Raw genomic sequence first — 72089 nt, 5'->3', positions numbered from 1 at the left:
GCGATGGCTGCTAGTCAAAGAAAAGAGACAGAAAGTAGCTGAGTGAAATGTACAAGATTTGGACAAGAAGAATTTACCGACCAAATGCCTGCCCCATTCCCCAGAGAAGGTCCCTACAAAGGCTGATAGGAGAAAGGTTAATCTGAGAGAAAGGAATGGCATCAATGGGAGATGAGCAACTGCTGTCCTCTTGAGAGCAACTGTCCTCATATCCAGACATGTAAAAGCATGTAAAAAGCAAAGCAAGCGACTATGGGAAGAGAGGAAGAATAGTGATAGATGGTAGTGAAAATAATAAAAATTTAAGTGTTAAGTTGTAAAACAATAAAAGAATCAAGAAAGTGATAGTCAAGGGAGACTGATCACAAGAGAGCTGAATTGAAGAACTTAGTATTCTGGCAGAGAAAGATGTTGACATGTATAGAGAATGATCAAGTTTCAAGGTTAAAAACTGAAGTCTAACTATAGGAAATAAAGTTAGAGTGAGATAAGAAAGATACAGTGCCTTGGGAATGGAGAGAAAGGAGGTTTAAAAGGGACACAAATATGAAATCACTGTGCTTACTATTGTAGAAAGAAAAATCTTCATCAGGGTCCTGTCCAAGCCAGGAATAAACAACATGGAGGCTGCTTTAGAAAGAAGGTTGTAGGTTATTGAAGAGGAGAGCCAGTCAGAAAAATGGCTCTGGAAAAAACCGATTACATGTAGTAGAGAGTGGTGGATTTTTATACCTTCTTGAACTTTTGTTTGGAGTTGTTCCTGTGGCATGAACTTTGACCTCAGTCTCAGTGTGCCTTTCTGGTATTCTGATGGTGGTGGGCTAATCCTATTATGTCCCAAAGGTCATATCCTGCTTCCCTGGGACTGTGGCTGATGACTGTTGGATTTTTGGTGTGAGGGATTGTTGATTCTAGGGATCTTTTTTTTTAATCCCAGCTTCCTGGCTCCAGTCTTTCTGACAAGATTATCACATCTGCATTTCTGCAGACCTGGTTTCTGTCTGGGGCAGAGAGACTGGGGGGGGGTGGTTTCTGCCTTTAGAATCTTTTGGGAAAAATATTCTGCCTTTTTAATATTTCCCAAAATATTTCTTTCTCTGGATTCTTCCCACACCATATAAACTTTTTATTTTATTAGTAATTGTCCTGACTGCTACCTTCCTTTATAATAGATCTTAGAAACTAAACCCCAATTTTCTAACTTCCCACTTTCAGATGATGTCGTTTTTGAGGACAAAGTAGAGGAGGACCCTGATCTAGGTCAAGGTCTGCTGGGTTCAGGGCAGAGTAGTGCCTATTGCTGGCTTTGCAAAAATTACTAGAGCCCAGAAGTCCTAGACCAGGTTCTTGGTAGGCCTCCCATCCTCCTTGTCTGAATCCTGATACTAAATGAAGCAGGACTGAGGATGATGATCTGTAAATGCTGTTACTCATTTTCTCAGTCTGTGTTAAATATCATGCTCTAATATCATTGGTAACTTGGGAATTCTGGAAATTTTAGTCCAAATACATCTGATGGGCACTAGGTTGGGGAAAGCTACTCTATAGCAATACCAATAGCACTAAAACTTATATACTGCTTCATAGCACTTTACAGCCCTCTCTAAGCATTTTACAGAGTCAGCCTATTGCTCCTCATTTTACCTATCTTGGAAGGATGGGTCACCCTTGAGCCGGACAGGATCAAACTTCTGGCAGTCAGCAGAATTAGCCTGCAATACTGCATTCTAAGCACTGTGCCTCCATGGCAGTGGTGACATGTTAATACCAATAACTCTTTCCTCTTCACTTCAGGAACTATTTAAAGATTGTTTGCCCTAAGGCCAAGTCAAGGAAGAAGCCTCGCCCAGTCCTGAAATGACAAACAACTCAAGAAAATTTGAATGCTTTTTTTGTATATCAACCTGTAATCCACCTTGAGAGCAGTTAATTAATTCATACTGCAGCTCTTTTGAGTATGTGCAAATCTTCTTTCCTTCACTCTAAAATCTTACTGTAAATTAGACAGAAGACTCAACCTGTTTTTCTTCAACAGTTTGAGCTAATAATCTAAAGTAATTAATTTGTATAAGTAACAGAATATTCAAAGTCATTGCAATTTTACAACTCAGCTATTCCTTCTATAATTGACTTGCTACAAATTTGCCTTCTTAATTAGATTAAACAGAATTATGACACTTGCCTCTTGTCTTTTTCCAGGAAATTCAGACGTGGTCTCTGACTGATATTAGATAAAATGAAATAAATTTCAGAACTGTGTAATCTTTCCCATTCATACTCCCAACATACAATTTTAATGTGCAAAGTGCACATTTCATTGTAATAGTTTCATGGAACATTATAATGACATCATATTTTAGACATGAATCTGTCACTTTTTTGTTTTCTCTTTTTGGCCTATTTTTTTCCTTTGAATAGGCATGATCTGTTTTAAGAAAAGAGTCAGACGTATGTATCTGCATTCTTTCATTAGCCTCACTCAGTGGGAAGGTGTATGCCCCAGGCTGGATCCCTTTCCCAAACTGAGCAGCACTGGTTTAAGAATTCTAAATCATTATTATACTGTATATACAAGGCCTCTAGGCAGTGGCGTAGCGTGGGGGGTGCAGGGGGGGCCGGCCGCACCGGGCGCAACATCTGGGGGGGCGCGACCGGCGGGCTAGGGCAAGGCTGCTCGCGAGCGAGGGGTATCTGTGCCTGCGCCGACACAGAAACGCTTCTCTCTCCGGGTGGGGGAAGGCTCGGCGGCTCCCTCGGTCTATATACGCCTCTGTATGCGCACGCCGCCGCGCGCTCCCGCGAACGAGAAAGAAAGAATGGCAGCGGCGGCGTCTGCGAGCCTCGCCAGCGGCGGCGTTCCTCGGTGTGGGCGTGCCTGCGTCTTTGGGTGTGAGGCTTTCGGAGAGGCTGCCTTTGGCTCCTGGTACTTGCAGCCAGTGTAAAAGAACAAGTCTGTGAAAGCGGGCGAGAATTTCAGGGGGGTGGGGGGGGACGGGAGATCGCGGGAGGTTCGATTCTTCTTATGCCAGGGGAGTGCCAGGCGTGTGGTGCGGTGCGAGAGCGAGGGGGTGCAAATTACTTGCCTTGCCCCGGGTGCTGACAACCCACGCTACGCCACTGCCTCTAGGGGTACCCAACAAGTTTGGTTAAAAAAACTCAAAATGGTATGATCAAAGCTCCACTTGTATTCGGGATTCAACCCGCCAAACTGCCGACCTTCTGTTCGACAAGCTCAGTGTCCTAACCCACTGAGCCACCGCGTCCCTTACATGCATTGTACATTATATTTAAAAATAGGCAAAGCTCTGATGGCACTACAGGTAGTCCTCAACTTACGACCACAATTTCTGTTGCTACACTTAGACAGTCTCACTAGACAGTTGTTAAATGAATCACTGCAGTTGTTAAGTTAGTACTAGCGTTCTTAAGTGACTCTGGCTTCCCTATTGACTTTGCTTGTCAGAAGGTCGCAAAAGCTGATCTCATGACTCCGGGACACTGCAACCATCATAAATATGAGTCAGTTGCCAAGCATCTGAATTTTGATCATGTGACAGTGGGGATGCTCCAGTGGTCATAAATCACTTTTTTCAGGGCCATTGTAGCTTTGAACTGTCACTAAATGAATTGTTGTAAGTTGAGGACTATATCTGTTTTTCAACAGGAGATAGTTAATTCTCAGACTTCTGCTCATTCTTTGAAACAACAGTTCTGCTCACTTTTCTCGAACCTGTTCTATATCTGGACTTCTTGAAATGGAGTTGCCCTAGATTCATTACAACAGTCTCCTGAACACATCCTCTTTAGGGATTTTGCTCACATAATCAAGAATAAATTGGTGTTGTTTTTCTTCAAATTCTGGAATTTCTAATGATTAAGGAGGAAAGAACTCCACAGGAGCACTTTAGTTATCTATGATAATCTGACTATCCTAACTAGGTGACATTTATACAACTACTGATACATCAAAGCCATTTAAACTAAGAATTAAATTATAAGCCATATCTCAGATTGTAGTTAATTTGGGGCTGGGAATACAAAGTGTGCGAGCCAGCAGTGTCCAGCTTTTCACCTGCTTATTCTCCTTTCTCCCCTTAGCATATCAAGAGTCGAAGACTCTCCCGTCAGTGAATTCTGCATACAGGCTGACTCTGCTGCTCCGTCTCTCAGAGCTATGTAAGTGGGAAAATGCCTTCTGCATTTAAATGCTCCTCTGATTCTCTTCCTTCCAAAGGAAGCTTATTTTTCCTTTCTGAAACATCCTTGAGAGGGATTAGGCCACCTCAGCCATGGTGAACCAAGAGATAAATGATACTTGTCACTTTTTTTTGGTCACCCCTGTTATATTTGCGTAAGAATCTTTCAGCAGGATGGCAAGCCTTGGGGTAATAGGTCTGAACGGTCCAGCTGGTGAGCCAGCAGTCTCATGGAAAAGATGACATGCAGCATATGTGGAAGGAAGCCGATTTTTCCGAAATTATCACATATGCTGTACCTAGGAAGGATAGCCATAATATGAGGTTTATAATACTGTTTATCCATGTCATCTCCCTAGGATACCACTCCTCAAATAGGAAACTGCAGTAATCAGCTCTAAAGACACAGATGCACTGCTTGACTTTAAGTGGCAAGCAGATAGACTGAGAATTATCCAATGGCTTCTAGATGGTCTGTCCAGTTCCTCTGGTTGTAAATTCAATAATGGCAACTGAATTGGATCAATGCTGCAGGATGGAACTTCATAAATCTGCTTCCTATGGCCAGTAAAGCTGTGTGTGTGTACATGAAAGAGGGATAAATATCTCTTCTTTCCTGTTGTGCTTTCTCAATATTGTCATGTGGGAAGCGGGTGGATTGGGTGCAAGGCTGAGAATGCTTTCTAAAGAAAACTCCATTCTGGCATTAAAAAGACATCCTTCTCATGCAGTCATATCTCAGTCTCCACACTTTCTTACAATCTGGAGTTAAACAGCTAAGGACCACTATAACAGCCCAAGGAACTCATGGCTAGTTAGCAAGCTGTCCATTTTACAAGAGAGGATTTGTTTACAGGCACCTCAGACAGGGCTGCAGGAAATGACGGAAGGATTATCTCTACTTGAAATACCAGCAAGAGCAAATAACATTAAGAAGAAAGTACACAATAAGGATTAATCTATCTGTGTGAATGGGGAAATTAATGGAATTAGAGGAGATGGCAAAGCTGATTGCTTCTTTAGAGAAAAAGACTTTCTCTAGCTTCACCTCTACCTGGAAACCACTCTTAGACATTTGCATGAAACAGAAGATTTGGGATTTGATGACTAGATATGTTTACTGATTTCAAAAGTATTGCACGTTATGGTTTAAATTTGTTCAAAAAGTTACTGCATTTTTGTTTGTATCTGTACCAAAGGAAGTCAAAAGTTATTTTCTTTTGTAATTCTTTCATTTATTGAATGCACTCCCAATTTTGTTTTTCCCTTTTCCCTTTCCCCCCTTTCCTTAGTTTCTTTTGCTTTAATTTTCCTAATTTTTATACCTTCTTTGAAAGGCAATATTTTTAAAAAGAATTAATTTACCTTTAGACCCTCAAAATGTAAAAGCCAGGGTTAATCAGGAAGGTGAATGATGCAGGTGTTAAACAGTTGAGCCTCATGTTTGAAATATTTTGTCCTGAAACATACAGTAAGGGGACAAATCAGAAGTGTAAGAAATGATTCTGTCCTTCTTCTTGTTGCTTTGGTATCCCTGCCAGTGCAAAGTATGCGTGCTTTCTCATCACAGGCTAATTCACCAGGGAATGGGCTGAAAACAATTGTTTGCAATAGCAACAGCTGGCAAGTTATTTTTAGGTCTGCTATTAATTCAGCTTACAGCATTGTTTCAAAACATGAAGTCTGTGCAGTAGGGTTTAACAGAAAAGGCACATGAATTGTTGTTCCTTTTTCATTTTTTTCAGCCATACTCTTTGTTAGGAAAAATTTGTTAGAAAAAAAATGAGATAAAACTTTATTAAGAAAAATCAAAGGAGAACAGAACTGTGTGAGGCATCTTCATTCACAAAGTGACCGAGGGTTGTGAATGAGCAGCTGTTTCTTTGATGATCTGCAACCTCTCTGGTTTCCTGCTCCTTAATTAAAACCCAAAGGATGACATAATGAGGTAAGTCCTCCAATGGATTTTTTAAGATCAGGAAGTGTGGACAGTGGGAGCAATGGAGAGTGCTGATATCAAAAGAAACAAGGACACATACACCATTTCACAATTATAAGATTAGTTGAGAAACGTGTTCACAATAAAATCTTAACCATGTGGAAAGGGGAAGGAAGGAAGGAAGGAAGGAAGGAAGGAAGGAAGGAAGGAAGGAAGGAAGGAAGGAAGGAAAAGAAAGAAAGAAAGAAAAAAAGAAAGAAAGAAAGAAAGAAAGAAAGAAAGATAGAAAGATAGAAAGAAAGAAAGAAGAGAGGAAATTGGAAAATTGAAAGACAGATTTCATCTTGTTTCTTCTGTTAAAGAAAACCTGGAATGAAAAAGGACCAGGATAATTGGAATCAGTGTTTGGGGTAAACTTGATTTTAAAAAACTGAGCGTCTTCTTTTGATGCTGTCTGAGTGACAAACAATTTATATAATCAAGTTTATTCAATCAAGAGCCCAGTGACTTTTAGGTTCATTTTCTTCTTCCTCTGCTTACAAAGTGAAGAAAGCATAAATTGCACTGCAATAGCTGTTTAACAAAACTCATTTAAATCAACTTGTATTATATTTTAAAGACAAGTGTAAAGGAAACATTCTTTGATGAAATAAGGCTTAACATAATTATTATTTGTTGAATTTGAATATTCCCAAATTAATTCAAACTCATGGTAGTAAGAGAAAAGAATCAGGTACATTAGGCTACATTGCCCTCTTTGGGAGAGACCTGTCAGACAGGCAGTCTATGTCCTTAGAGAGACCAGCAGCATCCCTGCTCTATTCTTAGGAAGTGACTCACAAAGGAAGTCCCAAATCATAAGAATTTTTTTCTTGATGGATATATGTGCATGAATACAAAATATCAGCGTGTGTATAAAAGGCTATTTGAAATGCTATGCTTTATCTGAGCCTTTGATCTAAATAGATTCCTCGTCTCGCAAACACGGAGTGTTCCAGTTCTGTTTTGTAATTCCTACTGCAGCTGTTCTGCTGAATATTTCTTTATGACAGGTCAAGGAACACTGAATGTGCGAACACATCATATACATTATAGGCTTCAGTGGGTTTGGACTTGTCTTTCACAGTGATAGTTCAGACTTCAGAGGAAAACATTAGGGTTTTGGTTTTTTCCTTCTCCCATGGAGGTTTGGTTTTGTACATTTTCCCCCCTTTGGATCATAGTTATTAATCATGATAGAAGTCTTAGTTCAATTTTGATTCCAAGAAGTGGCTTTAGTATATAGTGAGTATCAGAGGAAAAGGCTTAGAGGGTTGGGTGATGAGTTTATTTGCCCACTTTACAGTCCTTCTACCTTGGCTCCATTTGAAGATTGGCAACTTCAAAATGGAAGTTACCTGCAAACACAAAAAATAGAAATAATGTCTGAACAATTCTTCCGCACAAAGAGGGAGAAGGAAGCACACTATCTGACCATGATTTTATCTCCTAATCCTTCACATCAGTTTGAAGAAAATCTGTGATTGCCTTCTCTTCCATTGACTTTAGGACAGCCAGAACAAAGAATTACAGTCTTTCCTCAGGAAATTGAGGAGAAGCAGGAATCATGTAAAGGGGGAAAGGGAAATAATGTAAAAAGAAAGGGCAAATATAATAAAACTGTAAAAGTGAACTAAAATAAATTGCTCTCCTCATCCATGTCTTTACTTCCTGTTGTCTATGGTCATATGCAAAAAGAAATAAGTGTGATTCCTATGATAAATTCCTACAGAAGAGGAAACAAGACCAGCCACAGCAACATGGAACTAGAACCTTTCAAATACAAGATTATTTTGAGTGTGATGTTTTGCATTCAATCCTGAAACCGTTTATCATAATTTCTTTTTCCGGTGGAAGACAGAAATATATGCTTAAGAATGTTTGTATTTCTCTGTTCTCCTTTTATGGTTTATGACTTTCAATTACTTGTTCTTGTTGAAAGAAAAGTCTTCATCAGGGTCCAGTCCAAGCCAGGAATAAACAACATGGCGACTGCTTTAGAAAGAAGGTTGTAGTTTATTGAAGAGGACAGCTAGATAGAAAGATGGCTCTGGAAGAAAAGAGAGAGCACATGTAGTAGGGAGTGGGGTTTTACACCCTCTTGGACTTTTGTTTGGAGTTGTCTCCTGTTCCTGTTTGAGGCTTTGTATTTCCTGTGTCATGTACTTTGACCTAAGTCTGAGTGTGCCCCTTTGGCATCTGTGGGTTAATCCTATTATGTCCTGTCCTAGAGTTTGGGTGGGGTATGTAGATTTTAGGTGTCTTTGTATTTCTAAGCTTCTAGCTGGAGGGCTCCAACCTTCCTGAATGGATTATTACATCTGCATTTCTACACAGCTGGTTTCTGCTTGTGGGAGGGAGACTTGGGGCTATTAAGAAAAACTGGGCATGCTTTTCTGCCTCTTTAAGATCTTTTGAGGAAATTCTGCCCTTTTAATTTACTTCTGGGGGGGGGCTGACTTCCCACACTCTTGAAGTGAGCAAAGTAGCTTAAATTTTCCTTGTCAGCTTTATCCTGCTGCTTCCAGTTCTCCTAGGTTTTGGGGAAGTTGGGGAACCTGCTTGTTCAGTCTCTCAAGATTTACAGCTATGTCAGAGAGTGGGAGGGGGAGGGGAGGAAACTTCTAGTTCTTTTTCTCAACCTAAATCCCACTTTCTGACTCTCCCTGGAAAAAGGCAGAAATGTAGTTTCAAGAGTTATGTGACAGAGATGCCAGTCAGCCTGCAGATCCCTAAATCTATAGCACATGTGTATCAAAGCATGTTTGTGCTTGTGACTGTGGGCTGCCACCACGTGGCTGTTTTGGAGAAATTACAATGTGGGCAGTCAGACCCTCCTACCTTATGATGTATTTCCTCTTTCCTCCCCTCTCTGGGATGGACTTCCTGCTCCTTTGTCTCTGGAGAGAATCCCATCCTCCATTATTGTCCAGCTAACATGTGACAACAGCAGATGTGCAGTCGCTGGGAATATTACCATTTTCTGACCTTGGAGATACCTTGGAAATATCTTGGAAATGCTGTACAAACGTCATCTTAATCTACATGCAATAAAGGTATTTCTATATGATAAAAGGTGTTTTCCATGAGTTCAAACTATCTGAAGATAGCTGTTAATGTTAAGGAAATCTGCTTATCTAGACCATAGAGGTCTTATCAAGAGAGTAATTAATACACAATGGCTTGGATTCAGAATAGTCAGAAAATGGTAATATTCCCAGCGACTGCACATCTGCTGTTGTCACATGTTAGCTGAACAATAATGGAGGATGGGATTCTCTCCAGAGACAAAGGAGGAGGAAGTCCATCCCAGAAAGGGGAGGGAAGAGGAAATACATCATAAGGTAGGAGGGTCTGACTGCCCACATTGTAATTTCTCCAAAACAGCCACGTGGTGGCAGCACAGACTGGAAGAAGCCCTACAATCAAGGCTACCTGATCTGGGCTGCAAAGCCTACACAATGGCTAAACAGCAGCAAAGAGTCCAAGTTTTATCTCTTTCCTAGTGATTGTCTGAAGATTTGTTCACTTGCCAAATCACTGCCATAGCTCATTGTTTGTTTTAATATATTTCATAAAACTTGCTGATTTGACACCTGATGAAAGGAATGTGTTTGAGGCCCTTTTGGTAATTAGTAGGGCTGTGCAAACCATGTCAAAGATAAGGTTTGCAAAGAGTATTCACATGAACCAAACACTCTTCCTCAAAACATTAAAATATGTTTCCTCTGGAAGGTTTATGTCATACCTTTGAAGGTCTCCACAGTTATATGCGCACGTGCAGACAACACTTCTGGTGAAACCATCAGTGAAGCTGCTGAACATTGACACCAATGACAACTTTAGAAGCAGCTGCTTGAGCTTGCTCAAAAGCGTGGCTGTTTTAATGCTTTGAGAAGCTAATTGTTTTGTAAAACATCTCTTTCAAATGTGTTGTTCGGCCACAGTAATTAATCAGATAAGAGAACCATTTTCTACCATCTGCCTTTTAGCAACCCATCAGAAGGAATGCTTATACAAACAGCTGGACAAATGCACAGAAATACATGGGCAAATACCAGGCTGTGTTACATGTTTAATTGGGAGAAAAGGCTCTTGTTATTTCAGGAAACACAAGAATCTCAAGAAGCCCATGAATCCCGAGATCAGCAAATGGAAGAGAGAAAACAACCAATTTGCCTGGCATTCCCAGGTTGAGCTGACTAGTAATTGCCTGTGAAGTTCCAGACACACAAGCATCTAGAAAACACCATGCTAAATACATCTTCAGTCTCCAGATGGTGAAGACATGGGGATGGGGGGAACATGCAGGCTTGACTGCCAGTGTGTTGGGGATGAGTTGCAGGTAGAAAGGATGCTGGCATGGCACAGTTACATTTTGTCAGTGTAAATTAATTTGTCCTGAGAAACCTGTTGTGATGTAAATTAAGTCAAAAGCTATCTGGGAATATGTTTACACAAAAGAAGACTGTTGGCTGCAAGGCTTTTAGCAAGGAGGTAAGCATTGACCTGTTATATTTAGAAGGACAGCTGTGCAGAGTGCTTAAGTATGAACTGGTGCCAAATGACTTTGATAACCTTCAGGCATTTTTATTGTTAGAGCTTCTGCCTGTTAGGAATTTACTGTGGTTGTTGTTGTTGTTGTTTTAAAAAAAATCCATTTATATCCCGCCCTTCTCCGAAGACTCAGGGCGGCTTACAAGCTTAGCAGTATTCCTGTTTGTGCATAATTTTCATTAAATTGAAATGTAAATGAAATGAAATGAAATTTAATTCTGTCCCTTCCTTTCTGAAGTGCAGCACTAGTGGGAGATCACTCAAAAGTGAAGTGCAGCACTTAACCTTGAAAGAACTGACCTCTCTTCCTGCAGAATAATTCCTGGTAAATCTCTCGGTCTTGCCCATACCCAGATTTCTTATACTGTACAAACTGTTGGAAACAATGAGGGGAATAGTTTTAAGAATCCATCACTGAATAGCTCCATAAAAGTGGAGTGGAGTATTAAACACAGCGAGTCAGGATTCTGCTGTATTCAAAGCATATTTGTATTAAACTCATATTGTAATGTGAAAGCAAGGATACTTTTTGCTTATTATGTAAGGCAGTGTACAATGAAATGCCACCACCTCTCTCCTGCCCGCTTCAACTAGCAGTGACTTATTGGGAGGAATATCCAGCATATAGCAATGGCTTTTCTGGACTTTCTTCTACTGTTAGGGTTGCTTTCATAACCAATGCATTTTATTCTCCTTCTCTGTCAAATAATTAGAAGAGATGAGGAATACAATCTACACGTTTTGGGGGTTACTTTTCTATGACAGTTCCTCTGCCTTATTTCCCTACCTTTTCCTCAAGGTCCCTTGCAGACATTATTGCAGGTTTGTGCTTTGGGAAATAAGTGCTTCTGTCTCTCTCCACAACTCCCATCAAATTGATAATTGCCTCTGGATAGTCAGCAGACAAGAATTTTGGGAAAAAAAGGAAAATAATAAGAACAGTGACTGAAAGAAGATGAAATTGAAAGTTTGAAGAAAATGAGGGAGGGAGAGAGGGAGGGAGAGAGAGAGAGAGTGATGGAGAGACAGAAGCTTTAAATTGCATGAAGTTCAATCATTTGCCAAGGCTAAAGAAAATAAATTGGATGAAAAGGTAGCCACAGCCACAGCATATTATGAAGGGGCATAAAAGTGTGGATGCATTCTACAACGACAAACAAAGCTGCCTGCTAAGCAATGATGCATTTCATCTCCATGGAAGAGTTTCCATGTGTCAAGCCCAAAAGATGCTTTGTGTGCGCTTTGTATTCGCTTTGTGTTGAAATGTGGATGGATAATGTTTCAGCTGGCAGAGCACCATGTTTGGTCTGAAACTCCTGAAATTAGGATACATTGTTGTGCAGTAACAGCCATTGTCCCATGTTGGATTTTAAAGTGTCAGACTCCTGGTCCTAACTGGAAAGCAACACATTAATAAAGATAATCAACAGCCCGGCTCTAGAATGCATACTGTACATCAGGGGTCTTCAAACCTGGCCCTTTTATGACTTGTGAACTTCAACTCCCAGAATTCCTCCGTCAGCGTGCTTGTGCTAGGAACAGGGAATAATTTTGCTTTCTTACAGTTCATTGTGAACTGATCCAAAGCCAGACCACTTCTAATTGTATGATGAGATATGGTACTCAAATTAAAAGTGCACTTTGAAATATGAATATGAAAGAGAATGCATCCTAAAATACGGTAACTGTGTGAGTGAAGATAACATAGAATAATTGAGGGGAACTACATACAAATAAGCATATGTGTATAACCTGAATGTCAGACCTGCCGGTCCCTCAAGAAAGTAAGACTTTTAAAAAAAATTTATTGGTTTTATAGGGTTAACAAAGAAGGTAGGGAAAGGGGGACTTGGAATACAGTAGAGGAAAGGTTAAGGGTAGGGGTTGGGGTATATACATGTATTTGTGAAGCAATATGGTGGTTGGGTAGTCCAAAGTAGCAAATAACAAGTTGTTTGTAGATAGTTCAGGTTGCATCAATAAAAATTCCCTCTCTGATTCCCTTAGTTTTCACATAGTCAAAGTAATTAAGCAAGTTAATACAATTCTAGTTATTAGCTAGTCAATTAACAAAGTTTTCAATATTGTTAGACTAATACATATCAAAATCCTGTTTTTAAGTTTTACCTAATTGCAATAAAAATACTCTAAAGTACCCTATAATATGCAGAAAAAAGCTTACTTTTGGGGTAACCTACAATTCCCTATTTCAGTACAGAATAAATCTCTTGTCTACAAAACTTATGTTGTTCATTACATATCATTCTTATGATTTAACAGCAAAATCTAATTTTCATCTTAACACATCATCAATTTATTAAAAAAAATTGTCTTAACCATTCAACACTTAATAAAATACTATCTTCTATTATAAAATTCTAAATTCTATTGCATAATTCAAAGTTGTGTGTGTGTGTGTGTGTGTGTAGTATTTGTCAAGGCTTTTTTTTTAATACACCTTGCTAATTAACTCTTTCTTTCCTGTTTTTGCCTAACCCAAGGCTATCCACAGGATATAGTCAACTTATGACAGCTCATTATTTGTGTAAATTATTCAAATTGCTAATAAAGAATTAGGGAGGCTGAGATAGCCATTTCGAACTTATTTTGTTCTCATCAGTCAGTCATACCCTTTATCTGAGATTCGAACCTGGGCTGATTATATATTAGGCAGTTGTTTTAACTCCCTGAGCCACAGCTTCTTTCTCTCTTTATTAGCAGGAAGCAAGGGAGATATGTGTTAAGTATTTGTCAAGGCTTTTTTTTAATACACCTTGCTAATTAACTCTTTCTTTCCTGTTTTTGCCTAACCCAAGGCTATCCACAGGATATAGTCAACTTATGACAGCTCATTATTTGTGTAAATTATTCAAATTGCTAATAAATATATATATATATATATATATAAAGGTAAAGGTTCCCCTGCACATGTGTGCTAGTCGTTTCCGACTCTAGGGGCCGGTGCTCATCTCCGTTTCAAAGCCGAAGAGCCAGCGCTTGTCCGAGGATGTCACCGTGGTCATGTGGCCAGCATGACTAGATGCCAAAGGCGCACGGAATGCTGTTACCTTCCCACCATAGCAGTCCCTATTTTTCTACTTGCATTTTTACGTGCTTTCGAACTGCTAGGTTGGCAGAAGCTGGGATGAGTAACAGGCGCTCACTCTTATACGCGGCACTCGGGATTCGACCTGCCAAACTGCCAACATTCTGATCGACAAGCTCAGCGTCCTAACCCACTAAGCCACCGTGTCCCTTAGGTACATATAGATTAGGTGAAATCTGGCTCAAAGACAATAATTGTGAGAGGGATCTTGAAGTTCTAGTGAACAATCACTTAAACCTGAGCCAGCAGTAAGAAGTAGCAGCCAAAAAAGTTAATACAATCCTTGGTTGTATAAACAGAGGCATAGAATGAAAATCATGTGAAGTATTAATGTTGCTTTATAAAGCCTTAATAAGACCACACGTAGAACACTGCATTCAGTTTTGGTCACCACATTACAAAAAAGATGTTGAGACTTTGGAAAAAGTGCAAAGAAGAGCAACTAAGATGATTAAAGGCCTGGAGACTAAAACATGTGAAAAACAGTTGTAGGATTTGGGTTTGGCTAGTCTAGAAAAAAGAAGGACTAGGAGTGACATGATAACAGTATTCCAGTTTTTGAGAGGGGTCAGCATATTTACCAAAACACCTGTGGGCAGGATAAACAATGGATGAAAACTAATCAAGAAGAGAAGAAAGCTGGAATTAAGGAGAAACTTCCTAAAAGTGAGGACATTTAACCAGTGGAACATTGTGGGTGCTCCATCACTGGAGATTTTTAAGAAGAGACTGGACAGTCACTTGTCTGAGATGGTATAAAGTCTTCTGCTTGAGCAAGGGGTTGGACTAAAAAACCTCCAAGGTCCCTTCCAGCTCTATTCTGACTGAAATCAGTTGTAATCCATATAACCATATTTCCTGAGCTTTCTGGGAGTTCCACTATGAAATCCATGGGGATTTCTTTCCAGGGTGCCATTGGCTCAGCCACCTGTTGGAGGAGCCCTGGGTTTTTTTTACTGCAGAGGCACAAGTCGGGCAACTTGCCACATTGCTTCTTTCTTTAGGGATGGCCACCAAAACTGCCTTTTAATTAAATGAAAAGTTTTCACAAAACCAAAATGCCCAGCAGTTTTTGAATCATGGCTTTTATCCAGAACTAGTACATTCTCACTTTCTGGTATGTACAATTTAGCCTCCACCCAGGCTAGACCGTTCTATACAGAACATTCATTTTTGTGGTTTTGAAACCACTTGTCTTCCTGTAGTGAGGCTTTAAGAGCTGCTGTGATGTTGTTGTCTATCTGAGGCTTCTCCCTCACTTGCGCTCTGATCATAACCAAAGTTTAGTGATTAGTGATGGGGAATGTGCTCTGGGCAAAAGATGGGATGAATTGGCTGTAAAAATTGGCAAAGCCCAGGAAGCTTTGCAATTGCTTTCTGGTGCAGGGTGGGGCCCAACCCAATACTGCATGGAACTTTGGGGTCCATCTTGATTCCTTCGTGTGATATGTGATAACCTAAATAGTCTATTTTGCTCTGGTGGAACTTGCACTTGGAGAGCTTGGTGTACAATCTAGCAGCTTTTAATTTCTTGAGCACTGCTCTCACCAAATATACATGCTCAGCTTTCATCTCAGGGTAAATCAGTATGTTGTCTAAGTACACCAGCACCCCTTTATATAAATGCTTGTGCAGCACCTCATTAATTAGCTGGATGAAGATGGCCAAAGAACCCTGGAGGCCAAAGGGGAGTACTTTAAACTGGAAACAGCCTAATGGACCGTTAAAAGCGGTTTTCCCTTCTTCCCCCTCTTTGATCCTCACATGACAGTACACCTCCCTTAAGTCCAACTTAGTAAAGATTTTGCCCTTTGCTAAATGTCCTTTAAGGGACGCGGTGGCTCAGTGGGTTAGGACGCTGAGCTTGTCGATCAGAAGATCGGCAGTTTGGCAGGTCGAATCCCGAGTGCCGCATAACAGAGTGAGCACCTGTTACTCGTCCCAGCTTCTGCCAACCTAGCAGTTCGAAAGCACGTAAAAATGCAAGTAGAAAAATAGGGACCACTCCGGTGGGAAGGTAACAGCGTTCCGTGCGCCTTTGGCGTCTAGTCATGCCGGCCACATGACCATGGAGACATCCTCAGACAAGCGCTGGCTCTTCGGCTTTGAAACGGAGATGAGCACCGGCCCCTAGAGTTGGAAACAACTAGCACGCAAGTGCGGGGGAACCTTTACCTTTACCTTTTTAAATGTCCTTTGTTGGGGCACGGAAATGTTTTGTACGCACACCCCATTTAGCCCTCTATAGTCCATATACAGATGAAGCAACCCATCTTTTTTCTCCCAAAACAAAATGGGGCAGCTCCCTGGGGTCATGCTGGCTGGATAAATCCACAGGCAAGGTTCTTATCAATGAAATAACTCAATTCCTCTAGCTCTCTTGGGGTCATTGAGTAGAGTTTTGGCTTAGGTAGTTTAGCCCCTGGTAAAATCTCGATAGCACAATCTGTCAGTCGGTGAGAGGGGAGCCCATCCAACCCCTTTTCATTGAACACCTCCATAAGGTTCCAGTATTCTTTCAGGATAGAGCCAAGGTCTTTTCCCTGCTCTTACACTGTGGCCCCTGCCTTGCATCTTGCTAGAACAATTTCCTGAACTTGCTCTGGGACACACACTGGGCAGGTTCGTCAGATTTTCAGCAGCTCCTTCCTCCAATTTACATAAGGGTTCCACTTCTTGAGCCAGCCCAGCCCCAGCACCAAGGGGCGCTCCATTCCAAGAGCCACTATAAAGCTTAGAGCCTCAGTATGTCCCCCCATCCACATTTCTAAGGCGTCAGTGATAAACATCGCCAGGATACCCCCTGCTATGAATCCATTTCGCTGGCAGAATGCCACTGGAATCTTCATCTGTATTTAACTGTATTCCCAAATTTTCCACTAGGGCTCAGTTGACCAGGAATCTGGTGCAACTTAAGTCCAGGAAGGCTGGCTGGTTGACTTTTAGCCCTGACAACTGGATAATTAACTCTATGGGGACAGACGACCTTGGAGGTCTTCTAGTCCAGCCCCCTGCTCAACAGAAGAACCTATACCAGCATCATTGGACCACTTTTCAAGGGGTTGTCATCAGTGTCAGTGTTGCTCAACGCCTGGCCTTCAATCAGCTGGATCAGAGTTCCCTCACCACTTTTGGGAGACAGGGTGAACTCGACAACCTCCACTCCTTTCAGTGCCATTTCTTGGGATCGCTATGGCGGTTTAGCAACTTTCCCCATGGGTCCAGGGTGGTCTGTTTGGTGGGTCATCTGCTCTTGCACCCTGCTGCCTGATGCCCCTCCTGACCACATTTGAAGCAAGCGGTTGATCACAGCTGGGAGTTCTGCAGCTTTGCTGACCCCTCCTCTCTGAAGGCAACTTCTTCCACCCCTGAGCAATCCCTGTTGCGTGCCTGGTCAATCTCCACTTCTTCGGCCAAAATGTACCAGCTGTGGGGAACCCCCCTTTAAAACACAGACATTGTAGAGGTCATTTTTCAGCCAATCCTTGAAACAGCTGATGAGGATGTCTTCCGAACTGTTGGTGAGTCAACACGCCAGATCCCGGAATACGAATGGTGGACTTCACACTGAGGTGAATTTCATATAAATATGCATATACAGTATGAGGAAATTTATATATGAAAATATGTTCAGGTTTTTTTTTAAAGGCATTCAGGATGGACTGAACTGGAAAAATAAGACAATCAGAAAAAAACAAAAACTGTGAATTTGGGGGGGAGTTACTTAGACTGAGCATCAAACTCAGGATTCTATAAGATGCAAAAAGAAAAAAGAATCGAACTGGTAGGACCACATGTTAGCTTATACTAACTAATTGTTTTGTGCTGGTTTATGACTGTAATAACAGTTTGATTTAATTTGACTTGATTTGACTTGATTTGACTACTTGCTTGATCTTGATCACAAATTGAATTATATCACCATATGGTTGAATTACTTGTATGGAAGGAGCAGATTTTTCAGAAAGCCTTCAAAAGTATTTCTGATGGGATACAATAGAAGCCTTAAGTATAACAACATCATTTGATTATAAATAGTTAGAGTTACAGTTAGGGTTAAGTTTGGAACAATGTAAAATAAGAATAAGGTCAGGTCCAACCTCTCTTGCTTTGATAGAATAGAATAGAATAGAATAGAATAGAATAGAATAGAATAGAATAGAATAGAATAGAATAGAATAGAATAGAATAGAATAGAATAGAATAGAATAGAATAGAATAGAATAGAATAGAATAGGAAGGGACCTTGGAGGTCTTCTAGTCCAGCCCCCTGCTCAACAGAAGAACCTATACCATCTCAATCAGGTAATTGTCCAGTCTCTTTTTTAAAATCTCCAGTGATGGAGCGCCCACGATTTCTGGGGGTAAAGCTGTTTCACTGGTTGATTGTCCTCACTGTCAGGAAGTTTCTCCTTAATTCCAAGTTGCTTCTCTCCTTGATCAGCTTCCAACCATTGTTTCTTGTCCTTCCCTTTGGTGCTCTGGTGAACAGCCTGGCCCCCTCTGCCTTGTGGCAGCCTCTCAGATACTGGAACACTGCTATCATGTCTTCCCTATTTCTTCTTTTATTTAGACTGGCCAAACCCACGTTGCTCAGCCGTTCTTCGCGTGTTTTGGTCTCCAGGCCTTAGATCATCTTAGTTGCTCTTCTCTGGATTTTTTCCAGTCTCTCAACATCTTTTTTGTGATATGGTGATTAAAATTGGCTGCAGTATTCGAGGTGTGGTCTTACTAGGGCTTTATAGAGTGGTACTAATACTTCACGTGATCTTGATTCTATGCCTCTGTTTATACAACCCAGGATTGTATTAGCTTTTTTGGTTGCTGCTGCACACTGCTGGCTCATAATCAAGTGATCATCCACTAGGACTCCAAGGTCCCTCTCACAGTTACTGCCTCTAAGCTAGGTCTTGCCCAATCTCTATTTGCTCCTTAGGTTTTTCCTGCCTAAATGTAGGAGTTTGTTTTTCTCCACATTGAAACTTGTTTTGTTGGATAGGGTCCATTGTTCAGTTTCCCCAAACTGAATTTTCTAAAAAAAAACAACCTTCAGAGTTAATAATTCAAACAGATTGCAAGATATATATTTTTCATTAAAAAATAAAACAGTCTCCTTTGAATGGTCAGCCAGCTAGTTAACTTTGGGCCAGTCATGCTCTCTCAGCCCAACACACCTCACAGGGTGGTTGTGGAAAAAATAGAAGGAGGAAGGTGTGTTGAGTATGTTCACCACCTTGAGTTATTTGTAAAAATAGTAAAGAAGGGATAGAAATAATAAAATGTAAGAAAATAGTTCAAATAGATACTACAAAAGATGGAATCTTTACAGATTTGAGGAAATTGAAATACATATAACATGAAACTTAGAATATCTGGGAAGACTGATATATAAGTATGAATTCAAATAAGATGCAAAATTTAAACAGGAGAATTGATATATAACAATGGGACTGTCAAATTTGGAGACCCCTACTATAGACCACAGCTGCCATCTAATCCAGTTTGGAGAAGTCAGATTTATTACATTCAGTGGTGGGATTCAAATATATGAACAACCGGTTCTCTATGTAGATGCCACTTCCAGAAGTCCGTTCTGGGTGTGAGCAACAAAAAATTACCTACCAGTTCTGCCAAAGTGGCTGAATCCCACCACTGATTACATTGCTCACCAGGAACTGATACTATTGCCCTGTGAGTTTGCAGCAGTTTCAAACGGAAACAAGCAGTCCTCAGAGTATAAGCTGCAGGTGAGGAACCTTTTACAAGTCAATGAACAGGCAAATTGAACCTTCTGCCCTTGTGGAACTAGAACTGCAAAAGGCAGCTGGATAAGAATTGGCCTGCCTATGCCTAATCTGAGCGCATTAAGAGAAACATCCAGCTTCCATGTCATTTCTTTAATAATTCCAGAGGAACAAGGAAGAGCTCTGATCCCAGTTGCTCTCACAGGACACAGGAATCAGCTGAAAAGGATATCTGCTTAACACTACATCAATAAATCAGGCAATTCTGTGGCAAGCTTCTAAAACACCATATTTAGAATTTCTTCAAATGGCAAAGGTGCTTGAGGCTACAGGAAATGAATTCTTGCAAATTGTATAAGCTTTTAGTCAAAAATTTGAGTGCAACGTGGATGCTTTGGAGAGATACGCTGGTTGCCCAAGCTAAAAAGAGGATTCTCTCCAAAGCAAACAAAACCAAATTAATAATTTCATGAAACTTTATAAGTGATTAGGCGCTTTGCAGAGCTGCCTAAGGACAAATAAGGTACTGTATCAGCAAACAAAGTGAAATGTCTCTAGTTATTACATTAGATTTTAATTTTATTTTCTCCAATTTGTTCACTGGAACATAAAGTTTGTAAGGTCTTAAACAAGATGCTGCACTAAGTATGTTAGTAGAAGTCTCCTAACTTCACATCATGCTAAGCTAAAGTTTGTGTACCCATAGTTTCCTGAATGAGCTAGTAGTTGGTTGTGTGCATGCGATACATTCAGCCACCTATCCTCCTTAAAAACAGTATATTATATCTTAATTAGACAATAAACCTATCCCTAGGGTATACAAGCATTTCCACTGCTAATAAAGTATGCATTTTGTATTTTATTAGTTTTAACTCAGCTGAGATGGCTGAATCCTTCCCTTCTCTAAAACTCAGATAACCCATGTTTGCTAGAAGCTGCTGGTAGCTGAACTCAGCCCACAGTCACTGCAAAAAGGCTTGTTTTGTAGAAAACAGGCAGAGACAGCATCAGGGATGGCAGCGGGAGGGAAGGAATGAAAGTTTGTCTAGTCTAGATAGACTCCTTGGAAGTGAAAGAGTTACTCCCAGGCTGACTAAGGTACTGCAGATTGTTGTGTGAACAGCCAGTTTGGGCATAACCTTCCTTGTTCTTAATGAAGAGACCCACCTCCCCACTTGATTATAAGAAGATTGTTAGAAAGACCCTGACCCTAGGAATAGATTGACTTCAAAAGGAAAATAATTCAGTTGCTGGAGTTCTACTAACTCAATCTCTTTCAATTCAATCAATCTTGCTAAAGAGAATCCTCTGAGAATCTTGCCTGGGAGGAATTCGCTTTTCTAGTTTGGCAGCTGTCAAAGTGCCTCACATTTAATTTTTCTTGCAGCCCTACTTGTTTCTCCAGAGAAGGTAACCAGAAGGTGCCACCTATAGTGGGCTCCATACATCTGGTGATGGTAGTAATGGTAATAAAGTTTAGCAAACAATAGATCACGTCTATGAGAGACCCTTTCATACAGATAGCGAGTCCTGATTTTGCAAGCTGTGTTGTGAATTGGGAAACAAGTCAAGTACGGTGATATCCTATGTTTGCTTTTGCACTTGAGAAGGCAGCAGATGCTGATCCTAGTAGAGGTAGCAAGGACAAGCAGTAAGGGATAAGGGCAAATTGACACAGCAGAGCAAACAGCATGGAAAATCCTCCACTAAGATCTAGAACAGGGGTGTCAAATTGCCGGCCCGTGGGCCAGATGTGTCACACGGAAACCATCCCCACCCCATTGCCGGAAATGGCAAAACAGTCCCGATAAGTTGCGCAACATCACGTGATGTCATGCGTTTGACATGTCTGATCTAGAAGCTTAGGCAAATTGCTTTGGAGGACAATCACTTTGTTTCTGTTTTTATTTTTTTAAATATAATTTTATTGAAATTTTAAACAAGATAAAAACAATATAAATATTAGAAAAGAAACAAAAAATGAAGAAATAGTGAATAAGAAAGAAAAGTGGCTTCCAATCTTTTTGACATTTTATCCTCTTTAAAGTTACATCATAATTTCCTTCTTCTATAAGCTACCTTTTGTCATCAAACCCATACATCACAAACTCATTTTTTATTTTTTTAACAGAAAGTCCATAAGGAATTTCCAGTCACTGATGAATGTAATCAGTGCTTTTTTTGTAAAAGAAAAAGGTGCCGGAACTCACACATGTCATACAACCCGCCTTGCCTACCCTACAAGGTTCCATCCAAAAAAGGTGCCGGAACTCCGTTCTGGGCGTTCTATGAGAAAAAAAGCCCTGAATGTAATAGTTGATCTTTATTTCTTTAATTCTTCTATTTCAAAACCCTGATTTCACAGCCCTTGCGTGAAAGTCTCCTATATGACAGATTGCTGAAAGTCACAGAGCTTCTCCAACCAATGGACAACATACTTTTTATGCATAATCATGTATTATGCAATAAACATTTTGCCCAAGTATTTAGTCCATTACTTTAGCAATAAATAATAAATCCTTCCCAATATACATGCACACGTAGCAGCCAATGCAAGTTATGAACTATTTTATGAGTTAAAGGAATCTGATTCAATAAACATTCAAGAAGAAAACTTCAAGTGCTTTGTATGCCATTTACATTTTCTTAAAGCTCTTGTAATGTGGTAATTTAGGTGAAAATTAGATTTTTGTTTAACTTCTCATACTTATTACTTCGTTAATTTTTTCATTAATCCAGTTCTGTGGGATATTATTATGTATATTTACACGTAATGTCCCGTGTGCTTTGAAGGGAAATGAGACATATTTTTGTGCCCGGCTAATGTTCTTTTACCACCACTGCTAGTAATTTCTTGTCATCATCAGTACATCTTTCCAACTGAAATTCCACAGGCATCTGTTGTTTACTCAGAATAAACAGATTTGAATTGTAGTTTCAACCTTCATATGTGACTTTTTTTCTGTAACATGCTCCATGTACTATCACTGAAGCAAACACTACTATAGACCTATGTTGATCTATACTGTTATTCTGTTATTTGTTGCATGATTTTTATTATTTTATTATCTGTCAGCACTGATGCCTGATGACTGTCTGGACAAGTCCATGCAATTCTCTTGGCAAGATTTTCAGAAGTTGCTTGCCACTGCCTGCTTCCTAGGGCTGAGACAGAGTCACTGGATCAAAGTCACTGGTTTTGTGCTTAAGGCAGAACTAGAACTCAGTCTCTTGGAATCTAGTCTGGTGCCTTAAACCATTACACTGAACTGGTGCTCACATTAATATTGCTCAGTACTAATACAAATATTGGTACTGTAAGGATCTGCCTCAATCCCTCTTCCCAAGAAAGCAGAACTCCTGGAACAGCTTCATTCCAAAAGGAACTTTTATTAGGAGAAGTTGACAGCAGGCATGAAAGGCAGGATCTGAGGGTTTCCCACATGAGAGCAACTGTCAAACCCCACCCCAATAGTCCATCTGATCAGTTCAAACAGGCCAATCCCCAGGTGTGAACCCACCATGGGAACGGGGTTGATAAGACACCGTTCTCAGGGTTCTCAGGCTGTTAGGTCTTCATGCCTGTTCTTCCGTAGCTAGAGATAAGGCAGATGGTTGGATACACATTCCATTCCCACCACAGGCTGGCAGTAAGGGAAATAGATCAAAGAGTAGGCAGATAGAGGAAAGCGGAGAGAATACATTGTAGCAGCTATAGCAAAATGGAGAAGATTATTGTAGCACTCATTGCTTCCTCCCCTCCCCCCCAGGAGTATGGCAGAATGCGCAGGAACACAGAATAAAGAAACACACCCACCCAATAACCAGGTTCTGACAGTTACTCTGTATTACTTTCTGAATAGATCTTTTGATGCCTCTCAGGCATCATTCTAGTTATTAAGTTATAGTTAAAAAATTTCAGCTGGAATTTTTTTTTATTGAAAAGTTTTAAAATACATTTTTGAAACATATACCCCATCTACCCCACCCTTCTCCTCATCCCTCCCATCCCAACACCCACCCACCCCCGACTTCCCAGAGCCGAATACAGGGTATTACATCATACAATCTTACTCTAAAATATTCTAATTACTATAATTACTCTTTAAACCCTATCGCTGGAATTTTAAATGCAAAGGCCAACAGTTACTTGACTCTCCCATTGGCATAAGAGTAAAACAGTTCTTTACAAGTCTAGCCATGTTACATTGCTAAAGTGGGTTGAGTTCTGCTGTAATTTCCTTAATAAGTTACTAAAAATAACCTACACAGTTGTATGCCTCTATGCAAAACACCTGCAAAATTTCAAAGGCATACCTGCAGGGGCAAAGAAAATAATGATGTAATTCAAGTGAAAGAGTTGATACCCTTGAAAATTCAATAAAGAGCCGATGGGTGTGAACAAGCTGAAATTACATTTCAGTAACCCAGAAAGGTTTTGTCCAGCAGAAGACCATATTCAGGGGAATGTGCATCAAAACCACTGTGCTCCCCTGAAAAAGCAGGTAAGCATGTGGGAGTCCTCCTTGGTCTTCAGTTATCTCTGTATTCCTATGAAATGACTATGGCAAAGAACATTTTTGCACAATTGCATGCATTAGCTGTGATGGTTCTTCAGCTAATAGAATATTTTGCAATTAGAATGTGGCAATCTGCTCCAACAGCTTATCCACCAGGTCAGGTAGCCTCATCCCCAATGTGGAACAGAAACTATTCTTGGAGAACAGCAACAGACATTGTCCTGTATTCACACAGAGAGACCAACCTTTGATGGTGACCATTGGGCATGTTTTCTTTTCAAAGTCATGTTTTCCTTCTTTGTTTGGTTTACCTGTTGTTATTTACTTTCTTCCACGTTGATTGGCCACTTCCCAAAGGCAGGAACACTCCTTGGCTCTTTCCAAGCTTTTTTGCTATAAGAGGTCTTTCTCACTGGCTTAACAGCTCTAATAATTGGCTAGTTTGCAACCTGAGAGCATTTTTTAATTACTGTTTTTCTTTCCTTGGCTACTTGGTTTTCTGTCAGGAAAATGAAACAGCAGGGAACTAAATAAACCACTTGTATGAATGAATGGATGAATGAATGAATGAATGAATGAATGAATGAATGAATGAATGAATGAATGAATGAATGGTCTTTATTGCAGTTACCAAACAGTACTATATATAGTGTTACAATCAAAATTATAAAGTCCTAATAACTCTTCTGGGCAAACTTGCCTCCCTGCAGTGCGCTGCATTGGGTATACAGGTAATCCTTGTTTAGCAATTATTTTAATAGTTCCTTTTTCTCCCTGAACAGAAGGGATATTTTTCTCATTGGACAGAAAAATTTGAATTTTACTTATATCTGCTTAGGGGAGATTTAAGAACAGCTAGTTGGTTGGATAAATTTATAAAGGCTACTTACAAAAAATAAAATGGATGTTCCAGACTTAGCTCTAAATAGTAAAAAAAAACCATCCTTAACATCTGTCTCCAGAAGACTCAGTTTGCCATATCACCAAGAAAATACTGATGAACCACAGAAAGAAATTCTCTCCATGTTGAAATTAATACAAGAAACAATCGCTTTAGCTCATGATGAGATTAAAAATAACACAAAGAATAGTATAATATACATTGAGTAGTCACTTCCAAGTTATTCACCTGGTAATATAAGAATGGCAGGCACTTATAAATCTCTCTTAGCCTTGAATGAGTGCTAACCAAACCAGGCAATTTTGTTAGGGACAGACTGTTTATTTCTTCCTTTTATTAAATTACCAAATAAGCTTTGAAGGTATTAAATTAAAGCATAATATTTATTTATTCATCATATTTACATAGCCACCCATCTCACCAATCACTCATCAAGTGATTCCGCATGGCATACAGCAAAGATTAAACAATATACACAAATTAATATCATTATTAATATTAAAAACTTTAGAATTATAAAAAGCACAAAACTAAAACACAATAACAAAGAGACTGACTGAACAGCAGGTGTTAATTACATGGGAGCCATATGTCGTTGTATTTGCCCTGAGAGTTTATTTATAATAAGTGATCAAGATGAGTTCTTCTGAATTAAAGCTCCCTCTCACAGAAGTGTTAGTTTTCTTGATCCTTATGCTTGGACATAAAGACATAATTTAAATCAGATAAATAAAGAAATCCTCATCGTCATCCTTACTAGAATAAATACTGTAAATAGTTCGCTTTCTACTCAAGTTGACGCCACAGTCACAAAAAGTGCTACAAGAGGGCAGGATAGTTTATTGGCACAGCAGAAGGACCTGGACAGTCAACATTTTCCAAATAAGTATCCCTTTACGCAAAGCCACCAAAGCTCCACAAAGGCTTTTTATATTTCTGTTTTGTAGCACTGAATATTCCTTCCTCAGCAAACTGTGTTTTGAAGGGCTTGTAATTAGAAGTACTTTCTTCTAAAGTAATTATACAGTAGGATTGCACAATTAATGGCACAAATGCAGCATCATTTACTCAGAAGTATGTCTCCTTGTACTTAGTGCTAATTCCCAGAGTTGTACCTACTTGAAGACTGGCAGAAAGCTCTGAAACAGTTATTGACCGTTGCTATAGTAACAACATTTGTATAATCAACAATTAAATGCATTCTCTGTAATGAGATCAGATATTTTCTAGCAGGAGAAGCTAACCCGAGGATTAAAAGGAAAGTACAGTAGTCATTTTCTTTCATATAAGTACAACGGTTATATTTTAATTTGCTTTAATTGCTTTTCTGTAATTCAAATATATACATCATTAGCTGTATGGCAGATGGAATATGAAGTTTAAATTATCTCAAAATCAAATTATCTAGATAGGCAAAGGCAAATTGCTTTTAAGGACAAGGAAGATATATTTCATAAGGTCACTCATAAATAAGACAGAAGTTACTATAATCTTTGGTCAGTCTTGAGGCCTGCAAAATGCTAATCTTTCTCTCACATTAAAAAACTCGACTCCATAGTTTTTTGATCTATTAATCTAAAATGTTGCACATTTCTTTTTCTTAGGGATATGACTATGATATATGTCATTTCCACATAAATTCCCCCCCCCTTAACAGAGAAGGGGAAGGGAAAATTAATTACAGGAAGTCCTCAACTTACTATCACAACTGGGACTCAACTTCTTTTGCTAAGTGAGATGATTGGTAAGTGAATCATGCCAATTTTGCCACCTTTTTCCTGTGGTTGTTAAGTGAATCACACGGTTTTAAGCAAATCTAGCTTCTGTCCTTGACTTTGTTGGCCGGACAGGCTGACTGGGAAAGTCGTAAACGGCAATCACAAGACCCCAAGAGACAATGCAACCATCACAAATACATGTTAGTTTAGCACCTGGATTTTGATCATGTGATAGTGGGGACACCACATCAATAGTAAGTGCAAGGACTGGTTGTGAGTCACTTATTCCAGTGGGGTTGTAACTTTGAACTGCCACTAAATGAATGGTTGTAAGCCAAGGGCTACCTGTCACACACATACAGTACACACTCAAAACCACTACTGCATGTTGGTCAAACTCAACAAATTTAAGAAGTACATATTTCAACTCCCAGAATTCCCCAGCCAGGTCCACACATCTTGAAGTTGCTGAGTTTGATAAACACTATAATAGTTCTAGGTTTCTCAAAATGTATGGTCTTCTCAGCTATGGCCTTCTATTTGCTTGCTAATCAAACCAATGGGAATTGCGATACCCTAGTCCATGAGTCATAAAAGAGCCGAGGTTGCCTACCCCTGCCCTAGAACATCTGTTGTAGCCTCCTTAGAAATGTCAGCCTCACATACAGCATTTCATCTCCTTTTCCTAGATTTATAAAGGAAGGACCTTTCACTGTCTCCTGATCCCATATCGCTAACATGCTGAAGCCAGCTTTCCTGTCACCAGCCTTCCCTCCATAGTCATTCAGGGGTGCTGGATAGTTGGAGCAGGCTGAGAAAGGCCCCCATCTCCTATTGCAGCTGGGTTGAAAGCAAGAGCTACATCAGGATTTAGTCCCTGAGAGGGCCCCAAGAGAATATGCATTGGCCAGCCAGTGAAAACATAAACTATAATAGCATTTAATAGCTCGCATTCTGGGCAATCTCAAGGTCACTTGGTTACACACACTGAGGAACTGCAGAAATTAATCCTGCATCAACATCTATTTTGCAATGGATGACAGAAATCAATTGAGGGTTAATTCACTGGATATGAGTGATGAAGTGCCTCTGAGGAAAAAACCAGGAGCAGCAACAATGCCTAGAGGGAGGCTATTGTTATAATTCATCTTCCCTCCAATGAAGCAGATTATGTTGGAGGTGTTTTCCAGTGGTAGCCCAAGCAGGAGTGACTGCACCAAAATGTTACGCTAAACTGACAAGTGTCACCTTTATCATTCTTTCCTACCAAAGCAAAGATGCCTCATTAGGCAAACAAGGACAGAAGGGAAAAGAAAAGGCAGATACACTCCTTCCTTGGACCTGCCTGCCACGTCGAAATAAGCCAAGCAGGGCTGTGGCTGGCCTTAGGAATTCCCATGCAAATGTTCTGAGAACATTGCCTTGCTGCGTTCCCCTCGCCTCCTGCCAACATAGAGAAGTGGACGTGCAGCCCAGGAGAACACCAACTGTAAGCCAAAAGGGATTTTGGCACAGAATTAAATTCTAGTTATAATACTGTAGATAGGTCCATAAGGAAACTTTGCTTGCCAAATGTGAAATAAGATGCTTCAGAAGAACAAATTACACTGTAGCTTTCTAGGATGAACGCTCAAGGACATTAAACCATCTAAGTCCATAAATGGGATCACTTCTTCCCATTTTGAGAAAATAAAATCAGTTTATTTCCAAAACAGAAAATCTGACTTTTTAAAATTACATTATGTGCTTCATGACCTCAAATTTAACATCTGAAAATGTGAATGAGAGTTTATTGTTATTCATAGCATACAGGATGGGTTTATTTGAGGGACAATACGGGAGTCATGTAAAAGAGAGGGTATCATCAATACAAAATGGTAGGAAAATTAAAAAAATACCCATATTCTAGTTCCAGATATGTGCTTATTGGAAGTTGCAGGGGAACATTGATGGAGACCAGGAGACAAAAGATATGTCTTGTTTTAAACTTTAAGCCATCATACGTATACATCTGGCAGCCAAACTACGGTAAGTGAAATCATGGACTACCATTAGGTGCATAGTGTTGGCAAAGATGTTCAGCCATATCAGCAATACACACACACACACACACACACACACACACACACACACACACGAGACAGAGAGGTAGTCTTTGGCTTATGACCAGTCATTTAATCACCCTTTGAAGTCTGGCTGTTGTAAAATGTCACGTCCACCCCCTGCAGTCACATGACCATATTTTGCGCACTTAGCAACTGGCTCATATTTATGACCATTTGCAGCATCCCATAGTCAAATAACTGTGATTTGGATATTTTGCCGGTTTCTGGCTAAAACTGAAACAGAATCAGAATGTAAGGACCTACCTCAGCTAAGCCACCCAAAAAAGCAAAACTCTTGAAACAGACATTGTCTCAAAAGGAACTTTTATTAGGAGTTAGTGACAGCAGGGAATCAAGGCAAGGTCTGAGGAAAAAAGCTGCGAAGCATTATATTAAAAGCAACATTCAGTACTCCCCCCACCCCCAGTCTCAGTGTTCATTTGACTCCCAGCCAATCCACAGGTGGCATAGTGTTTTGGTTAAAATACATTTCTTTGGGGACCTGACATAGAATCAGAATAACAGAGTTGGAAAGGACCTTGTAGGTCATCTATAGTAGTCCACCACCACCCTACCCAAGCGGGAGACCCTGCACCATTTCTGACAGATGGCAGTCCAGTCTCTTCTTGAATGCTTCCAGTGATGAAATTCCACAACATCTGAAGGCAAACTGTTCCACTGGTTGTTCTCACTGTCAGAAAATTTCTCCTTATCTCTAGGTTGAAAACTGCCCATTTGTGAGAATGGATACACTTAACGACTGTATGATTTGCTTAACAGCTATGTAATTTGGACTCATGACTACATGACCACTGTAAAAGTGATAGAAAAGTGGATCCAGTCACGTGGATGCCTTGACTTATTACCACAACTACTTATGATTGAAATTCCAGTCCTAATTGCCTGTGGGTGCTCCAACATTGGAGATTGTTAAGAAGAGATTGGGCAACCATTTGTCTGAAATGGTATAATGTTTCTTGCTTAAGCAGGGAGTTGGACTAGAAGACCTCCAAGGTCCCTTCCAACTCTCTTATTCTGTTATGTGTAGATAGAACTATGATTTGGAACTGTCTACAGACTCTGACCACTGACTTATTTATTTTATTTATTTTATTTTATTGAGATTTCTATACCGCCCTTCTCCCTAAGGGACTCAGGGAGGTTCACAGGGCATATATAAATAACAGTACAAAAATTAAAAGAAAATTAAACTAATGCCCAATTAAAATACAAGAATGATAAAATAATAAAAACCAATAAAAAACCCATATACCCCTATCAGGCCAGACCAGCTAATTCAAATAAATGGGTCTTCAACCCGCGACGGAAGGATCGAAGGTCCGATGCCGTCCGGAGCTCAACCGGCAGTTGGTTCCATAATGCCGGAGCACCCACAGAGAAGGCCCTCCCCCTGGGGGCCACCAGTTGACATTCCCTGACCGGAGGCACCCTGAGGAGGCCCTCTCTGTGGGCACGCACAGGGCGGAGGGGAGTTGACGCCGGCAGCAGGTGGTCCTCGAGGTATCGCGGACCCATGCCATGTAAGGACTTAAAGATCATAACCAAGACCTTGAACCTTACCCGGAAGACAACTGGTAACCAATGCAGCTCGTGGAGCAAAGGTGTAACATGGGAGTACCGGGAAACTCCCAAGACAACTCTCGCGGCTGCATTCTGTACCAGTTGGAGCCTCCGAGTAGTCTTCAAGGGAAGCCCCATGTAGAGAGCATTACAATAGTCTAGGCGAGAGGTCACGAGCGCATGAGTGACTGCACACAAGGCATCCCAGTCCAGATAGGGCCGCAACTGGCGCACCAGGCGAACCTGGGCAAAAGCCCCCCTAGTCACGGCCACTATATGATCTTCCAGAGTAAGTCGTGAATCTAGGAGGACTCCCAAGTTGCGAGCCCTATCCACAGGGGGTAAAAGCTCACCCCCCCATAGAAAGCGATGGAACATTTTGAATGTCCCGGGATGCCGGAATGTACAGCCACTCAGTCTTGTCAGGGTTGAGTTGAAGTCTGTTCCTCCCCATCCAGACCTGAACCGCCTCCAGGCAACGGGACATCACAGCGAGGGCATCACTGGGGTGGTTTGGGGTCGAAATGAAAAGTTGGGTATCATCGGCATATTGATGATACCCAACTCCAAAATCACGAATGATCTCACCCAGCAGTTTCATGTAGATGTTGAACAGGAGAGGCGAGAGGACCGATCCCTGAGGAACTCCACAAGCGAGAGTCCTAGGGGTCGACCTCTGCCCCCCTGCCAACACCGACTGCGAGCGTCCCAGGAGATAGGAGGAGAACCACTGAAAAACTGTGCCTCCCACTCCCAATCCCCTGAGATGCTGCAGCAGGATACCATGGTCGATGGTATCGAAAGCCGCCGAGAGGTCTAATAGGACTAGGACAGAGGAATATCCCCTATCCCGAGCCCTCCAGAGATCATTCACCAGAGCAACCAATGCCGTCTCCGTGCTGTACCCGGGCCTGAAACCCGATTGGTAAGGGTCCAGATAATCCGCTTCATCCAGGACCAGAGGGAGCTGATGCGCCACCACACTCTCAACAACCTTCGCAAGAAAGCGAAGGTTGGAGACTGGACGAAAGTTGTTCAATACAGCTGGGTCCAAGGCAGGCTTCTTGAGGAGAGGTCTCACCACTGCCTCCTTCAAGACGGTGGGGAAATAACCCTCACTCAAAGAAGCAGATATAACCGCCTGGAGCCAGCCTCGTGTCCTCTCCCTAGCTGCATAAACCAGCCAAGAAGGGCACGGATCCAATAAACATGTGGTGGAGCTCAGCCTCCCCATAATCCTGTCCACTTCATCAGGGGTCACAGAATCAAACTCCTCCCAGATAACATTGACAGGACCGCCCGTGTCCTGATCGCCAGACTCTGCCCAGCTGGAGTCCAAACCGGTCCGAATCCGAGTGATTTTATCAGGGATCCTCCCTCACCTCCTGATTAAGAAGGGAGCGAGTCACCCTAAACAAGGCGGCCGGGCGGTTATCTGCGGACGCGATGAGGGTAGAGAAGTAATTACACCTCGCCGCCCTCATCGCTGTGAGATAAGACCTAATGTAGGTTCTTAACCGCAACTGGTCGGATTCAGATCGGCTGGACCTCCAGCAGCTCTCTAGGCCCCGTTTCCAACGCTTCATCTCCCGGAGCTCCGCGGAGAACCATGGAGCTCGCTGGGATCTGCACCGGGTCAGGGGCCACAAGGGTACAACCCGGTCAAGTGCCTCAGTGGCTGCCCTTTCCCAGGCTTCCACTAAGGCATCCGCCGAGTTGTGAGCAATGGAGGCAGGTGGGGACCCCAGTGCCGCTTGGAATCTATCAGGATCCATTAAGCGTCTGGGGCGGTACCATCTAATTGGCTCCGTACCCCCACGGCGGGGGGTGGCAAAATGGAAGACGAGCCGCAGGAGGTGATGATCGGTCCATGACAGGGGCATGATAAATGGAAAGCCCCCACCAAGATCATCCAACCACCGTCCAGATAAAAAAATCAGGTCAAGGGTGTGGCCTCCCTCATGAGTTGGTTCAGAAATTACTTGCGTCAGGTCCATGGCCGTCATGGAAGCCATGAACTCCCGAGCTAGCTCAGATGAGCCTCCCAGGGATGGTAGATTGAAGTCTCCCAAAACTATAAGTTTGGGGAACTCAACCACCAACCCCGAGAGGATATCGAGCAGCTCGGGCAGGGCTGCTGCTGCGCAACTAGGCGAAATGTACACCAGCAGCAAGCCCAACTGCGCCCCAGAACCAAATCTCACAAAGAGAGACTCACACCCGACTATCTGAAGAACGGTGGTCTCCCGCAGACATAAGGTCTCCCTAATGATCACCGCCACACCCCCACCCCTACCTTGAGCTCGTGGCCGGTGTAGCACCCGGAAGCCTGGTGGGGAAAGGTCAACCAAAGGGACCCCACCCTCTGGGCCCAACCAAGTCTCTGTGATGCAAGCCAGGTCCGCATGCTCACCCTCAACTATATCCCTAACAAGGGGAGCTTTGTTAACCACGGACCTGGCATTCAGGTACACCAGCCGGAGCTCAGGAGGCTGCACATCCTCGCTCCCGGAACCTCGGGGAAGAAGCAGAGGGTCGGAGCGCCTCACCGCTTGTAAATAGCAGAGACCGCCCTCCCGGTAACGATACGGCCCCCTGTCTATCCGCCTACTGCCATTCCCCGTCGTGGGAATTGGTAATCCCACGACCCGCTCATGAGCCCCGGAGACAACGAGACCCTGTTCTCCCCCCGCGCGGTCAGACCCAAGTCTGGCCTGAGCCATGGTTGATTGGCCACCCCCCATAGCCAGACAACCCCCATCTCCCACCCCTCTCCCCAACCCCATAAAAACTTAACTTTGTTTTATCCTGAAATGAATCCTCTTTTGAAGGATCTGAAAAAAGCAATAGGAACCGTGGTAAAACGTCATCCTACTAAGATAATTAAAGGAAAAAAATTGCCTGCACATTTTTATTAATTAAATTTATGTAAATTCCTCAGGAACTGAAGAATGTATTTGCATAGCCAATTAAGAATTTTAGCCCAACCAGTAAATACACCCAAGGATGATTTTTTAGATCTCTAGATAAGAAACATACATACTTAAAAAAACCTCCGTAGCTGTCCAAGCTCCCAAAGTTCATAACTAAAGATGAGTCACTGAAGTAATATCAAAAGCCTTGTTTGCCTGAAGGTTCCGTTCTTATATTAGAAAAACCGTTACAGCAATCAAGATTTCCAGCATTCCAACACAGGGCATACTCTATCTATAGTCTTCTTTGCTCCAGATCATCCCAGTTTGATTTTAGGTTAAGCTAGTATATTGAAGTTGAATGTCTAGAAGAATATTCTTTTTGAATCCAGACATTCCATGTCTTCATGTTAAACAGATTTTTAAAATCTTTGTCTAGATTTTCTAGGGAAACTTCCAGTTAATTATTGTGATATCACCTGCATCCATGTGTATATAGAAAAAGAGGCAGGTTGAAGATGTTACGGTATTGTGATGCAACCCTAACCCTCTTGTGCACGCATTAAAGTTAAACAACTTCGAACAGACACTAAGCAAACTGTTGTAAGTCGAGGACTACCTGTACATCATCACTTTTTTCCTTTTTTTTTTTGGTCATCAAGTTTTTGACACCTTGCTAGGTGACTGGTGGTACTTGGATGTTACCATATCCTAAAAGTGGTACAATGGGTGAAAAGGTTGAAAAGCTCTGATCTAGGAGAAAGAACATAGGCCAGAAGATCACAAAGAAGAAATACAACCACACAAGCAAGAAGCAGGAAATACTCCATATACAGAGAGAGAGAGAGAGAGAGAGAGAGAGAGAGAGAGCAGAAAAGATCATAGCAAAAAAGTAAACAAATATGAGTTATACCTCCATAAGCAGCTAGTAAAGCAACAGTTTTTTCAATTCTGCCAGTTAATAGGATTTATTTATTTATTTATTTTCCCTAAATTTCAATGCTAATTATTTATAATAGAAAGTATCAACAAATCTAATAAAAACTAGCCATGAATGTAAAAAGCCAGCAAAACTGCTGAAGCTATTCAGTGCACTGGGCCAAGTGCCACATAACTAGCTGTTCGCCTTCTTAGATCTTAAGCCTATCTTCTGGAGTATTGGCTATTCCTGCCAGCTTGGTGTCGTCTGCAAATTTGATGAGTTCCCTTATTATTATTATTATTATTATTATTATTATTATTATTATTATTATTATTATTATTATTATTATTATTATTATTATCTTTTTCCTTTGTCAATGTTTATGAATTAATAGTGTTGAAAAACAGCACATTTATTATTTCTGTATTATCATGCTAGGAGATAACAGGAAAACTTTCACTACAGTCTGGACTCATCACTGGCCAGAGTTTGAATAATGAGATACACTGCCCCAGGAACAACTCAAGAAGAGAGGACTCCTGTCCTTGACAGAGGTACCACTCTAGGAAGTCCTCTGGCCCTACAGCTGAAGGCCTGCCTACGTCATGTATTGGGCAAGTTATACATTTTGTATGCAAACTGTGCTGACACGCAGCATTCAGCTTAGCTGGATCCATGGTCAACCTTGCCCCATCAATTTGTGGCATCTCTAGCCTGCCAGTGCTTTATCTTTGGGGAAATCATTTTAGAATATCTTGAGAAGGAGCTCGCAATAGCAATCAATTAGGCCATTGCTTCTGATGCCTATAATACAGGTCTTTGAAATCCCTGACTAATTCATGTGGGGGCAAGGTAGGATTTGCTTCTATTATGAGCCGTGGTGGCGCAGTCTTTAGAATGCTGTGTTGCAGGCTGATTCGGCCCACAGCCAGGAGTTCGATCCTGACGCAGCTCAGAGTTGACTCAGCCGTCTATCCTCCCAAGGTCAGGAAAACGAGGAGCCAGATTGTTAGGGGCAATATGCCAATATTTGTAAACTGCTCAGAGAGTGCTATAAAGCACTATGGAAGCTATATAAGTCTAAGGGCTATTGCTATTGCTATTACTATTAAATGCAAATTTTCCAACTGAAACATTCATATATAATCTGTGATTCCCATAAAGCCCTATTTGTTTAAGGCTCATGATCCATTTGTCATTAACTGAACATTTTTATCTTTCAAGAAAGACAAAAAAGGTCAAGCCAATGAAACAAAATAAATCATGCAACCATTTGGCGCTTTGAAACTGTCGGTTTTCATGCATACACTCACCTATATATAGCAATAGAGATGGGACAGGAATACATTGAGTTCATTATAAACTCAGTGGGAACCTCACTTTGACCTTTTTGATGAATAATTTATTACAGAAAACACATATTAGAATGTTATTCCTAGGGCTTCTGATATTTCCTGCTTCAACTTGCAGTTTCAAACAATCCTTGCAGACCATGAAGAATTTTGCCTGTTCTCTGTTCAAAAGAACATTGGGAGTAAAAAAAAAAAAAGCTTCAACAGCATTTTGTTCCTGCAGTTCATTCCTTTGACTGAACGCTGGTTTTTGTCCTAACTCCACTGCACACGTGGAAGGAGAAAGCAGCAATCCAGAAATTCAGCCCCAAGAAAGTTTTTTTTTCCTCTCAGTGGGAATTCAAACCAAAACAAAGGGTAGAATGTTACATGGGTATATGAGCACAAAGGCATACCGATTTTCTCATACACCACTGAGGTCCATTCAGAGGCACATTGAGAAAATCATGTTTCTCAGTTGTAACTTTAATCACAGAAAACAAAATCCCACAGTCAACAGCAAAGTAAAGAAATATGGCAGATTGCTTCATCAGTGTACCTATGTGGAAAGACTGAAACTGAAATGGGATACTATTTCTTGGAATTAGAGTAGAACTGGGGAATTAGAGGCACATCCTTACAGGCATCTGTAAAAACTTGGAAGCTATTCTTCAATAATGTTGCTGTGCAAGCATTATTAGTTTTGAATGTCAACTATAGGACTTTTCAGCAATATGTAATCAAAAAAGTTTTTCACTCACTGTTTACAAAAATACTTTATCAGACTGAAAAAGAAAAGATGGCTTGAGAGGCTGCCAGATGTCTTCAAATCCAAATGTTGGCAGGCTTATGAAACCCAAACTGTTGCCTCCTGGGATACTGGCAACTTGAATAATCTAGCACTGTTTTTTTTTTAAGCAACATACTATCTTGCCTTCGAAATAACCAAGAATATGAATTATCAAGCAGTTTGGGAAAAAGAGGATGGAGAAGACATCTTATCTGCTGCAGAAGTGATTCATATTTGCCAGATGGCACAACTCCTTATAAGGAGAACTGGTGGTTGTAGGACAATGCCCAAACAAATTGGTCAATTCAATTAATCTCAATTAAACTACAAGTAAGCTAGCAGTTATACTTCCAAGCATGTCATCTGAACTTGGTGTTGCGTTAGCCAAAGCCATTTCAATACTTTGACAATACTCCACATTTATTCTGTTCTTCATGTCTTCTGAGAAGATGTGAAGAATCCACATATTCTCTCATTGTTGCTTGAAGATATCTTCCTAACTTTCTTTAAGGACATGCCTTCTTCTCAACCCAGCCTACAGCTGAAGCCAGCTAATTTCATATTGTACTAGCCAAATCTTTAAATGACATTTTCCATCGTCTCTAGATGCAAGTCCCACAATATGTAGGAACGAGGCTTCTTCAGTGGCAACCACGGTTATGATGAGTCAGGGTTGGGATCGGCTTAGTTCTGATTGACTATCTTTAGCTTCTGCAGGGACCTAAAATCACTAGAGTCACTTTTGACTTGGTTAGCAGGATTGATCAGGCATTGGTCACCTCCTCATGCAATGCCTAATCAGTGTTTATGCTGGTTTCTATAAGTCCCGCAGTCTTGTGCAAGACTGATAAACATGTGGAATATATACCATGAGTGAAGCAATTTGCAGTCATGATGAATCTACCCAACAGCACCTGACAACAGATCTCCCTGTTTAGCTTTTTTTAGACAGGCAGCAAGAGAGAAAATGAAAGAAGTAGGAGTGAAAGATAAGTGATGGAGATAGCAAGAGTGTTGGGGGAGGGAAGAAGGCCACAAGACCAAATGGCAATTTTTGCAGTTTTATAACCAATGTGAAGTTGGGAAGGGGTGGTGGTTTCAGAGCTACACCACTTATTTGTAAAATAATTTAGATTTATTTTTCTGAATTTGAAACTTTAAGGGGGAATGCCATATGCAGAGAAACGAAGAGCATGGAAAGCAACAGAGGTATATTTGTTAGTGCTTAATCCTTTCTACTTCCGGTTCTCATCCAAACCAAGCTACCATTTCTTTCCAGTCTTTCCAGGCCTTAGGGAAAAAACCGTTTTCTTCCCATTAGGCTGAACACTTGGGGCCTACTCTGATACGTCTTTACACTTTTCTTCTTCCTTTCTTTAATCGTTCCTTAATACTTTTTGTTGCAGTCCATTTATTCACAGCAAGTCTGAACTGTTTTCTTGAGATCAAGTTCCATTTATTAGTGCAGTGGGTTGCTCCCCTAATCTCTGTTACATCAGAGTGTCTGGTTATAAAGAACAGACATAACACTCTCCGCAAGGTTAAAGCCCAGTTCTGCAGGTTATATTTTATATTTCAAGTTCTGTACTCTTTCTTCTTTTACTATTAATCTATGTGTAACCAGAGGTTATAATAAACTTCATTGTTTTGTCGTATTGCATTCTTTGTTGTGTATGGGTACCTTACCTAGCATCACCAAGTCTACGAGCAGATTTGAAATAGACCACAGAGAATCCTGATATCCCCTTGATCTCTAAGACTTTGCTGAACAGGCACGGTGAAGAAGTTACAAGTGTAAGAACTTTTGAGAAGAGGTATTTAACTTTCTTCTTCTTTCATAAAATCATAACTATTGAAATAAATGAACTAAAACTATACTTTTGTTAAACTTCCTGTTTGTTCATTTATTCATTCATTCATTTAGCGCACGGAAACAATTATATAAAACAACTACGTCGTGCACAGAAGCAACTAAATTTCTGCAATTATTCAAAATGTGGTCATGTCTGTTTGGCAAGAATTTCTAGGAGATGGATATATGTTCTACAACTTACGATATGCCAAATCAGAGCTTTTGGGCCAAGCTTGCCTTCCATTCTTCAGTTATGAAAAAGTTAGCTTTCTGGCCGGTCCACTTTCAAGTAAAGATTGCATCAAGCTTGGGCTAGGTTTCCAGATATCCAGGTTCTTCACTTCCATCTTCTCTCTCTCTAATTCTAGCTCTTTCTCTTTTACGTGGAAAGGCACACTGGAGGACAAGATAAGAAAGAAGCATAAAGTAATTGCAGCCCAATAATCACAAGCTTAACAGAATAGGTAGATTCAGCACTGAAGCAAACAGGATGTCTCTACGTCAGCTTCAGTTAAATACACCAGTTAAATATATTTGTTCAGGGAAAACATAAGTGAATAGCAAATAGGTGGGGGGCGGGGCGGGGGGTAAACATTAGCAATTAGGCATTCACCATACTTTTAAGGGAATGCACAAACAATGTGCCCATAAAGAGAGATGTGTACCCATTACAGTACACAGATCTTTGTGTAAGCACATGAAGCCAGAGTGCCCCCAAAAGCCTGTGAATTCATTGAATTTAAAAAGTTGCATTTATATGGATGGTTGCTTTTTATCCTTATTGTCTCTAAGTCAGACGCCAATTGTCTACTTATTTTGTGGCTTTTTTTCTTTAAAAAAAATGCTGCTAGCTTCCCAGATTCACTTGTTTGAGATGAGCAATAATATGGATGGAACACATTTTTAAAAATAAACCAATTTCCCAGTCGGTTCAGTTAATCTGCCAAAGCCGCATCTCAGCTTGACCTTGTATTGGGTCAAAGTAGGCTTTCTAAGAGATGCAGCTAATTCCAAGGCGGGCAACTTACAGTCATTGTCTAACTTTTTGCAATCCGCAACACCCCTATCCCTGAGTCGCAGGGAGGCTGTGGCTGCAGGTCTCTTCCAATCCACCCAGGGGAAGGGTCATGTCTTGAGGAAAATTCCTTTTGCATTAAGATACAGTAGAAGGGCAAGCAAGGTGGGAGAAGGTCAGTCTCTCTCTGAGCTGAAGGCAAGGGATAAACCACTTTCAGCACTGTTCAGCTGATCAGCAATGAACCAAAGAGAAACTCCATCCCCTTCTGTTTTCCCCCCCCTTTCTGCTCAGCTGTTCTTTGCTAATATATTTTTCTGATTCAGGTCATGCACCCAACAGAACAGACTGCTGGCATAACTTGTGCAGCCAGTTCCCCATCACCAATGTCACCATCATCAGGCATCATTTGCTAACAGGACTATCACCCATTACTCTCCTTAATGGGGGGGAGTTTACTTTAGTTAGATTCTGAGAATGGCAGGTGACTGGCACTAAGGGTGGATGTAGGGAGATGATCCTACTTGACATAACTCCTGTGCCTGTTATCTATCTGGCTATTTCTGAAAGTGCTACAAGCTTGAGTTTGCCATAAACAGGTTATTGGGCTCTTGGTAGCCAAGGGCTGAGGAGATGAAGGAGAAGGTGACAAGGTGACAAGTAAGCTCCATGCAAGGTTACTACAATACTGCAAACAACCAGCAATGTTTGGAGTGAGTAACAACCAGTTCAGTTCTCACCTCGGGACTGTCATTAACCACAGAACACACACTATAGCAATCTCCCAGAACTGCAAAATAGTGATTGCAGTGACTGGTAGTGAGTCATAAAAATCATCATCAGCTAGAGTGCAATTAGAAAAATAGTGCCTAGCCCTGGAGTATTTTCAAGAGCATGGGCAGAAAAGATGGCCAATTGGTGGTGTGCTGAAGGTGCTAGCTAGAAAGCAAGAAACTGAGATCTAATCCCATCTTAGCCATGAAAGCCATGGTGACTTTGGGCCAGTCACTCTCTCAGCACAACCCACCTTACAGGAATGGCCTCGGAGGAAGGGCTGCTGCCAAGGCAACAATCCGTTAAGTGGGACTTGAGCCTGGGTCAAGAAACTAATTTGAAAAAAAAACATCTTCAATAAGCCCCTCCTTAGCTCACACAAAGATAAAGTGAGGGAAGGGGAACCACATTCAGATTTGCAAGATTCTGTTAAAAATTGTCCTAATCTACATGGCTTTGGTTCCTTAGTCTGATCAACTTTGTAGGCTGAAAATAAGATCTAACAAGAATTATGGAAAAGGGGCTTCCGGTGGCTCCGTGGCGCCGGAGACAGCCTTCCCGGGCTGCCCGCAGCTCAGCTGTGTGATTTTTCGCCCGAAACAGCGCCGATCAGCTGTTCGGGCGAATTTGAAGCCCCCTCCTCGGGAGAAGAGGAGGGGGTGAGCCCCCAGGTGGGGGTTGAGTTCTCCGGGGCCGCCTGAGCTTGGAGCTTGGGCGGCTGAAGGATTGAACTCCCCCGTAGCCTGGGCTGCTCCCAGCTGGCTAGCGTCTCTGCTCCGGACTTTATGGAGCAGAGCCAGGCGTCTGCGACCATCCCTGCTTGAAGGAGAGACTATGAAAGGAAAAGAGCAGGCAGAGCAGTACAAGAGGGAAAGATGAAGAGATGAAGAAGATTATTTTATTTTACTCTCAAGCTTGATGGACTTTGCTTAAAACTTAAAGTGAAAGTGCGTCACAATTGTAAGTAAAAGATGGCGGCTAAACCTCCCCCTAGAACTTTTCGGAGTGCTGGAAATTCTCCGGTGCAACAACAATCATTACTGCAGGCGTTGCATTCTCCTGATGTATTGACTTCGAAGGATCTTGAAAGACATACCCAGTTAATTCTGGAGTCAATGGGTGCTAAATTTGCACAGATGGAGGAGAAATTGGAGAAATTGGAGCAGAGAATGGAAGAAAGGATGGAACAGAAACTTAGAGAGATGAAGGCAGACATTTTGTCCTCAGTGCATAAAGTTGCTAAATGTGTGGAGGTGCTGGATGACCAAGTGCAAGACTTGACTCAAAAGAATGCTATATTAGAAGCAAAAGTTTTGGAAATTGAAGATTTAAAAGACAAAATGGATAGTGAACAGAGTCTGGCCCAATTTTACCAGATGCAGTTTGCTGTGAGAATTAGAGGCCTAAAAGAGAATATTAAGGAAGATTTAAAGCAGCTGGTTTCTGAGGCTTTTGAGGGGGTATTGAATCATCCAGCATCTGAAATAAAACAAGGTATGGACAAAGTGTTTCGTGTGAATTCGTGGATTGCTAAACAGAGAAAGTTGCCTAGAGATGTGGTGGTTTATTTTGTAAAAAGGGAAGTTAGAGATGAAGTTATACAAGCTGCCTATGATACCAAAGTTGTGATTGCTGGTCAAGAAGTTTTGGTTCTAAAAGAAATTCCTCCAAAGATTTTAAAGAGAAGGAAGGATTTTATTTTTCTTGTGCAAGAGCTCAAGCAAAGGGATATAAGGTTCAGATGGGAGATCCCAGCTGGGCTGAGCTTCATGTATGATGGCAAAAGGTACTGTTTGGGTAATGTGAAGCAAGCGCATGACTTTTACAACAATGTTTTAAATGTAACCCCATCAACACTTCTGGAAGCTGCAGAGGGATCTGGAGAAGGAGAACATCAAGAGGATGAAGATGGACTGATAGACGAGAAGGGTACAGGAGGAGTACAAGCTGCAACTCTTTTGGATGATATTAGAGAACAGAGGGTGACGCGTGCTGCCTTAAAACGCTCAAAAAAGACAAAAAAATAAGACCAGCAGAAATCTATGGAACTTCCACAATATACTTATAGACAAGTGGTAGTTGTGTTTTTAAAAGTTTTGGGATGATATGTATGGTAACAGAATCTTTAATTTGGAATTAATGGACAATTTATTACAGAGGAAGAGGAAGAAAGTTTTGTGGGTTAATGCGGGTTAATTTGTGTAAGAACTATCTATTATAGTCTATTTTGGCTAGAGAGGTTAATAGGGATAGGTGTTTGTGATGTGTAAATGAGAATATGTTTAGGTAATAGGGAAATGTGGAGGAACATAGATGGGAATGATGCTAGTTTTCTTTTATTTTAGTTTTTTATATATATTTAGTATTGTTAAGGATTGGTTTACTTTATATAAGCTAGAGAGTGATGGATTTTAGAGTTTATAATTGTTAGTATATGATTGTTTATGATTGCTTTTTAGATATATACCTTGTATTTTGCTCTGGGAAGTCGGGGGGGGAGGGGGGGAGGAGGGGAAGTAGAGGGGGGGAGGCAGGGGAGGGAGGAGGGAGAGGGGGAGGGGGGGAGATAGGGGGGAGGTAGGGAGGGGAGGAGGGAGGGGGAAGGGGGGTTTCTTAAAGGAAAATTGTATTTTTTAAAACTTTTCAATAAAAAAAAAAAGAATTATGGAAAAGGCTGTTTTGGAGAAGCCAGGTGTCCAATTCATCCAACAGTCAAAATAGCTAGAGAGGCAGGGGCTATGTCCACAGCAGCCTGAAGGGGCCAAAAGGGATCAGCAATCCAATTGTCAGCAAAATATGTCCTGTTGGATACAGAAAAACTGTTGGAAAAGGGGAAATGCTATTTAAGTGTTTTAAACTGCCCATGGAGGTGCTGGAGATGCCATAAACAAGGTAGGATATATTTCCCCCCAAACTATTTTCCCTAACCAATTAGCAGCAGGAGGGACTGCCACTATTAGGACCAAAAATCAGTGGAATTTAGATGGCTGTATTTTTATTTAGAGTGCAGTATAGAGGGAGATAACCAACTCTGTTGCCCTCTAGTGGCATGATGGTAGAATAAGAACACAGTAAGGCTGAACTTGAAATACATCATTAATTGCATTTAAAATACACCAATTTTAAATCTGATTAGCCTAGTTCTTTCCATCAATAATCCCTACATGTACCTAAATACTTTAAACTGTCTAGAAAAGTGCTTATGTCAGTTTTAATATTCTTGAAGAATGTGCCATTACAAAAAATGGCGCTATATTCTGTGTATCGGAGGAGGAGGAGGAGGAGGAGGAGGAGGAGGAGGAGGAGGAGGAGGAGGAGGAGGAGGAGAAGAAGAAGAAGAAGAAGAAGAAGAAGAAGAAGAAGAAGAAGAAGAAGAAGAAGAAGAAGAAGAAGAAGAAGAAGAAGAAGAAGAAGAAGAAGAAGAAGAAGAAGAAGAAGCTGTTGTTCAGAAGGGACCTTGGAGGTCACCTAGTCCAACCCCTGCTCAGGCAGAAAACTATACCATTTCAAATAAATGGCTGCCCAGTCTCTTCTTAAAAACTTCCAGTGTTGGAGCATTCACAGCTTCTGGAGGCAGATTGTTCCACTGATTAATTGTTCTGTCAGGAAATTTCTCCTTAGTTCTAGGTTGCTTCTCTCTTTAATTAGTTTCCATCCGTTGCTTCTTGTGTTGCTTTCAGGTGCTTTGGAGAATAGTTTGGCTCTCTCTTCTTTATGTCAACCCGAGAAATATTGGAACACTGCTATCATGTCACCCCGCATCCTTCTCTTCATTAAATTAGATATACCCAATTCCAGCAACTGTTCCTTATATGTTTTAGCCTCCAGTCCCCTAATCCAGAGGTCCACAATCCCCGGTCTGTGGACCAGTACTGGGCTGTGGCATGCCAGCAACCAGTCCACACAAATAAGCAAAGCCCCATCTGTGGATGCAGGCAGCACACAAAACCATGCACTCTCTAGTCTATGGAAAAACCTTTCTCCACGGAACCGGTCCCTGGTGCCCAAAAGATTGGGGACCTCTGCCCTAATCATCTTTCTTGCTCTTCTGTGTACTCTTTTCTAGAGTCTCAATATCTTTTTTACATCATGGTGACCAAAACTGGATGCAGTATTCCAAGTGTGGCCTTACCAAGGCATTGTAAAGTGGTATTAACACTTCATGTGATCTTGATTCTATCCCTCTGTTAATGCAGCCTAGCACTGTGTTGGCTTTTTTGGCAGCTGCAGCACACTGTTGGCTCATTTTTGTGATTGTCCACTAGGACTCAGAGATCCCTCTCACAGTTACTACTATTGAGCAAGGTACCACCTACACCAGACATATCAAACTCGTGACATCACGTGACATTGCGCAACGTATCGGGACGGTTTTGCCATTGCCGGCAATGGGGTGGCCGCGGCTTCCAGATGACACGTCCGGCTCGTGGGCTGGCAGTTTGACAACCCTGACCTATACTATACCTGTGCATTTGGTTTTTCTTGCCTAAATGTAGATCCTTACTTTTTTCACTATTGAATTTCATTTTGTTAGATAGCGCCCAATGATCAAGTCTGTCAAGATCCTTCTGTATCTTAAGCCTATCTTCTGGAGTCTTGGCTATTCCTGCCAGCTTGGTGTCATCTGCAAATAAGATGAGTTCCCCATCTATCCCCTCATCCAAATCATTGATGAAGATGTTGAAGACCACTGGGCCCAGAACAGAGCCATGGGGCACCCCACTACACACTTCCCTCCATGTAGATACGGTTCCACTGAAGATCACATGCTGAGTACGGCCGGTCAGCCAGCTATGAATCCACCTGGTGGTGATAATGTCTAACCCATTTTTTCTATCTTATCTAGTAGGTTGTGATCTACTTTACCAAATGCCTTACTGAAGTCCAAGTAAATTATATCCACAGCATTCCTCTGGTCCACTAGTTTTGTCACCTGATCAAAGAATGCAATAAGATTTATCTGGCATGATCTGTTTTTAACAAACCCATGTTGGCTTTTGGTAATGACTTTGTTTGCCTCTAGGTGTTCGCTGATTTGTTGCTTGATTATCTTTTCCAGAATCTTCCCAGGTATTGAGGTCAGGCTGATAGGTCTGTAGTTTCCTGGATCCATTTTTTTCCCTTTTGTGAAGATGAGAACTACATCAGCTCTCTTCCAGTCTTCTGGTAGTTCCCCCGTGCTCCAGGATCTTTAAAAGATATCATTCAGTGGTTCTGAGATTATGTCTACCAGTTCCTTCAGAACCTTGGGGTGTAATCCATCTGGTCCTGGTGATTTGAACTCATCTAGGGTGGACAGGTGCTCACTTACCATTTTCTTGCCTATCTTAACTTGTGTTTCTAATCTGTTTTTTTATGGTAATGTTTTTGACAGGTTGGACTGTTTTTTCCCGTTCTGTAAAGACAGAAAGGGAAAATGAGTTAAACAGTTCTGCTTTCTCCCTGTTGCTTGTCAGTTTCTTGCCATTTTCTCCCACTAATGGACCAATCATTGCCTTAACTTTTTTCTTGTTTTTTACATGTTGAAAGAAACTTTTTTTTGTTATTTTTCTACTTTTGTCGCAAGCCTTAGTTAATTTTGAGCCTTAGTTTTCCTCACTTCATCTTTGCAGGCTTGGGCTATTTGCTGATATTCTGCCTTAGTTTTGTGCCCCTCTTTCCATTTTTATACTTGTCCTTTTTGTCTTTCAATTTATCAGAGTGTTCTTTATGCAGCCATGCTGGTTTCTTTTGAGAGCTGTTATTTTTCTTCTTCGTTGGTATTGTGCTAGACTGGGCTTTTATAATGTCACTTTTCAAAATTTCCCAAGCTTCTTGAGTTGTTTTCCCCTTGAAGATTCTCATCCATGGAATTCTTCCCAAGCTCTCTCTGAGTTTATTGAAATTAGCTCTCTTAAACTCCAAGACACTAGTTTGACTGTGTTATATTGCTTGTACTTGCATAGTGTTGAATTCCAATATTGCATGATCACTCCCTCCCCCCCAAGATTCCCTTGGCTTCAACACCGTCTATCATTTCATCTCTGTTAGTAAGAATTAAGTCCAATATGGCTGATCCCCTAGTTCCCTTCTCTACTTTTTGGGAGACAATGTTGTCTGCTAGGTTTGTCAGGAATCGGTTTGATCTTCCACTTGGTGCAAAGTTTGTCTCCCAGTTAATGTCAGGTTAATTAAAGTCCCCCATTACTATTGTGATGTGCTTCCTACATACCTTAGTTAACTGACTAGCAAAAGGTTTATCTATTTCCTCTGTTTGTTTGGATGACCTATAGTATACACCTATGGCAATGTCATTTCCCTCCCTTTTGTATTGACCCAAATGCATTCAAGACAGTCTTCATCGTTGTTGTGCTCTGTTTCTGTAGAAATATAGTTATTTCTTATATAGAGAGCAACTCCACCTCCTCTTTTATTTGGTCTGTTTCTTTTAAATAATTTAAATCCCTCTATCTGTGTGTTCCATTTGTGGGTGTCATCCCACCAAGTTTCCATAATGGCAACAATATCATATCTGCCCTCATTTACCTGAATTTTAATTCACCCTGTTTATTGCTCATACTCATGCCTGAGTTCCCCTATTTTCTTACCACCTGTTTGGTTAGTGCACTTTATGTGGCATTCACTATTAAAAGCTTGATTTTGCTTGACAACAAGGTTGATATTCTTGTCCACACATACATCTATGTTACATGCACTGATAACCCTATAATTTTTAGACTGCCAGGGAAAGGAATGTTCTGTATCAATTAACTCATTGTCCCTGTTATTCAGTTTAAATATTTCTCCAGAAAATCTGTGAATTTAATGCCAAGGAACACAGTCCCTTTCTTTGATGAATGCAAACCATCTCTTTTGTACACTTTTTCATTGGACCAGCTGCAAACATCATGACTAATATGACCAAAGCCTGCTATATGCTGGCCTTTTCCATTTTGTTCCTTATACACTGGCAAAACCTAGGTTTGTCAGGAATCTGTTTGATCTTCCACTTGGTGCAGAGTTTGTCTCTCAGTTGACTGAGAAGAGATATGATTTTCCTAAGGATCTGATACCGCTTTTGGTATCAGTCATGGTGTCCTTTTTATTTGACACAAAGTTGCTTACATAGAAGGCAATCACATGTAACAAATTAATCATCCATATATAATTAATACTCTATATTATACGGTTCATCTTGTCCAATGCTATGCAGGCATTTATTGCATGAGGACATTTGTTCAGAGTTGGAGAATAATAATAATAATAATTTTATTTGTATACCGCCCTTCTCCCGAAGGACTCAGGGCAGTGAACAGGGCAAACATATAAAAGTACAAAAATACAAAAATTAAGAAAGAATTAAATGAGATGCCCAAGTTACAACAATAGGTTAAAATACATTTTAAACAACAATAAAATCCAAACCTGTCCCCCATCAGGCCAGGCCGGCTTGTTCGAACAAATAAGTCTTCAGATCGCGTCAGAAGGAGCGAAGGTCGGGCGCCATAAGTATGCAATAAGTATGTGAACGTGGACCCATACATATCCCCATGGTGGACATTTGTATCTGATAGTTGTGCGTTTAAATCTGGGTAGTATTTAAAAGAGCTAAAAGATTTATTTTATTTTATTTTTTGCAGTTACAACACCTATCTATCTATCTATCTATCTATCTATCTATCTATCTATCTATCTATCTTCCAGAAAATGCCATTGGCATTCTCATCTACACAGTAAAGAATTGTTTTTTCCATTTAACATTTATTTAAAGTTTCATCTTTACTGTGTATATATTACCATATGCTAATTTTATGTACATATATTTCATTTGGTCACTGACTTTTGCCTTGTCTGCCAAGAAACATTTTCTCTCTAGATTATTTTATTGTTAAAGAGTTTTACAAAAACAAAATTTTACAATATATACCTAAATCCCTCCCACCCCAAACCCACCCACTTCCCCCCCCACTTCCCAGAGCTAAATACAGGATTATAGTTACAATAATCATATTCTAAATAAAAATTATGCATACAGTAATATACAATTAACCAAATTCATAATGCGCTTTAACTCTCTTTTAACATAACTACAAACAACGTACCAATAACAATATCCCACTAAAATCTACTCATAAGCTAAATGGTACTTTTTAGTCCCATATTTGTTTTGAATATAATTTATCCATCTCCTCCAAACTGAAATATATCTTTCCTTTGAATGATCCTTCAGATAAGCAGAAATCTTAGACATTTCTGCAAGATTCGAAACTTTAAACACCCATTCTTCTACAGTGGGCAAACTATCCTTCTTCCAATATTGTCCCACCAGTAACCGTGCTGCCGTTATCATGTTCAACATCAAGTTAGTTTCTTTAACATCACAATCTACAACAATGCCCAATAAAAACAATTGCGGGGAAAACTTTATCTTTCTATAGGCTTTACTAGCATCCCAAACCATTTCCATCGAGGTACCTTTATGCATATTCATGACAAAAAATTCTTTCATATGTTCTCTACATTTCTGCAAGAACAAGTCATTTGTAAATAAATTCTCATTCAGCCTCCAGGATCTCCTACTAGTGTCTTCAGCAAAGAACTCCAACCAAACAGGACTATGGTCAGACATTGTCCTAGGAAAAATCTTAACGTTCTTAACCGAAGAAAAAGATCAGTAGTAATCAAAATGAAGTCAATCCTGGAAAAAGATTTATGTCTATCCGAAAAAAAAGTAAAATCTCTGTCTCTCATATTCCTTTCCTGCCATACATCTCTTAATTCCAGATCTTCCTTCAAATCAAAAAAAGCTTTAGGCAATTTTGAATTAAAAAAGTTTTTAGAAGATCCCTTCTTATCTTCAGATGGCACCAAAACCCCATTCCAGTCCCCCATCATAATAACAGATTTGTAATCCAGTTCAATTAGTCTCTGATGTAAAAATTTAAATTTTTTTTGCTGTTGTTGATTTGGAGCATATAATCCAATAAGAAGAACTTTCTTTCCTTGTAATGTTAATTCAATACTAACATATCTCCCTTGTTTATCCGATTCAATCAATCTTGCTGAAAAGTCTTTTCTTAAGTAAATAACCACTCCAGCCTTCTTGTCCGGAGCAAAAGATGCAAAATGTGTTCCCAATCGGGAATTAATCAAATATTTTTGATCTTTTAATGTAATATGTGTCTCTTGTAAGCAAACAATGTCATTTTTATGTTGTTTCAGATAAAAAATACTTTCTTTCTTTTCTGTGGTGAATTTAACCCATTAACATTCCATGTCAGGAACTTCACCATCTCTGGTGACCATGAGCCTTTGGAACATGGCCTGAAGATCAGCTGTTGCTCTCTTAGGACGTGCTCCTCCCACGGGCTCTAAAACGGCCGCATCTTGCGTAGCTGGACCAGTTACAGGCTTTTGTTTTTGCTCTTTTTCCATACGCTTATGTGCAGCTCTTGTCATCCTCTGTTCTTTTAGATCTTCCTTTAATGCCAAACTCTGCTCCATGGCCTCCGGCTTCTGCGTCTCCTCAAGGGGCAGTAACATTGCCCCTTCACTCAATTGTTTATCATCTTGTCTAGCTTCTGTTCTTTTAATTCGGGGAGATGGTGGTAAACCTGCTTTCAGGACCTTAGTGTAGAAATCTTTTGCTTTTAAGATTGTATCCAATCTGTATCTGGTCCCTGCATAATTTACCACAATTCCAATAGGTATTTCCCATCTGAACTGGATTTGTCGCTTCTTAAGCTCATCAGACAAAAAGGCAAAGTCTTTCCTCTTTCTAAGAATTTTTGAAGGTATCTCCTTTAAAATCATAATATCTTGGCCTGCAATCTGAAATTTTTCCCGATAAAAAGCCTGGATAATAGAATTTCTGGTTGATCTCCTGGAAAAATAAATCACTACATCTCTAGGTAGACTTTTTTGCCTAGCAATCCAGGAGTTAACCCTAAATATCTTATCCATTTTCTTAAGTAGTTCTTCAGGTTCCCATTTCAAAACAGGAGCCACTGCTTGTGCTATTTCCCATTCCAGATTTTCTTTAGGATTCTCTTTGAGGCCTCTGATATGCAAAGCAAACTCCATGTTCTTATATTCTGATATAGTAACCTCGTCTTCTGTTCTGTCAATCTTGGCCTCTACTCTATCAATCTTGTGTTCAGCATCAATAATTTTATTTTCCAAGTTCTCCACATACTCCATAACTGAGTCCACACGAACATCCAGGCGTTCTATATGTGCAGCTAAGCCCTGGAGTGCAAGCACTATATCTTCCCTCATCTGATTGTTTTGATTCTTTATTTCTTGTTGCAAAACTTGCGTTGACTGCATCACAACTTGCTGGATGTCTGTCAGTGTAAATGCAGGAGGTGGGGGAGAGGGTGGTTGTACTGTAGGTTTCATCGAGGTCTGCCCTGCAGCTTGTGGTATAGGTGAGGAGATAACATTCTTAGAAAGCGGGGGCCCTCCCCCACGTCTCACAGCCATCTCTTAGGTTTCGATTTCCTCTTTCACCCAGCAGAATCAAAGTTCAGGGGGAAAAAAATAACAATTCTCCTAAAGTTCTTAACCTTCAATAAGAAGAATAGGGAACAGGCTTTCAAATACACAAAATCCAATACTGGATAAAGTCAGTTGCAAATTGTATCTCTTGCTTTGTAGCAAAATATAACAATTTTCAAACACAGTCACTTCACACAGGAGAGAAACATTCCAGCGCCATTTTTACTCCATTTCAAACTTGAAACTTGAAGAAGATAATGAAACTGAGTTAGTTGAAATCCAATTTGTAAATTCAGATCTCCCTGCTTTGCTCTGCCTGCTTTCCAAAGGAACAAAATACTCACAGTCCCCTCTAAGCAGCAGGTGTAGTTGTCGTGTCTTGTTCCACTCCTTTTGGAGCGAAGACGTCCTGGGAGTGGAGAAAGCCTGGGCTCCGAGGGGGCTCACCCTGTTATCCCCCAAACTACTTGGGAGAATCACAGGGGAGCTCTACCTCTATCCAGGCAGGCTCGCCTCTCCCTCTTCTCCCGAGGGAGAAGCTCCGGTGCTGTGGAACAGCTGCTTTTTGCTGCCTCCGGGCGTTTTGACGCTTCCCAGGATCGGGCGGCTTCAGAACGCCGCCATTCGGCGCGGCAGCGCTACCGGAAGCTCCTCTCTAGATTATTTTGATATTTTCCTGTTTCTATCAAAAAATATTAGAAACCAATATTGCAGTGTGGAAATAGTTTTTCTCACCAGCGCATAAGGTTCTCTATAGAAGTAGTCCTGAGACAATTTGCTTCATTGTATGAATAACCACAGTTTTTAAAAAAAAATCTTGAAAACAGTCAGGTTTGCTGCAAAGGCATGAGCAAAATGCAAATGTGTTTGGCATCACATTAACATTATGGAAAAATTACATGGCGAGTATCATACTTTCAGATTACTAACATTAGAAATATTTGCCATTGTTCAGTGGATTTTTTTTTCTGACTCTATCAGGGTTATAACTACAAATGGTATTCAGAAAAACAATTCTGTAAAATTTTACATACAGACTACAGTATTGCTGAATTGAGTCCAATGGAATGTATTTCTGAGTAGAGCTGTGTAGAGCTGTGAGATATAATACAGTTTTGCTAGGCAGAAATCAGTTGTTGATTTCAGTTTCATAGATTGAAGCTCTTGAGGAAATAAATGAGATAATCTTAAAGTAAGCCTGTTAGATCTGGACTGCTGAAATATGTATTACCACTGGAGGGTAGCAAATGGTCAAAGCTTTTGTCTTTTTTTGCTGCCATCTTTTTTTAGCAATTTTAGTCTTGATGTTATACTACCGGTACTAATATATTGTGAGGGTGTGTGTGTGTGTCTGTGTCTGTCTGTCTGTGTGGGTCTGTGTCGATGTCAGTGTGTACTCACAAATTATGTGTATATACAATTCAGGTCTAATCTCCAGTAACATTAGTCTTTTTCAATAAAGTCAAACTAATATTTTTTTTACAAATAAAATATGAAAATAAGAAATAGATCATTAGTTATGGACAAGCTTTTTGCACAGAAGAAGATTTTGTAATGTTAGTATTATTAGTAGCCAAGATTATAGCACTAGAAAGGGAAGAGTTAGAATTTTTTGTTCACTTATACAAACTAAAGTATGTATGGTTAGTCTTAGAGATGTGCATTGTTGTAGGCTTAATACACATATAATCAGCAGCAAGATTTTGGTACCACAGATTTTCAGTGGAGTGACCTTGGGCCTCACATGGTTCCTGTATGTCATGTGTTGCTCATCCTTCTTTTAAATGGAACTTGCCATTTGCAGATAAATCAGCTTTTGTATTAGGACGTAGGGACCCTTCTTGTCTCTTTTTATCATCGGCTGATGGTGTTAACACATCAACGAGTTAGGCTGTGTGCAATTAGGACAACCTCAATAGTTGGGAATGGTAGGTTATGAAAACTCACAGCTGTAAACCCACAGATGACATGTCAAGTGATTTCTATCAGTCTGAATAACTCTCATCATATAAACATCTTACCATATGCAGATTTTACAGAGAAGCACAAATGGTTATAAAAAAAAAGTATTTTGGAATTCCGTATGACTACAGGTAGTCATCATTTAGCAAAACTTATTGGGGCCAGAAACTCCATCATTAAGTGACTGCAGTTGTAAGTTGAAAAACCAGATAACTGCACTCTTCACCAATGACCATTATTTCCAACCTCTGCCTATTGACTTTGCTTGTGGGAAGCGGGTGGAGAAGTCACAAAATGCAATCATGTGACCACAGGATACTGCAACAGTTATAAGTGCAAGGTCAGATTGTAACTACCATTGGTTTGGCACTATAGTAAGTTTGAATGGTAATTGAATGAGTGGTCACTAGACAAGGGCCAACAATATGTATTCAGCCTGTTTTAAATCCTGTAAATATTTCAGGAAAGTTCCACATTTACTTTCTTCCTTTTGTAATTCTTTACTGTGAAAGAACTTCAAGTAAGGTACTCAAGGCAAGGTGAAAAATAATAAGAGATATTACTAAAGTTTTATAATGTTTACATTGCTACATATTACATTGCAGTATAATGTAGAAAATGTCAAAAATCTATTCAAATTAATAATGTGGCAGATATCGTCTAGAAACAAATAATACAACTTATACCTGTATTACAGAATAAATGAGATACATACCTAGAAGTTATTGGCAAACGCTGGAGAGGAATAAAGGTGTCTGATCGTTTTTTATACCTAGAACTATTAAAAAGAAAGAAAAGATTTCAAGTAGAGAGGTCTTTGGGTATGGTTATGCCACTCCCTGATTTAATTATGGTATATAATCAATACCTGTATTAGGAATGTTTGCAATTTCCTAAGTACAATAGACTACCATGGAACATTGATATACAAAATTAAAATCCACTTTTCATGCTAATTGAATGCTAACTGAAGGGAAGTAAGAGCTACACTGTGTGCATTGGCAATAAGATTTCAGTTTGTTTCTAATGTTTGGGAAGCCTAGCATTTTCTATTTATAGTTATGCTTAAAGTTTTCTGCTTTAGTTCCAGTTGAAAACCCATGCGGGTGATTGCATAATATATGCTGCTGCATGATATTTAATATTTATATCCTTTACAGTATATTACACTATGTGAGGCAGAGAATTGAAATACAGAAGAACCCAAATATTTCATTTTGTTGCAGAAATACCATTATGTAGAAATAATTTTTCGTTGTCAAAGTGCTTGGGGAACATAACATGCAAACATTTGACTCATTAGAACAGGGGTTCCCGATCTCTTGTCCGTGGACCAGCACCTGGCCACAGCATGCCAGCAACTGGGCCATGCAAGCAAGCAAAGCCCCATCCACGGGATGTAGGCAGCACGCAAAACCACGCCCCCTCTCGTCTGCGGAAAAATCTCTCTCCACAGAACTGGTCCCTGATGCTCAAAAAGTTGGGGGGGGGCTGCCTTAGACATCTTACTAAAGCTCATTCAAAACTGTAAATCTTTTCAACAATTTACATATACAGTAATCTGAAGCACAATCTGTATTCATACACATCCTTTACCTATCATTGAACAAAGAGAAATCCTTGCAGATCTGTTCTTTCATTCAGAATTAAGAACAATTGTATCTTCCAAAAGTGATCCTTTATTTGTCCTGTTTAACTTCTGCTATCACTGTCCTATATATCTTTTGGAAGTATAAGTAGAGAACAATGCAGTGAGTGACGGATTTACTCCAGAGCCCCACTTCATCTGTTACTCTGCCTCTGTCCATTCTCTAAGAGGTTACTAAATACAGGTCAGTTCCTTCTGGCTTGGTACCCAGGTACATTTGGGCAGAATTCTTGCTCTTGGGTTTCCTCCTGGGAGAAGGTTGTTAGCTAGGTGCTAGGCTTTAGTTATCTCTATAACACACTTTGTATAAATAACTTATAAATAATTATTAAACTTGCTTGATAAATCCTTGCTTGCATTCAATTCTGGCTCTTGGAACATTCACATGTACACAGAGAACCTCCAATAATGCCACAGATATGTTCCACATCAGTAGGAGACATCCTTCGAGTACATTAATGTCAGCTATGAGTATATTTCATAGAAAAGTAACAGAGCTACAAATAGTCAGAACAATTTTTTCCATTGGATTAATTGGAAGAGTCCTATGTCACTTCCATTTTTATGGGCCTGCTTATTTATCTGACCCTTTCTCCTTGCAGAGACCTGCTCTTCACTGCTTCCCTTCCTCTTTCCCTATTTTCAGCTCCAGCCACAGCCACAGAAGCAGGGAATGGTGGGGGAATCAGAAACACAGGTAGCCCCTTCCCATGATTTTCCATCTTTCCATGTAATCTTGCCTCAAGTTAGTGTAGTGACTTAGTTTTTAAAAAGAAATTATCAGATAAGAACTTGCCTCCCAAAATTAACTGGAGATATTGTTGATCCCTTTTTGTGGAAGTCTGTACTTTGTTCAGGAGAAGCAAATGGGTGGTCACCGAGCATCCTCATCGGAATGCCATTTCGGGAGGAAGTTTCATCCACTGATATTAAAAATAAAAGTAGACGTTTTACAGAAGGCAGTTTGGTTGCAAGCATATTTTCTCACCTTTGAGCAATTTGGTTGTGTTTGTATTTAGCAAGCTGTTCTTCTACAAGTATATATATATATGTATATTATAACACATGAATTTAAATGAAAATATATTTCTTCTTTTGGCTAAAGATCTTTTTGAAATATAGTATGTCATCAATAATTCAGAATGAAGTTCATTAGCCTCATAGTTTTTTAATAACAGTTTGATGCTTATTTGCAAAAAAGTCCTGTCAGGGCCCACTTCAAAAGCTCATCCCAAGAAAGCAGGACTCTTGGAACAGTCTCTTTCCAAAAGGAACTTTTATTAGGAGAATCTGATAGCAGGCATGATAGGCAGGATCTGAGGGTTTCCCGCTCAGATCAATAGGTTAAAAAAGTCCCAAGCAAAACTCCACCCCAATAGTTCATCCAGTCAGTTTGAATGGGCCAATCCTCAGGTGTTAAGTTCACTGTGGGAAAGCAGCTGATAACGGGGTCCTTTCCCATGCTTGTGAAGATGTTGTTGGGTCTTCACACCTTCCCTTCTGCAGCAAGAGATAAGCCAGATGGTCGGAGGCACATTCCTTTCTCACTCCAAGGTAACATCAAGGGAGAGACAGTTCACAGAGTCAGTGTCAATGCTGCAAACATTGACATGTTTTTGCACTGACAATGTAAGAGACAGGCTTTTGTTTAAACTGCTTCACTTTGAATCTTGTAGGGAGCAAATTTTCTAACAACTATTTTGAGAAGAAACCCACGTACAGAATGGGAAGAGAGACTTCATATGTGAAACTAATTGGATAATGTGATTTATGATGTGTAGATAAGGGCGGGGATTGTGTGTGTGTTACGATGGGTTTGGGGGGAGGAGATTTCAGATTCTGGCATCCCTCCATGAGTGCCGATGTTTTGTTCATTACTAAGACTTTTTAGATAAATAATATGTCTGCAATTTGTTTGATTTTTCTCATTCATCGGAACCATGATAGTCAGCATGCAGGAACAGCAGAAATGATACATTGTAGCAAAGCAGAATAACATACCACGGAGCCTTCCTCCCTCCCCCTCAGGAGAATGGCAGAACCCTCAGGAAAAAAGAATTAGGAAACAGGTGAGATGGATCCCCCTCACCAGGGAAAAATGGGAAGATCTCGATGGAGCAGTCTGTGGGACAGTGGTGGGGGCAGTTCATCAGATTTCTCCTCACTGAACACTTCAGCTAAGACCCTGTATTCCTCTGGGATGTCTTGTAACTCCTTTCCCCCCCCCCACCACCACCACTGCTCTTTCAAAGGGACTTCTCCTGTTTCGGAGCTGAACCGGGATCTTTCTTGTATTTCCATCTGGGAATCTGAGTTCTCCTGTCCTCCAGTCCACTTGCCAGTTCCACTTGGCTAGACATGCCATGCCCAGGATAAGGGGGCACTCCATGCCAGGAGTCACTACAACCGTTATAGTCTCTTTGTGATCCCCTATGGTGAGCTGGATGGACAGCATGGCAAGTGTGGCTGGTGTCCCCCCTGCAATGGACCCATCTAATTGACTGAATGAGATCAGTTTCTTCAGCCTCTCACCGGAATTCCTAAGTTCCCTGCTAACATTGGCCTTATGAGGCAAAGGGTGCTTTGTTGTTAGCTGCGAAGTCGTGTCCGACCCATCGCGACCCTATGGACAACATTCCTCCAGGCCTTCCTGTCCTCTACCATCATCTGGAGTCCATTTAAGCTCACGCCTACTGCTTCAGTGACTCCATCCAGCCACCTCATTCTCTGTCGTCCCCTTCTTCTATTGCCCTCAATCTTTCCCAGCATTAGGCTATTCTCCAGTGAGTCCTTCCTTCTCATTAGGTGGCCAAAGTATTTAAGTTTTAGCTTCAGGATCTGGCCTTCTAAAGAGCAGTCAGGATTGATCTCCTCTAGGACTGACCTGTTTGATCGCCTTGCAGTCCAAGGGACTCGCAGGAGTCTTCTCCAGCACCATAGTTCAAAGGCCTCAATTCTTTGGCGCTCAGCCTTTCTTATGGTCCAACTTTCACTGCCATACATTGCAACTGGGAAGACCATAGCCTTGACTATACGCACTTTTGTTGACAGGGTGATGTCTCTGCTTTTTAGTGTGCTGTCTAGATTTGCCATGGCTTTCCTCCCCAGGAGCAAGCGTCTTTTAATTTCTTGGCTACAGTCCCCATCTGCAGTGATCTTGGAGCCCAGGAAAATAAAGTCTGTCACTACCTCCATTTCTTCCCCATCTATTTGCCAGGAATTGAGAGGGCCAGATGCCATGATCTTGGTTTTCTTAATGTTAAGTTTCAACCCAAGTTTTGCACTCTCCTTCTTCACCCGCAACAAGAGGCTCTTTAGTTCTTCTTCACTTTCTGCCATTAGAGTGGTATCACCTGCGTATCTTAGGTTGTTGATATTTCTTCCGGCAATCTTAATTCCAACTTTTGATTCATCTAGCCCTGCCTTTCTCATGATGTGCTCTGCATATAAGTTAAATAGGCAGGGCGACAGTATACAGCCTTGCCGGACTCCTTTCCCAATTTTGAACCAATCAGTGGTTCCGTGTCCAGTTCTCACTGTTGCTTCTTGACCCGCATATAGGTTTCTTAAGAGACAAATAAGATGGTCTGGTACTCCCATCTCTTTAAGAACTGCCACCCTCTTGGGCATTCTGGGGCTAAACAGTTCTACAGTTCTGGTGAGGAGCGCGATGGCTCCACTTACCAGGGGTTCATCCTCTGACTTGTCGTCTGATGAGTCGGGTGGCTCTCTTGGTGGTGTTGGAGTTCCCTTACCCTGTTTAGATGGGGTGGGGAACTCAACGACCTCCATGCTTTTCATGGCCATCTCCTTCAGCTTCATCGGGGTCTTTCTGGGCTTCGTGGCCAGGGCTCGGTCAGGTTTATGGACAAGAGTGCATGAGCGGCACTCAGCACGGTGACCTTCCTTCCCACATTTGAAACTTCCTGTCATTCTCTGGGTGGTTGGTGCTTGCTTCTCTGGTTCATGGGGTTGCTCTGCTGGTGACTTCCCCCAAGACCTCCATCCATATCATTGTCTTTTAGCCTGATCAATCTCCACTTCCTCAGCTAGGACATACCACTCTTGGAGTGGGTCTGGGTCCCCTCGACGGATGCAGGCATTGTACAGGTCATAGCTCAGGCCATCCTTGAAATGTCCAATCAATATGTCTTCCGGCAAGTTCAACTTGCTGGCTAGGACTCGGAACTCTTGGGTATATTCTGCTTTGAGTCGCCAGCCTTACCTGACAGGTCTGATGCATTCTCGGGCTTTCCGATCAGCCAAGGGGTCTTCAAATCTGAGTCTGAGGGCTGCCATGAACTGATTGAAATTCTGCAGTTCTGGGGCATTGGTGTTGTGGAGATCCTCCACCCAGTCCACTGCAGTGCCATCTAGGGCAGCTTGCACAATCCGTATTTGGCCGCAGTCACTCGGTATGTCATGGCTATATTCCTCCATGTAGTTCAATACCTGGGTCAGGAAAAATCCCAGGCTGTGTGACTCCCTGCAATACTTTACTCCCAGTGGCAGGAATTTTCAGATGGACTGATGTCCCTTCTTCCATCTATGTCTGTGTCCATCTCTGTCAGCAGGTGCGGCTCGTCTGGGGGTGGCAGCAGCTGTAGCGATGCCTGCTGCTTCTGTGGTGCTTTTAAAAGGGCCGGGGACTGCTGGTTTGCTCCCCGCTTTGTCCATTCCTTTGTCTGAGCCCAGGTTGACAGTGCTGTTCTATTCCAGCCTACGACCATCACAGTTTGCATGTCAAGGACAACCCCTTTTCTTTTAAAATCAATAGGCTGGAAAAAACCCAACCCTTTTATTTATATACAGTTCAAAATAATTAAGTCCACAAAACAAAAAGCAACAGAATATTTTCCTTAGCAAAATAAATGGTTCAAACAGCAAACAAGAGTTAAACAAGAAGATCAGCAAGAACATAAACAGACCAGGATTTCCTTTGGAGTTCTACGAATGGTTGTCTTCAGCAACCAGCACTGCCCACACCTTCCCCTTTTATTAACAGCTCCAAAGCGTGGCTTCTCAATGCCTTCTCCTCCTTTTGCTGAGTTGCCTCATAGACTTTCTCTGGTCTGCTCTACTAAAGTGACTTCTACTTCGAGCGTCTCTAAATAGATTCATCTGTGAAGCCTCAGAGTCTGAATCCTCCTCCTCACACAGCTGAGCCTCATACGGAACATGATTGGAGGGGCCCGGGTCTTCCTCTGACTGAGAGTCCTGTAATGTATCAAAGCCTCCCTCCGACACCGCAGGCTCTCTAAACCCCTCCTGCTCCTCCTCCTCCTCAGATCCCTCAGACTCAGCTGCTGGGATCACAGGCTGACACAGAACCACAACAGGTGCCACGGCACGGGTCAGCTTTCTCCTCTTCCATGGAGTCAAAGGCAACTCTCAGCATGTCGATGGCTTGCTCTAGGAATCAGCTGGAATGGGATGGCCAGTCGTCCTCATCTTCACTAAGGTGAAGTGACCTCTCCATCTCGACTTTCCAACCTGGTTGGTGACTGCCACATCTGAGCATCACTTTTCTGGATTTCTTCTCCCAGTCCTCCTTCTTTCCAACACCTATTGATCACCTGGGCTTGTGGTGGCATTCCACGACCACTACCTCATCTGATGAGTTTTAGGACTGAGAACTGTATCAGCCTGAGGTCTGCTAGGTGGGAGATCTCCCCCCATGGCAGGTTCTTCCTTTTCCATTACGATATCCAACATAATTTGCTTAGTCTCCCAGTAAGGGTCTTCTGGGCTGATTATTACGGCAGATCCTGCCTAATGTCAGGGCCCACTTCAAAAGCTCATCCCAAGAAAGCAGTCCTCTTGGAACAGTCTCTTTCCAAAAGGAACTTTTATTAGGAGAAGCTGATAGCAAGCATGTTAGGCAGGATCTGAGGGTTTCCCGCTCAGGTCAATAGGTTAAAAGAGTCCCAAGCAAAATCCCACCCCAATAGTTCATCCAGTCAGTTTGAATGGGCCAATCCCCAGGTGTTAAGTTCACAGTGGGAAAGCAGCTGATAACGGGGTCCTTTCCCATACTTGTGAAGATGTTGTTGGGTCTTCACACCTTCCTTTCCGCAGCAATGGTCAGATGGTCGGAGGCCCAAGGTAACATCAAGGGAGACAGTTCAAAGAGTCAGCATACAGGAACAGCAGAAAGAATACATTGTAACAAAACAGAATAACATACCATGGAGCCTTCCCCCCTCCCCCTCAGGAGAATGGCAGAACCCCCAGAAAGAAAGAATTAGGAAAGAGGCGAAATGGATTCCCCCTGCCCCCATGGAAAAATGGGTTCTGACTAGTCCAAAGGTTTGTATATACAGTACATCAGTAGTTCTCAATATTCTGTATCTTGTATCCTACCGATCACTCTTCACCATGGGAAACCAATATATGGATATTTGAAAACTTAATTTTAATGCTTGGAATAACAATCATACTTTAAACTATTAGGATTATGTAATAAAAATAGAAGGTTTCTGAGACTATACCATATTTCTTCCTCCCTATAGACTTTTCCAGTGTCCTCTCAGAAGCTGTAGCCTTATTTCGGAGGTGAATACCATAAAACAAACATCGTTTCCCTATATGGTAAGTGTGATTACCATAGCTTGGGTAAAATGTCCATTCTTCAACTGAGTTTTCATTTTTTCCTGGAAAAAAAGACAATAAAAGCATGAGAGAAATCATACAATTAACCCCCCCCCCCAGTCTATTTTCATGCTATCAAGTAATATAGTCAATATTTTTGAAACATTCGTTTTTTAAAACCACACAGAAAAAATGCACGGAGAAATCCCAAGTTTTAATCATAGGATTTCTGTTCACAGGGGGTTTTTTTTCCAGCATACCAGTGGACACATGGATATTAAGGTTGTGCAGTGCTTTAAATATTATCCAAGAAAGGTGCTTTGGACAAGATAGGGGAATGAACCCAATCTCAGTCTGCAAATAATCTCATCTGCATCTTTTCTTGAAATTGCACAGCTACCTGTCAGGTGATCTTGGGAAATAACGCAACTGGTTTCAATAGCTGCAAGAGAGGCTACATTTGGGTCTCTGCATAATTGAGAGCACTGCATAGCTCTAACATAGTATTTCTTAATGTGTGGTGTTAGGGGGCCTGTAAAACCAAAATTATTGGGTAAATATTGAAGATATTTTCAAAAATTTAAAACAGCGTTACTCTTCTCACTGTACTTTTTTATTTGTTAAAATATAGGATGTTTTCAATAAAAATATTTTATGTTAATATCTAATGATTTAAAATTGCTATGTTTACATGATTCAATAAATGTTCCAAGAATGAATTTTTAATATGGCAAATAATGACAAATATAACCCATACAAACAAAATTCCATAATTTTGAGCAAAACGTTTAAAAAATATTGCCCTAACAGATGACATGGGAGAGAGATGGAGCACAACTAATCAGCCCATGCTTTGCCTAAAAAAACCTTCTGCTAGTGTGCCTTGAGCAGGTTCTCCCACACGAGGCCCCGGTAAATATATATTGACCCAAATGGTCCAGGCATTTGAAAGAATATGGCAGTCATTCATGGTTTTTTCAGCTGTGCTGTTATAGTTTTTTTTTTTATTTCCTTGGCTCTGAAGAGCAAAAGTGTTGGTCTGAATCTCAGATGCATGGCATTATGTTTCCTATTTTGATCCTCCTACTGACAGGGCAGTGACAAAGAAGCTTTCTGCTACCAAGATTGGGAGGCATACTGGAGCCATCCTGTGCACAGGCCTTCCATTCTGCTGGCAAAGGAACATTTCTGTATTAGCCTTTGACTCTTATCCACCCTCCCTTGGAGCATAAACCGCTAGCTTGGGGATTAATCGGACAGGTTTTTTGAGACAGAACGCTGTGGCCAGGCAAAATGTCACTTCCCTTTTACTCTGAGAGCACCGTTTTTGAAAGCCATAAGCTCATATCAAAGAGTCCTTCTGCCTCTCAGCCAGCTTACAAGCTTGGTTCTCAGTGAGCTCATAAAATCCCTCAAAAGGAAATCGGCTGAGGTTAGAGTGGGAGGGCAGGAGCAGCTGAGAACTTTCAAGGGAAAAGTCACAGACATATTATGTAAAGTATTCTAACTGGAGGAGCTCCTCCAGTTGTTGTTTTTTTAACAATTTCAACTGTATTGGCTGGAGAACAGGTTTCCATTGAGAGAAGTAAATGTTTCCAACCATGCGCCAAATAATAAATATACCCTTTTTCATATACGAGAAAAGGTTATGAAAACTTTAACACTTAAACAGAAGTGACTGAATGAAAAGTAGGAGTGACCTGTAAACCTGTAGATATTTATTTTTACAGTTATATATGCAAATAATTCAAATTTGGGCAGAGTTTCCCCCTGAATCTGTCCCTTCTGTAAATTTCTATAAATTTCTGCAAAGCATGTTATTAAAGGTAAGGTAAAGGTTTCCCCTGCACATGCGTGCTAGTCGTTTCCGACTCTAGGGGCCGGTGCTCATCTCCGTTTCAAAGCGCTTGTCCGAGGACGTCTCCGTGGTCATGTGGCCGGCATGACTAGACGCCAAAGGCGCACGGAACGCTGTTACCTTCCCACTGTAGTGGTCCCTATTTTTCTACTTGCATTTTTACGTGCTTTCGAACTGCTAGGTGGGCAGAAGCTGGGACGAGTAACAGGCGCTCACTCTGCTATGCGGCACTCGGGATTCGACCCGCCAAACTGCTGACCTTCTGATCGACAAGCTCAGCGTCCTAACCCACTGAGCCACCGCGTCCCTTTAAAGCATGTTATTACCACTATCCAATTTCTCAATAGAGTTATTCTGGCTACAAAATAACAAAATCACCATTTGCATTTGCATCTGCTATTAGTATATATAACTAAAAAAATATCAGACTCAAACATATGTATAATAAATAACATCCTATGCAGTACTACGAAAATAATCACATACTATTTATTTTAGGGTGTTCCTGCAGTTTTACTTACTTGGTGAGGAATCATGTTGTTTGAATGTATCTATTTGGCATGCTTCATCTACCAAATACTGTTTTTGCAGAAGATTACCAGAAGGGTCAGGAAAGGCTGATAAAGTAGAGTTTGATTTCAAAGGAGGGCCAGGCCTGATAAAAACAAAATTGATCTTATTAATTAGAAAAACAAATTAATGCTAAATATTTGACCCTTTTGGCACATACGCAGAAAGATGAAGTTCTTTGGAGGTCTGACTTGGTGTCTCTAAATATTCTTGATTGTTATTTTGCTGGAAGGATGGCAATGTGGCGTCTACTGTGGATTTTGTGGAGGATTTGCTTGGCTCTGAAAGATAATGAACAAAAGAGTAATTAACTCTATTTAGATATGCTGAGGATACCTGGAGATATAGCCAATTAATTAAAACAGAAACAACAACTCTGTCATGGAATATGAATTACCTGTTACAGAATACCTTTACAGACCATGCTTCTTTAACCAGATGTGATTTTCTTACTAACAAAACTGATTGCAGATTCAAAAGTTCACACCTTTTAATGTAATTCTTAGTTGCTTACTACATTATCTATGATGGGAGATGTCAGGCCCAAGAACCAAGAACAATATGTAGAGTTACTTCGAAGTAGTTATTTATTCACCTACAGACAGAAATCTTGCCAGACTAAAGGAACTATCTGGATATATTCTGTGAACTGCTAGGGAGGAGCTGTCTTTGCTGTCTTCCTGCCTACCAATCTTTCCAAGTTCAGCTGCCTCTTTGCTCCCTGGCACGCAGCCTCTCCCTCCTGAGTCTCCATCACAGGAGATGTCACAACCTATGATCTCTCATGGACTCTGGATTTCATTAACTGTGGGATGTTTCTATGTTATCTTGTAAAGATAGGCAACTCCATTCTATAACTGTTCCTATAATTGCAGGATAGTCTCAGAAAGTGGTGTTGTGTCACCCATATTGTTTAGCTTCTATATGACATGAGACCCTCAGAACATGTGACTCTGGTTTCCTCACTATGCAGCTGATAAAGGAAATAAATAAGGGTTATTCTTTTATAAATTGTATAAAATGTAACACCAATGAATTGTATAAAATGTAACACCAAGGTATGAGGCTAACTGTTTCCTGCCCAGGCAAAGTGACTCACAAATGGTAATCAGCAATGACTTGCTAAAAGCTTCTGAGAGACAGGAACATCAGCCCAAAGTGGAAATTACAAGTAAATGAGATAAGATCATAACGGATAGACAGAAATTGTGAGATGGAAATGGTCAGAATGACTCCTTTAGAAATAGGAAAAAACTTCAAAGAATGACTTAAGCTTCTTAGGGGTGGCGTATATCGTGAAAGAGTATAAAACGCCTAGTTTGAAACTTGCTCAGGGCGCTCTTTGAACTCAGTCCAGTTTGGGAAGGGTCTAAGAGGCCGCGCTTGCAATTGCTCTTTTTTTTTCAATTTTCTTTTCAATAAATCTTTGTTTTTGTCAACCAGACTTGTCTTTGAGTTGTGAGTATCAAATTTTGGGTTTTTAAATCTCACAATCTGCCTCATTTCCATTGTCTAATTTTGGAAAAACAAGAGATTAGGAGGAACAAGAGTTGTTTGAAAGCAGGTGATGGTGAATAAAATGAAGATTAAATGTTGAATTATTTCTGGCTGGAGTGATTTATTTTCCAGGAGTAGGCCTATAACCTATTTAAAATGGGATGGTAATCAGTCTAAAACAGGCACATTGAGCATGAAGATACTTTTAGATTCAGCCTCTTTCTACATGTTTGATGGTAATGGTGGTTATGCTTAAGTCTGCTATGCTTGCATAAAATCATTTCTGATATTTTCTCCTGCTCTTTCAGCAGAGGTTCCTAGGACACAAGAAGGTCAAAAAGACTTCTCTTTTTAAAAAAAATATTTTATTGATTTTTTATAATTACAAACCTTTAGGACTTAGTAAAAGAAAACGTGTTTTCTGGGTCCACATATTTAACATTAATAATAATAATACAACTTCCATTCCTACTGTCTACTCCATTTTTCTAGCCATTTGTAAAAATTGTCCCGTTTGAAAGTATTCTGTATCTTCTTTCTCTTTCATTTTCAATGTAAGCCTATCCATTTCCGCACAATTGAGAATTTTCTTCTTCATTTGGTGTTTCTTCATTTTTCCAATACTGTGCAAATGTAATTCTCGCTGTTATTAGTACATGTAATATTAAATATACACATTCTTTATCATAGTTTTCTGAGATTATACCTAAAAGAAATAGTTCCAGCTTAAAATCTACATGTTTTCTTAACATTTTCTTTAACCACATATGTATTTTTGAACAGAATATTTTTTGCTTTAGGGCAGGGGTGTCAAACTCAATTTCATTGAAGGCCGCATCAGCATTGCGGTTTCCCTCAGGGGGCTGGGTGGGTGTGGCCTGGGTGGGCATGGCTAGAGTGCGTGTGGCCTACTGGGTGGGCATGGCCAGCTCTACATCATTTGTGTCAAGGGTACCTATGGGGGTCTGGGCAGGAGTGGGACAGATCTGAGGGTCTCTGGCAGAAGGAGATGGGACTGGGGCAAGTGCCGAGGCATGGTCCACTGGAGGAGCCTCACTGTTCCTCTCAGGCCATGCAGGGGAGGGGGGCTGGATGGTGGTCCAGAGATCAAATGCCCAGCCAAGCCCTCCAGCACCCGTGGCACTAAGCCCAGCCCCACTTCCCGAAGGGGACGACCAGCTGCACTTACCTCCTCAAGGCTGCTGCTGCTGTGCTTGGTCTCCTTAGCCAGGTTGCCCATGATGGGTACGAGGTCCCTCTCCATGTGAGAAGACCTCGCTTTGTATCCAAAGCTTCCTTAGCAATAGGATGGGAGACCCCCCAGGATAGGCCAGGAGGAGGGGGCAAGGGGATGGTGAAAGGGCAGCAGGGAAGGACTAAGGCAGAACTTCCCTCAGACCCTCCCTCTTCTTCCTTCCTTCCTTCCTTCCTTCCTTCCTTCCTTCCTTCCTTCCTTCCTTCGAGTGGTGAGAAAATATTTGAGATGAGGGAGGAAGAAAAACAGACAAGAAACGCAGTTGGGGAAGTGTCACCCTTTGTGAGGAATGAAGAAATGCACCATTGCCTGGAAATGGCCAGCACATGGCCCTTGCCTACTTCACATATCTGGCTTGGTGGGCTCTGGGGGAGGGGATGCCATGAACAGCATGAGTCGATGTTACCTGCACAATGCTGCCTGGCCCCCAATCTCCCCAGTTTTGGCAGGCAGCAGGGTGCTTTCCTCACAGTGGTGAGAGGCTGAGCCGGGTGGCATGAATCTGAAGAGAAGCGTAATGCTGCCCAGCCCCTGGCCTGCCTGAAGTAGGCAGAGCCATGAGCTGGCCACTTCCAGGCAATGGTGCATTTCTTCATTCTTCACAAAGTGATACCTCCCCAGCACACGCCCAGGGGGTGGGACCAACGCAGCAGGGGCTGGTCCCTTGCTGTTTCCAGATGGCCTTGCGGAGCTAAGACTGAATGCGTTTCAGCATAGATGGTCACCACAAAATTATACATTGGCTCTCAGCCGGCCTGGGCCAGGGCCAAGGCAGTGGGGGCCATTTCCTCACTGTTTCTGTTATGTCAGTAGCTTTGTTGCAAAGAAGGTTCCTTTGAAGCGGGAGATTCTGGTGCAATTATTGGTTAATGTTGTAAAGGCGGGAAAACCCGGGCTTGTGATTGGATACAGTTTAAACAGCTCGAGTATAAAAAGCCAGAGTTATTTGACAGTTGTCAGTTGACATATGTGTATTGAATAAACCTTATTGCTGTTTAACCTCACTGAGTCATTCGTCTGCCTGGACCAAACAACTGGCGACGAGGGTGGGATAGATGGCGGACTAGTGAAGGATCGGCGAAAACAGCTGCGCGTAAGGCGGTAAATTTAAAAAGAATTCACAGTCAACCACAAGCAGCCGCGGCGGAATCAACAAACCTCCGAATGGCGCAAATTGGGTCTTTAAAAGAATTCGATCCAAACTACCCAGAGGACTGGGAAGAATATGTGGGACAGGTCGAAGGGTTTTTGCTAGTAAACGGCATAACCAATGACCGGAAAAAGGCGGCTGCCTTACTGACTATCTGTGGCACACCAGTGTACCGGGTTGCCGTGGGATTTTGTCAACCATTGCTGGTATCAAGCGTTTTGTATGCTGACTTACTGGCCAAATTAAAGGTACATTTTACGCCGAAAAGATCAGAACTCTTTTGGCGGCGTATTTTTGAAAAACGAAATCAGAGACCCGGCGAGTCAATAACCAAATTCGTTGCTGCTGTTAGAGAAGCAGCGTTACGGTGTAAATATGACAATTTAGAAATAAGAATCCGTGATAGAGTGGTGCTGGGCTTGCGAGACGAACAGTTACAAAATAGAATTATCGCTAAGCCCACCGGTGACTTGCAAGAAGTCCTCGACGAACTCTTGACATATGAATCCACTGGGTATCGTGACCCCCCCGCAATAGCATGGCCGCTTCTGCCAAAATAAATCAAGAAAGCCTTGTGGACTGTGGGGAGGTGGACCAACAATGGGAAGCCGACATAGCCGAAGTCACCAGACGGTTTGGAAAAATGGCAGCAAAACCATCCCGAAGCCACGGACCAGAACCAAGTCGCCGATTCCAAACAACAACACCACAACGACAACCAACAACACCACAACGACAACCGAGAGACATTCCAGCTAGACAGCGCGACAGCGACAACAGATGTGGAAGCTGCGGGGGCAACCATCCCCGAGCAACATGCAGATTCCGCTCTGCTAGATGCAGATTGTGCGGAAAAACCGGCCACATTCAAGCCATTTGCAGGGGTTGTGCACGCGACAATCGTCTACACGAAGTCGACGTTTGGCCCGAAGGTAAGGTAACCCCTTACTATAGTGGCAAGGAGACCCCTAGACCTTGGGCACAATACCCCAACCACGGGGAGGTGGCGCGAGTCAATCACATTGGAAAAAGAAAAATAAACCATATTTTGGGATCAAAATTAAGAATTGTAGTCCAGTTGCAAGGAATCCCTTGCAAAATGGAAATTGATTCTGGGGCCTCAGTGTCCATAATATCCAGTGAAACCCTTAAAAAGATTGAACTTAAAAGTGGTCGCAAAGTTCCACTTAGTTCAACCAAAATTCAATTGGCAGACTTCCAAAAAACCCCAATAAAAATTAAAGGAAAAGTTACCCTTAGAGTTAAATATAAGGGGTTTAATGGAATACTAGACTTAATAGTTACCGAAGGCCATAGAACTAGTTTAATACGCCTTAACTGGTTCCCTGCCCTGGGAATTTGGGTCGGGGGAATAAACACCGTTATTAATAATAAGACCCTCAAATCTGTCTGCGATGAATTCGCAGACGTATTTGATGGGTCTTTGGGTAAATATAAAGGGCCCCCAATTAATTTTAATTTAGACCCATCGGTTAAACCCATCAGGCTTAAGGCCCGACGGGTGCCTTTTGCCCTTAAGCAAAAAATCGAGGCCGAGCTCGATAAGCTTGTAGGCCAAGGCGTTCTAGAACCGGTCGAGGGTGGTTTGTGGGAGACGCCGATCGTCACACCCCTTAAACCTAATGGGGATGTGAGGATCTGCGCTGATTACAAAGCCACCCTGAACCTAGGAATGAAAAAGCATGCTTACCCGGTCCCGACGGTGAAGCAGGTCCTCGCCACGATACAGGACGGTGCCATATTTGCCAAGTTAGACTTGGCGCAGGCGTATTTGCAACTTACTGTTTCCAGGGAGGCTGCTGAAGCTCAAACTATTGTTACCCACAAGGGGGCGTTCCGAGTCCACAGACTGCAATTCGGTATTGCAGCAGCTCCAGGCATCTTCCAGGAGGTGATGGAGAGGACCTTAAAGGGCATACCTGGTGTATGCCCTTAATTTGATGATGTTCTAATAGCTGGAAGAAATGAAGAAATATTAGCTGAGCATCTGGAACAGGTATTGGGAAGATTTAGGGGGGCTGGACTTAAATTAAAAAAGGAAAAATGCTGTATTGGAGTTAAATCCACAGAATTTTTAGGATTTAGGATAGATAAAAATGGAATTCACCCTACACCTGATAAAATTAAGGCAATTAAATTGGCACCAGAACCAAAAAACAAGGCTGAATTACAAGCCTTTTTAGGATTAGTCAATTTTTATCATACATTCTTGCCACATAAAGCTGCCATCGCGGAACCACTACATAGACTATTAGATAGAAAAACCCCATGGCAGTGGCAAGATAAACATAGAGTCAGTTTTCAAACATTAAAAGATATTCTTTCAAGCCAATCCACAGTTACTCATTTTATTGAGAATAAACCAATCTATTTAGCTTGTGATGCTTCACCTTATGGTGTGGGGGCTGTTATCAGTCACATGGATAGTCAGGGCATTCAAAAGCCAATTGCATATTATTCCAGGACGCTTACCAAAGCTGAACGGAATTATGCACAGATTGATAGAGAAGCATTAGCAATCGTGGCAGGAGTAAAAAAATTCCATGATTACCTTTATGGTAGGAACTTTACCATACTCACTGACCACAAACCATTATTGGGACTGTTTACCACTGATAAACAGACACCCCAAATAATGTCTCCCAGAATGCTGAGGTGGTCAATTTTCCTCTCAGCATATTCATTCTCACTGCAACATAGACCTGGTAAGGAAATGGGCCATGCTGATGCCCTTAGCAGACTGCCTTTAACCAACACAGAGGAGGACCCTGCCCCAGTAGGACAAATTATGTCATTACAGGAAATTCCTGTTTGCCCCTTAACTGCTAAAGAAATAGCTGAGGCTACTAAAAAAGACCATATTCTCAAAAGGATTATGACCTGGGTTCTTGGTGGTTGGCCAAGTACTAACCCTGATGCCAAGTTCATCCCATATTTTAGGAGGAAGAATGAACTATCATCCCATTTGGGATGTATATTGTGGGGCAACCGTGTTGTTATTCCTGAACTTCACAGAACTACAGTTTTAACAGAATTACATGAGGGTCACCCTGGAATTGTGCGAATGAAGGCATTAGCTAGAAGTCATTTGTGGTGGCCAGGGCTTGATAAAGATATTGAAGAATGCGTTTCAGGATGTTATTTGTGTCAGCGATCTAGACCAGAGCTGCCACACACACACACACATAAGTGGGAATTGGCCAGGAATCCTTGGTCTAGGATTCACATTGATTTTGCAGGGCCATTTCAAGGCTTAACCTTCCTAGTTGTGGTGGACAGCTTCTCTCGGTGGCTGGAGGTAGTGCCTGTTAATTCAATGACATCTAGTAGAACAATACAGGTTTTAAGGGGCCTCTTTGCCACTCACGGGTTACCTGATGTGATTGTATCGGATAATGGGCCCCAATTCACCTCTGCTGAATTTCAGGGTTTCCTCAGGGCCAACTCGATTAGACATGCAACGTCAGCACCTTTCCACCCGTCCACCAATGGCTTGGCTGAACGCAACGTGAGAACCACCAAAGACGCCTTGAAGTGAATCATCCGTGGTGACTGGCACCAAAGACTTGCAGACTTTTTGCTGACCCAACACACAACCCCTTGCACGGCTACTGGGAAAAGCCCTGCGGAAATGAGGTGGGGCAAACGGCTAACCACCAAACTGGACAGGTTACATCCTGACAAACTACCCTCAAGTGCTGAACCTGACATCCCAAACAGGTCCTTCAAAATTGGAGACTTAGTCTGGGCCAGAAACTATGGACAGGGGGACAAATGGGTTCCTGGGGTAGTCACTGACATAATGGGGCCGTTGTCTTACACCATTGAGGGGGAAGGGAATAGAGTAAGTAAAAGACATATTGATCAATTAAGGAAGAGAGTTGCCGGAAGTATGCCAGTTGATGGGGGTCAAAACGTACAAGGGGGTGATACTGCATCTTGGCTTAATCAAAACAACTTGCCAGTTAGCGGTGAAGCGGAAATTCAAACCAGTGTGACTACAGCTAACCCACAACATTGTCAAATTGACTGGGAGCTGTCCCCTATGAACAGGCCAGCAGTACCTGAGCAACAACAACAAACACAACAGCAATCACAATCTGTTAGTAGGGAATCTTCAGAGCCTGTAATTCAAAATTCCAGACCCATAAATATAAGCCAGCCAATCAGACAGTCAGTTAACAATGACTTAAGTAGCCAACCCAATAGATACCCATCTAGGGTCCATAGGCCACCCAAATACTTGAGAGATTACGTCAACAAATAACATCAACTGGGGGGGAAGGGGTGTTATGTCAGTAGCTTTGTTGCAAAGAAGGTTCCTTTGAAGCGGGAGATTCTGGTGCAATTATTGGTTAATGTTGTAAAGGCGGGAAAACCCGGGCTTGTGATTGGATACAGTTTAAACAGCTCGAGTATAAAAAGCCAGAGTTATTTGACAGTTGTCAGTTGACATATGTGTATTGAATAAACCTTATTGCTGTTTAACCTCACTGAGTCATTCGTCTGCCTGGACCAAACAGTTTCCAGGATGGGTTCGTGGGCCACATGAAACCACTTCGCAGGCCGGATCTGGCCCCCGGGCCTTGTGTTTGATATGTCTGCTTTAGGGCAAACGTTAAACACATGGCCTGCGGGCCAGATCCAGCCTGCCAAGGGCCCAAATTTGCCCCCTGGAGCTGTTCCGGAAATGGCAAGGGACCGGCCGCTGCTGCCCCAGACCCGCCCCCCCCAACCCAGCTAGGCACACTCCTTGCGCATTCACAGGAAACGATGAGTGCTCGGAGGCTAGTGGTGTGCAGGAGCAGCTGCAGCTCACTTGCCTCACCCACCCCTCCCGGCCTCGTTCCCCCTCTCCCGGCCTCGTCTGTCATGCCTGGCCATGCCCCACTTTACTGGTCCTCTCCTCATCCAGCTCTGCTTTGCTGGGCCTCACCTCACCACACCCGGCTTCGCTTAGCTGGGCCAGGCACCAAAGCACCACTGAAAACAGCGGAGTCTGTGTGCATGCCTGCCTTGCCCGCGTCAGCCATGCTCTCCACAGTGCACTACAGCT

The 72089-nt window shown here is 41.5% G+C and overlaps 1 protein-coding gene across 1 annotated transcript; it reads right to left on the bottom strand.

Annotated features, from left to right (window-relative positions):
- Window positions 1–38464: 38464 nt before the first annotated feature.
- SPATS1 (spermatogenesis associated serine rich 1) lies at window positions 38465–63534 on the bottom strand (the record flags this gene model as incomplete). Its single annotated transcript, XM_083369833.1, has 7 exons — window positions 38465–38609; window positions 53159–53221; window positions 54888–55014; window positions 60697–60744; window positions 63062–63195; window positions 63271–63391; window positions 63522–63534. The coding sequence occupies 7 exons, from the start codon at window positions 63532–63534 to the stop codon at window positions 38465–38467; spliced, it is 651 nt and encodes a 216-aa protein (XP_083225959.1).
- Window positions 63535–72089: the final 8555 nt, after the last annotated feature.

The sequence above is a fragment of the Vipera ursinii genome (assembly GCF_947247035.1).
Source record: "Vipera ursinii genome assembly, chromosome: 1".
Classification (NCBI taxonomy): Eukaryota; Metazoa; Chordata; class Lepidosauria; order Squamata; family Viperidae; genus Vipera; species Vipera ursinii.
The sequence above is the reverse complement of the archived record's forward strand: the minus strand, read 5'-3'. Positions and strand labels throughout refer to the sequence as shown.